Genomic DNA, 72,089 nt, shown 5'->3' on the forward strand with positions numbered 1-72,089 from the left:
ACTGCCGGGCTTTTTGCACCCGCCACTGCTAGGCATTCCAGCAATAGTGGATCTACCGCCTTGACACCTGGAGAAGCCTCTGCATCGCTCGACACCTTACCGCTCACCCGTGTCGTGTCGAAAGGGAAGTGCCCCGCCATTGCCTTCCTTGTGGCCGACATAGGCTTCAATGAGTGTGCCTTTCAGCGGCGGCGAGACAAGAAGGAGCAAGAGGAGGTAGTGGTAGCGGCGAAGGTTTCTTCCCCGAGCCGCCGGAGAGGCGACTAGGGGTCACAAGGTTTTTAATAGATATAAGGTACGGGCATTGTTAAGTACTTCAGTGAGTACTAGTTAAAAAGAGCTATTGATTTTTTTAAAACTCAGAAAATATAGAAAATTTGAAATTCAGTCTCCGGCATGGGCCCTAGGTTCCTTTTGTGTTTTCCACACTCCCCGACCAATTTTCAACTATTAATTGTAAGGAATGACTTACCCATGAATGAATTCTTCATAACATATAGGTCATCATTAGATGCACTTAGATGGATCCCAAAGAATAAGTATTTACAAGAATGAATTCTCCATATCTTTATAATTACATGCAAGCAAATCATAAATGGTAAATCCTCATTACAACAAATAAATAAGTCACAAATGATAGATCATCATCATTCCACTTAAATAGATCTCATGTATCGTGCACATGTATACATGTAAATCATTAGTTGGAATATAAACTTCAAGTACATGTTGCACTTGATTTAAACATCTTAGCTCTCACCACACACACTGCTCATAATATAATGAAGTGTATAGACACACGATTTGACCCCCCTAACAAATATCATAGCCAATTCTCGTAGCATATCTATACCTGCTAATAAATTAAATAGAAATTCTTAATCCGTCATGCTAATTTACAGAAAACCTCCTTATGTTTCTGAAATTAACCGGTCGTTCAGTTTTAAGTCAGATTCTTGCTTTTGCATAAAACCCTTGATGTTTCTGACTTTCTGGCAATCAACTCACAGACCAGTTTTAAGTCAGATTTTCGCTTTTGCAGGAAATCTTTTGTTATTTGGGTTAAACACCCCGCAGTACATATCAAATGTCTTTTAAAAATAGTCATAGCTTTTAAACTCTAACTCCAAATTTAACATGTTATATATGGAATGTGATAACAAAAATGTATAGAATCTCAATATGATGTTATTTTACCTGCTAACCATTTTTAAATGCTATTTATTGTGCAACCTTAATCGATAGCACATGATCCGTTTTTCTTTCATACTAGTGCCAATCCGGATTGAAAATGAACACCGACCAAAACCAGGATTGGAGACAAAACAAACCATTTATAACCATGCATGCATGCCTCTGCAAAACATCACAGAAAAAACAGATTTCGCATCTTATGCCGAGTGAGAGACGCCTTAGGATTGCCAACATTCAAACCCATTATGATTCTGTGAGCACTGAGTCCACTGTCGGTGAGGCTGGGAAGAAGGAGGATAAGTGGCAACACAGACGAGATGCCATGTGTTGAAATAAAGAATGTGAACCTACTGGGTCTTGAGTCTTGCCTATTTGATTAGGAGGTGTGGTATTTTTTTTCTTCCGTTGCAATGCAGGTGCTCTTTTGCTAGTTATTCCCTATATAAAATGAGTATCTACAACGTAGGGATTTACCGAAGGGTGGACACTAAGATAAATGGTTGAGGAGTATTGGGCACCAACATGAGCATCGGTACAGGAATGTGTAAATGATATTTATTTCGTAAAGTGCTGAAGGGCGTAATGGTCGTTTATTTGTTAAGAAGTTAATTATTTGTAAGTGATGGGGCCAATTTTATACGCAACCAAGAATCCCAGCGCAATCCTATACTCTTTTTGTGAGAAGGATATGAGCATGCATATGAGATTATTTGCATAAACATGCACAAAATGGGTATCATGGACAATTGATCTAGCGGATGATCAGATCGCGGAGTAGTTTGGTATGTGTCCACGTGTATACACCATGTCTAAACACCATGTACTTTGCAATAAATGGGGTAAATACGCAGAAAAGCATTATGTACGACTGCTTTCTCTGTAAACAAATATAAGAGCGTTTAGATAATTAAAATAGTGATATAAACGCTTTTATATTAGTTTACGAAGGGGAGTATAAGATAAAAGTACATGATTTACATTTGTAAAATACACTAAAGATGGTTCCCATGGCAACTGTGCTAGTCAATTTGAAAACCTATACTATTTCAGCGCTCCTGGCTGATCTGCACATCCTAGTTTTCTCTTCCAAAGCATGCGTATACGTTGGTGCTGTTCCTCCCCTGCCCTGCATATATTCTTGTTTGCGCCTGCTGCAGTGCTGCGTGCCTAACCTACCACGATCGATAATTTAAGTGGCCCAGGCCAAACGGCCGGTCCTTGTTTGCAACTGCAAGGACGTGCTACGGCATAGCCATCCTGAAATCCTTGTTGGTTCTCCCTGCCTGATGGAGGCGGCTCGGCTCGCTACAGCATGACGTCGCGGCGCTTCTTGGGGTTGGCCGCCTCCGGGGCCCCCTTCCTCATCATCGCCACGAACTCCGTGTAGTTGATCCGCCCGTCCTGCAAACGATCAGCCAGGCATCTTCCAACATTGTCACGGCATGAAGAGAGCAGAAGCAGCAGCAGGCGAGAAGCGTCGCGAGTCAACTTACGTGGTCGGCGTCGACCTCCGATATGATGTCCTTGATGTCCCGGCCGTCCATCAGGCCTTTCTCCTTGAGGGCCTGCTCCAGCTCCTCGATCGTGATGTACCCGCTGTTGTCCTTGTCGAAGTACTGGAAGGCGGTGTAGAGGTGCTCCTCCCGGTCCATCCTGTTCATGTGCATCGTCGCCGTGATGAACTCGTCGTAGTCGATCATGCCGTTCCCGTCCGCGTCCGCCTGCGACCACCCATTGCCTAATTAATTATTAAGCGGCAATCCAAGGTGCCAATCTGTAAATCGATCTCGCGAGCTCTTCTTACGGCCTCCATCAGCTGCTGGACCTCCGCTTCGCTGAGCTTGGTGCCCTTCTTGGCCAGCCCCTTCCGCAGCTCGTCCACGGTGATGGTGCCGCTGTTGTCCGAGTCCATGCTCTTGAACATCTCCTTCAGCCCCCTGATCTCCTCCTCCGACAAGCACCCCGCGATCACCTGCCAAGCACCATTCCTTGAGCTTTCAGAATTCGGACTTGCTCAACTGGCTTGACTGAAAAAGGATCACAAAGTAAGTAAGCACCCTTAGCGCCGCCTTCTTGAACTGGTTCATAGCTGTGAACTGCTTGAGCCTGCCCAGGACGGCGTTGTCGATCAGCGTGTCGGGCGCCTCGCCGTCCTCTTTTATCCATGGATGGTCTGAACAGCAAAGGAAAAGAAATATTGCAACCATGTATGTATGGATGCAACTTGCAGAGTTGCAGATGCAGAGCATTGCTGAAATTCAGAAATGATGACACGCTTACTGAGGACGTCGTGCGCGGAAATCCTCCTCCTGGGGTCGGAGGTGAGCATCTTCCTGACCAGGTCCTTGGCGCCGCCGGAGATGCGCGGCCACGGGTCGCTGTTGAAGTCCACCTGCCCTCTCAGGATGGAGTTGAAGATGCCGTGCTCCGACTGCGCCCAGAAGGGCGGGACGCCGCAGAGCAGGATGTAGAGCATGACGCCGACGCTCCAGATGTCGGCCTGGGGCCCGTAGTTCCGCTTCAGCACCTCCGGCGCGATGTAGTAGGCGCTGCCGACGATGTCCCTGAACACCTCTCCTTCCTTGAAGAAGACGGAGAGGCCGAAGTCGGTGGCCTTGAGCGGCGCGTTCTCTTCTTTGCTGAGGAGGAGGAAGTTCTCGGGCTTGAGGTCGCGGTGGATGACGCCCATGGTGTGGCAGGTGTGGATGATCCCCATGATGGTGCGGACGAGCGCCGCGGCGGCGCGCTCCGTGTAGTGGCCCTTGGCGATGATCCGGTCGAAGAGCTCGCCGCCGGCGCAGAGCTCCATGACCAGGTGCACCGCGTGCTTGTCCTCGTAGGCGCCCTTGAGCTCCACCACCCCGGGCTGGCCCGCCAGGTGGTACATGATCTGCACCTCCCGCCGGACGTCCTCCACGTCCTCCTTGGTGGACAGCTTCCGCTTGCTGATGGTCTTGCACGCCAGCTTCTGGCCCGTCGCCTTCTGCGTGCACAGCGACGTGACGCCGAACTGCCCGCGCCCGAGCTCCTTGCCGACGTTGTAGATGCTCTTGACGTCCTCCATGGGCCGGCCGAGGACGGGGCCGATCGGGGCGGGGGGCTTGACGTGCTGCGGCGCGGTGGAGGGCGACGCGGAGGACGGCCCGCCGGAGCTCCCGCCGTCGGGGCGGGACGAGCCAGAGGCCGCGGGATGGGACTTCCGGAACCACCGGCAGCACATGGCCATTGCCGGCGCGGGGGGTGCTCGCCGGCGAGCGGAACGTGCCGGGAACTTGGGGATGGTTCCCAGGTAGGCATTGGGCGCGTGCGCCGAGGAATTTGGGGGGCGCCGCTAAAAGGGAGGCGGGGAGGGAATGGCGGGAAGGCAACGGCTTCGTGCGTCGGCTTCGGTTTTTGCCTTTTTGCCCAGGACAGAAAAATAACGGACGCTTCCGTATGCTTATATCCACTTGGATCAAATGTCGTCACCTTTGGAAACTTTGCATACTTCGTATGTTATATAATTTTTTGGGGGTAAACCAAGTTTATTATTCACCAAAATCCATATAATGTGAGATACAAATTTGATCATGGGATTGGCCAAACAAAACGTGGCGTTCTAGAAAAAATAAATTTACAAGTAAAAGAAGAAGTTTGAAGTTTGATTTCGCTGATAATTGCGACGTCCGTCTTTGAGGATGGCTCTGACTACCTCCTTTGCATCCGAAGCTACCACAAAATGATGTAAGTTGAGATTTTGTGCAAGGGCTAGGGCCTCCCTGCAAGCTAAGCTACCTAAGTATGTACCATTTTCATCTCCAATGACAAGAGCTGAGCTACCTAAGTATGTACCATTTTCATCTCTGCAAACAGCTGCGGCCGTCCCCCCTACTCCCTTGTGGCATCCGGCAACAACAGTATTTTTGCATGACCCGTCGGCGGAGCTCTAGGGCGCTGATTGCTAGCATTCGAAATAGTAGTCTGGCCTTGAGGGGAGGAACGACTATTTTATGTGATCAAGTCCAGCTCCTCAATGAACCTACTAATGAAACAATGGATGGATTGGGGGCTCTCAAAAATACCCTCTTGAATGGCCTTGCGCCGCGCTGCCCATATCGCCCAAAGAGTGACAGAAAAGCTTGACGAATATACCATGTGATAATAATTCCATGAGGGTAAATAGCCACTGTTTTGCATTAGGTTGTGTAGTTGTCACCAGGTTTTGCGCTAAATCCTCATTCACCAAGGCCTATGTGCACCTAAACATCGTGCATTCCAGAAGGGAGTGCCTCCATGAGTTGGGTGAACCGCACATCCCATGGGAATCCGAGTCTGTCATATGCCGATGTGCTCTAATGTCATTAGTCGGTATAGAATGTTCGGACTGTCTCCAAAGAAAAATTCGAACCTTGGCTGGGACATGCACTTTCCATAGGCTTTCCCAGGATTCGTCTTCAGTGGCAACAGTAGAGAACCCGGCTCTATTTTCCAGCCAAGCCTCTCTCCTCTGTCACGTAGCAACTAGCATACGGTATGGGGACTTAACGGAAAAAATCGTTCTTCTCATGGCTCCTACTCCAAAAGTCCTCAATGTTCGTCGTGCATAGGGGAATTCCAAGGATTACACGTGCATCCATTGGCATGAAGACCGACTCAACTTTCTGTCTATCCCAAGTCGTAGGAATTAGGAACTTTTTTTCAAGCGAACAATTCGGCCCCCTTGAGGGTTCGATGGAACGAACGTTTATGTTCGCTGGAACCAAACCCACAGGGCGAACCGCCTCCCTCTCTGTACGATGTTCTCCTAAGGTGCCCAGTTAAGCCAGAAAAGCAAGTTTACCAGTACTATTACTAAGCCTAAAAAATGTTATTTGGACCTTTCTTTGAATAGCTCAGAAAAAAACAAAATGCCATGACATTTATAATAAAATGCCATCATATTAAAATGGACCGGATAAAAATGCCTTCAAAATTAAGTTTGCAATGGCTTGATAATGCAAAACGATTTGTTAGTGGGGATATGTTCATACAAAAGTTTGGCATGTCTTAGATTTAAATATCTTATACAGATAAAAGGTAGCAATGATGTTTATACACAAAAGGGAATGTCCTAATTCGCCATTGTTTCATAAAAATGATGGGAAAAAAGATTGAAAGAAAAATTGTCATGCTCTAGTGAATAAATCTACCACATATTTTAGAAAACACAAGTGTGTGATAAGTAATTAAAAATGGCATGCTTGTAGGAAAAAGTTATACTACATTAAGTTCATAATATGCCATGATGTTGAAATACACTTCTTGGCAATGTAATGTAAAATATTTGTCATGGTCTGGGTCTAGAAAATAGTGAGTACCTAAAATTTCTCATGGATGTAACTAGACAAGGTCCAGTTGCAATTGCCATAGTCCAAACAAGTTTGAATACATAACTTGCCATGGTCGTAGAAAGTAAAAAAAAATGGACAGACTTTTTTTGGTAAATAGTCACAACGAAATTAAGATGAAACTTTTTTTGTAGACATGGCAAATTTTGACAAATATTTGTAGTTGTCATCAGATAGTAGATATATCAAAAAAAAGGGTTTCAAGAAAAGTAATGGCAAAAAAATTATGAAAATATTCATGTAAAAAACTCTAATTTTCCATGGTGTGTATACTTAATTTGCCATGCTACCTACAAAAAAACACCATGGTCTAATTAATTTTTTTGCCATGGTCTAATTAAAAAATTTCCATGGACTAAATAATGAAATTGTCATGCTACCTATAGAAAACTACCTTGGTTTTGATTTATAAAATTACCATGGTCTAACTAATATATTTGGCATGTTACCTATAATAAAACTACTAAAGTAATTAATAAAATTGTTATGGTCTAATTAATAAAAAGTGTCATGCAACCAACAAAATAAACTACCATGATCTAGAAAGTAAAATGTCATGGTACTTACAATAAAACTACTAATGTCTAATTAATAAAATTGCCATGTTATAAATAATAAAATCTTAATACTCAAAATAATAAAAGTGGCATGTTACATATAATAAAGATACCATGGTCTGATTTATAAAGTTGCCATGGTCTACATATTAAGATTGCCATGGTAAAAAATGAAATTACCATACTACATACAACAAAACTACCATGGCATGATTTATAAAATTTCCATAGTCTAACTAATAAGAATGCCATGTTGCCTATAGTTAAATTGCACAAAGTCTAACTAATAAAATTGTCATGGTCTAAAATAATAAAAAGTACCATGCTACCTGCAATGAAACTGCACAATATAAATTTAGGAAAGTTTCTTCCTAAGAAAAGATGGTGACTTTGGGGGATTTTGTAGTGGGAACATGACAAACTTACGGATTCATCATGGGCACATGGAGAATTTAGGACTTCTGTTCTTCGAAAAAAGGATTTCAAATTTAGGGTTTTGCTCTTTGGTAAGATGAGAAATTTGGGGATTCTCTTCTTTGATAAGAAGGAAATTTTAGAAATTTTCCATGGGCTAATGCCAAAATTAGGATTTTTTTTCTATAAAGAGGCAAGTGAGGGAGAGGAAAAAAATTCCCAGAGAGAGGAAGAGGAAGAAGATGTCACACTTTTTTTCCATGTGTCAATTTTTTTGCCAACTCAGCCTGACAGGTGGGCCCAATCAATTAGTGACGTCAGCAAAGCACTTAGCATTTCCCATCGGTGTTTTTTGCCACTGTCAATTTTTCGGTTTGGTGTGAAATGCCACGGATTGTAAAGTGGTGGTTTTCGCTAACCGTGACACGAAAGTGATGGTTCCATGCATTTAACCCTTGATCATATAATGAGGTTGACTATTGCACTATTCTTTTTTCTACCTTCTTTTTCTTCAAGTTTATTATAGTTTATTAGGAGCACGTGTAGAGGTGTACTACTGCATTAGTGCCCACTCCTCTCTTTCTTTTCCACCCATCTCCCTCACATAGACAAAGAAGCTACATAAGCGGGTTAGTTTATAGCCCCTTCTTATACTTATCCTAATCAAAAGTACTCCCTCTGTACCAATACATTAGGCACATTACGAAAACCAGTAGTTCTCAAAACTCTTAGGCGCAAATAGCAATTAGTGATCCTAGTTTATCTCCCTTCTCCATCGGTAACCGATGTGCATGCTAGGTAATTAAAGGCTGGACCACTACATGCCTATGGCATATACTGTGATTGGGCATAGAGTTGCATGTCAATGTATGGGATTAAATCAGGACATTAAGTCCGGGAGTGGAAGGAAGAAATTAGCGCTATGATTGGAACGATTTCGGGTCAAGTTTCTCAACCTCGTCCAATATGTAGCCACCTAAGTCATGTTGCACCTTCTAATGTACCTAATGCACTGGTATAGAGGGAGTAATAAGTGTGTAGACAAAGGTAACGAATGTGCAGGCCGAAACACATGACCCTTTATCTCAGGGAGGGGGAGCACCTATATATATAAGAAAGGATTAAGGGCGTCTCTAACACCGACCCCCAGACCGCCTGTATCCGTCTGGACGCAGCTGTCCGGACCCGCAAGCCATCCACAGCAACCCCATTGGTCTGCAGAGCAGTCCGAACAGCCACCTTCCCACAAACCATAACCAAATCAGGGGGGCTTTGCGGGAGTCCCGGCACGAACCACATAAGACTTCGGCACACCAGGACCACCAAAAACTAAGGCCACACCGTTTCCGTGGTAAAATCCCCAAATCTCGTCTTTCACCCCCTGCTCTCCACCCAATTCATGCCCTTTTTCGCCGCCACCTACACATGAATCTGCTGGACTCGCAGGAGCACCCAAAATACCCCAATGTTTTTTTGTAGTCTCCCCGTGTGTGTGTTGGAAATATGCCCTAGAGGCAATAATAAATAGTTATTATTATATTTCCTTGTTCATGATAATCGTTTATTATCCATTCTATAATTGTATTGATAGGAAACTCAGATACATGTGTGGATACATAGACAACACCATGTCCCTAGTAAGCCTCTAGTTGACTAGCTCGTTGATCAATAGATGGTTACGGTTTCCTGACCATGGACATTGGATGTCGTTGATAACGGGATCACATCATTAGGAGAATGATGTGATGGACAAGACCCAATCCTAAGCTTAGCTCAAAGATCGTGTAGTTCGTATGCTAAAGCTTTTCTAATGTCAAGTGTCATTTCCTTAGACCATGAGATTGTGCAACTCCCGGATACCGTAGGAGTGCTTTGGGTGTGCCAAACGTCACAACGTAACTGGGTGGCTATAAAGGTACACTACAGGTATCTCCGAAAGTGTCTGTTGGGTTGGCACGAATCGAGACTGGGATTTGTCACTCCGTGTGACGGAGAGGTATCTCTGGGCCCACTCGGTAGGACATCATCATAATGTGCACAATGTGATCAAGGAGTTGATCACGGGATGATGTGTTACGGAACGAGTAAAGAGACTTGCCGGTAACGAGATTGAACAAGGTATCGGGATACCGACGATCGAATCTCGGGCAAGTATCGTACCGCTAGACAAAGGGAATTGTATACGGGATTGATTAAGTCCTTGACATCGTGGTTCATCCGATGAGATCATCGTGGAACATGTGGGAGCCAACATGGGTATCCAGATCCCGCTGTTGGTTATTGACCGGAGAGTCATATCGGTCATGTCTGCATGTCTCCCGAACCCGTAGGGTCTACACACTTAAGGTTCGGTGACGCTAGGGTTATAGAGATATTAGTATGCGGTAACCCGAAAGTTGTTCGGAGTCCCGGATGAGATCCCGGACGTCACGAGGAGTTCCGGAATGGTCCGGAGGTAAAGAATTATATATAGGAAGTGCTATTTCGGCCATCGGGGCAAGTTTCGGGGTCACCGGTATTGTACCGGGACCACCGGAAGGGTCCCGGGGGTCCACCGGGTGGGGCCACCTGCCCCGGGGGGCCACATGGGCTGTAGGGGGTGTGCCTTGGCCTATATGGGCCAAGGGCACCAGCCCCAAGAGGCCCATGCGCCAAGAGAAGAGAAAAGGGGAGAGTCCTAAAGGGGGAAGGCACCTCCGAGGTGCCTTGGGGAGGATGGACTCCTCCCCCCCTTGGCCGCACCCTTCCTTGGAGGAAGGGGCAAGGCTGCGCCATCCCCCTCTCCCTTGGCCCTATCTATAGTGGGGGGAAGAGATGGTAACTCAATCTAAGGCCTGGCGCCTCCCTCTCCCTCCCGTGACACATCTCCCTCCTCCCGCAGCGCTTAGCGAAGCCCTGTTGGAATCCCGCTACTTCCACCACCACGCCGTCGTGTTGTTGGATCTCCATCAACCTCTCCTCCCCCCTTGCTGGATCAAGAAGGAGGAGACGTCGCTGCTCCATACGTGTGTTGAACGCGGAGATGCCGTCCGTTCGGCGCTAGGATCATCGGTGATTTGGATCACGACGAGTACGACTCCATCAACCCCGTTCTCTTGAACGCTTCCGCGCGCGATCTACAAGGGTATGTAGATCCACTCCTCCCTCGTTGCTAGATGACTCCATAGATAGATCTTGGTGACACGTAGGAAAATTTTGAATTTCTGCTACGTTCTCCAACAGTGGCATCATGAGCTAGGTCTATTGCGTAGATTCTATGCACGAGTAGAACACAAAGTAGTTGTGGGTGTTGATTTTGTTCAATATGCTTGCCGTTACTAGTATTATCTTGATTCGGCGGCATCGTGGGATGAAGCGGCCCGGACCAACCTTACACGTATGCTTACGTGAGACCGGTTCCACCGACAAACATGCACTAGTTGCATAAGGTGGCTAGCGGGTGTCTGTCTCTCCCACTTTAGTCGGATCGGATTCGATGAAAAGGGTCCTTATGAAGGGTAAATAGCAATTGGCATATCACGTTGTGGTCTTTGCGTAGGTAAGAAACGTTCTTGCTAGAAACCCAAGCAGCCACGTAAAACATGCAAACAACAATTAGAGGACGTCTAACTTGTTTTTGCAGGGTATGCTATGTGATGTGATATGGCCAAAGGATGTGATGAATGATATATGTGATGTATGAGATGATCATGTTCTTGTAATAGGAATCACGACTTGCATGTCGATGAGTATGACAACCGGCAGGAGCCATAGGAGTTTTCTTTATTTATTTATGACCTGCGTGTCAACTTAAACGTCATGTAGTTACTTTACTTTATTGCTAACCGTTAGCTGTAGTAGTAGAAGTAATAGTTGGCGAGGCAACTTCATGGAGACACGATGATGGAGATCATGATGATGGAGATCATGGTGTCATGCCGGTGACAAGATGATCATGGAGCCCCAAGATGGAGATCAAAGGAGCTATATGATATTGGCCATATCATGTCACTATTATTTGATTGCATGTGATGTTTATCATGTTTATACATCTTGTTTACTTAGAACGACGGTAGTAAATAAGATGATCCCTCATTAAAATTTCAAGAAGTGTTCTCCCCTAACTGTGCACCGTTGCTAAAGTTCGTCGTTTCGAAGCACCACGTGATGATCGGGTGTGATAGATCCTTACATTCACATACAACGGGTGTAAGACAGTTTTACACATGCAAAACACTTAGAGTTAACTTGACGAGCCTAGCATGTACAGACATGGCCTCGGAACACAGAGACCAAAAGGTCGAGCATGAGTCGTATGGTAGATACGATCAACATGAAGATGTTCACCGATGATGACTAGTCCGTCTCACGTGATGATCGGACACGGCCTAGTTGACTCGGATCATGTAATCACTTAGATGACTAGAGGGATGTCTATCTGAGTGGGAGTTCGTAAGATGAACTTAATTATCCTGAACATAGTCAAAAGGTCTTCGCAAATTATGTCGTAGCTCGCGCTTCTGTTCTACTGTTTAGATATGTTCCTAGAGAAAATTTAGTTGAAAGTTGATAGTAGCAATTATGCGGACTAGGTCCGTAAACTGAGGATTGTCCTCATTGCTTCATAGAAGGCTTATGTCCTTAATGCACCGCTCAGTGTGCTGAACCTCAAACATCGTCTGTGGATGTTGCGAACATCTGACATACACGTTTTGATAACTACGTGATAGTTCAGTTAAACGGTTTAGAGTTGAGGCACCAAAGACGGTTTTGAAACGTCGCAAAACATATGAGATGTTTTGAGGGCTGAAATTGGGATTTCAGGCTCGTGCCCACGTCAAGAGGTATGAGACCTCCGATGATTTTCTTAGCCTGCAAACTAAGGGAGAAAAGCTCAATTGTTGAGATTGTGCTCAGATTGTCTGAGTACAACAATCGCTTGAATCGAGTGGGAGTTGATCTTCCAGATGAGATAGTGATGTTTCTCCGAAGTCATTACCACCAAGCTGCTAGAGCTTCGTGTTGAACTATAATATATCAGGGATATATATGATGATCCTTGAGATATTCGCGATGTTTGACACCACAAAAGTAGAAATCAAGAAGGAGCATCAATTGTTGATGGTTGGTGAAACCACTAGTTTCAAGAAGGGCAAGGGCAAGAAGGGATACTTCATGAAACGGTAATTCAGCTGCTGCTCTAGTGAAGAAACCCAAGGTTGAACCCAAACCCGAGACTAAGTGCTTCTGTAATAAGGGGAACAGCCACTGGAGCAAAATTACCCTAGATACTTGGTAGATGAGAAGGCTGTCGATAGAAGTATATTGGATATACATTATGTTAATGTGTACTTTACTAGTACTCCTAGTAGCACCAGGGTATTAGATACCGGTTCGGTTGCTAAGTGTTAGTAACTCGAAATAAAAGCTACGGAATAAACGGAGACTAGCCAAAAGGTGAGATGACGATATGTGTTGGAAGTATTTCCATGGTTGATCAAATATCGTACGCTCCCTCTGCCATCAAGATTGGTGTTTGCGTTGAGCATAGACATGATTGGATTATGTTTATCGCAATACGGTTATTCATTTAAGGAGAGAGTAATGGTTACTCTGTTTATTTGAATAATACCTTCAATGGTCTTACACCTAAAATGAATGGTTTATTGAATCTCGATCGTAGTGATACACATGTTCATGCCAAAAGATAGTAATGATAGTACCACCTACTTGTGGCACTGCCACGTAAGTCATATCGATATAAAACGCATGAAGAAGCTCCATGTTGATGGATCTTTGGACTCACTCATTTTTGAAAGGATTAAGACATGCGAACCATGTTTGTTGGTAGATATGCATGAAGAAACTCTATACAGATGGATCGTTTGGACTCACTTGATTTTGAATCACTTGAGACATGCAAATCATACCACATGGGCAAGATGACTGAAAGCCTCGTTTTCAGTAAAATGGAACTAGAAAGCAACTTGTTGGAAGTAATACATTTTGATGTGTGCAGTCCAATGAGTGCTAAGGCGTGTAGTGGATATCGTTATGTTATTACTTCACAGATGACTTGAGTAGATGTTGAGTATATTTACTTGATGAATCACGAGTCTGAATTATTGAAAGGTTCAAGTAATTTCAGGGTGAAGTTGAAAGATCGTCGTGACAAGAGGATAAAATATCTATGATATGATCATAGAGATGAATATCTGAATTACGAGTTTGGCACAGAACTAAGACATTGTGGAAATTGTTTCACAACTAATACAGCCTGGAACACCGTAGTGTGATGTCCGAACATATAACTGCACCCTATTGGATATGATGCATACCATGATGTCTCTTATCGAATTACCACGATAGTTTATGGGTTAGGCATTAGAGACAACCACATTCACTTTAAATAGGGCACCACGTAATTCCGATGATATGACACCGTATGAACTATGGTTTAGAGAAACCTAAGCTGTCATTTCTTAAAAGTTTGGGGCTGCGACGCTTATGTGAAAAAGTTTTAGGCTGATAAGCTCGAACCCAAAGCGGATAAATGCATCGGTATACCTCCTGTCTCAGATCCGAAAGCAATAAGGGATTGTTTCTAGAATCGGGTCCTTTCTCGAGGAAAAGTTTCTCTCGAAAGAATTGAGTGGGAGGATGGTGGAGACTTGATGAGGTTATTGAACCGTCTCTTCAACTAGTGTGTGGCAGGGCACAGGAAGTTGTTCCTGTGGCACCTACACCAATTGAAGTGGAAGCTTATGATAGTGATCATGAAACTTCAGATCAAGTCACTCCCAAACCTCGTAGGACGACAAGGATGCATACTACTTCAGAGTGGTACGTAATCCTGTCTTGGAAGTCATGTTGCTAGACAACAATGAACCTACGAGCCATGGAGAAGCGATGGTGGGCTCGGATTTCGATAAATGGCTCGAGGCCATAAAATCCGAGATAGGATCCATGTATGAAAACAAAGTGTAGACTTTGGAAGAACAGCTCGATGGTCGTAAGGCTGTTGAGTGCAGATGGATTTTAAAAGGAAGACGGACAATGATGGTAAATGTCACCATTAAGAAAGCTCGACTTGTCGTTAAGATGTTTTCCGACAAGTTCAAGGAGTTGACTACGATGAGACTTTCTCACTCGTAGCGATGCTAAGAGTCGGTTGGAATTATATTAGCGATTACTGCATTATTTATGAAATCTTGCAGATAGGATGTCAAAACATTGTTTCCTCGACGTTTTTTTTTTGAGGAAAGGTTGTATGTGATACAACCGGAAGGTTTTGTCAATCCTGAAAGATGCTAATAAGTATGCAAAGCTCCAGCAATCCTTCTAAGGATTGGAGTAAGCATCTCGGAGTTGGAATGTATGCTTTGATGATGATCAAAGATTTTGGGTTTATACAAAGTTTATGAGAAACTTTTATTTCCAAAGAAGTGAGTGGGAGCACTATAGAATTTCTGATGAGTATATGTTGTTGACATATTGTTGATCAGAAATGACGTAGAATTTCTGGAAAGCATATAGGGCTATTTGAAAAGTGTTTTTCAATGGAAAGCCTGGATTAAGCTACTTGAGCATTGAGCATCAAGATCTATAAGGATAGATCAAAACGCTTAATGGAACTTTCAAATGAGCACATACCTTGACATGATCTTGAAGGTGTTCAAGATGGATCAGTCAAGGAAGGTGTTCTTGCCTGAGTTGTAAGGTATGAAGTTAAGACTTAAATCTCGACCACGGCAAAATAGAGAGAAAGGACGAAGGTCGTCCCCTATGCTTAAGACGTAGGCTCTACAGTATGCTATGCTGTGTACCGCACCTGAAGTGTGCCTTGCCATGAGTCAGTCAAGGGGTACAAGAGTGATCCAAGAATGGATCACAGGACAGCGGTCAAAGTTATCCTTAGTAACTAGTGGACTAAGGAATTTTTCTCGATTATGGAGGTGGTAAAAGAGTTCGTCGTAAAGGGTTACGTCGATGCAAGCTTAACACCTATCCGGATAGCTCTGAGTAGAGATATCGGATATGTATAATGGAGCAACAATTTAGAATAGCTCCAAGTAGAACAGTTATTTGGAATAGCTCCAAATAGAACGTGGTAGCTACATCTAGGAGATGACATAGAGATTCGTAAAGCACACACAGATCTGAAAGGTTCAGACCCGTTGACTAAAACCTCTCTCACAAGCAACATGATCAAACCTAGAACTCATTGAGTGTTAATCACATAGTGATGTGAACTAGACTACTGACTCTAGTAAACTCTTGGGTGTTAGTCACATGGCGATGTGACCTGTGAGTGTTAATCACATGGCGATGTGAACTAGATTATTGACTCTAGTGCAAGTGGGAGACTGTTGGAAATATGCCCTAGAGGCAATAATAAATAGTTATTATTATATTTCCTTGTTCATGATAATCGTTTATTATCCATGCTATAATTGTATTGATAGGAAACTTAGATACATGTGTGGATACATAGACAACACCATGTCCCTAGTAAGCCTCTAGTTGACTAGCTCGTTGATCAATAGATGGTTACGGTTTCCTGACCATGGACATTGGATGTCGTTGATAACGGGATCACATCATTAGGAGAATGATGTGATGGACAAGACCCAATCCTAAGCTTAGCTCAAAGATCGTGTAGTTCGTATGCTAAAGCTTTTCTAACGTCAAGTGTCATTTCCTTAGACCATGAGATTGTGCAACTCCCGGATACCGTAGGAGTGCTTTGGGTGTGCCAAACGTCACAACGTAACTGGGTGGCTATAAAGGTACACTACAGGTATCTCCGAAAGTGTCTGTTGGGTTGGCACGAATCGAGACTGGGATTTGTCACTCCGTGTGACGGAGAGGTATCTCTGGGCCCACTCGGTAGGACATCATCATAATGTGCACAATGTGATCAAGGAGTTGATCACGGGGTGATGTGTTACGGAACGAGTAAAGAGACTTGCCGGTAACGAGATTGAACAAGGTATCGGGATACCGACGATCGAATCTCGGGCAAGTATCGTACCGCTAGACAAAGGGAATTGTATACGGGATTGATTAAGTCCTTGACATCGTGGTTCATCCGATGAGATCATCGTGGAACATGTGGGAGCCAACATGGGTATCCAGATCCCGCTGTTGGTTATTGACTGGAGAGTCATCTCGGTCATGTCTGCATGTCCCCCGAACCCGTAGGGTCTACACACTTAAGGTTCGGTGACGCTAGGGTTATAGAGATATTAGTATGCGGTAACCCAAAAGTTGTTCGGAGTCCCGGATGAGATCTCGGACGTCATGAGGAGTTCCGGAATGGTCCGGAGGTAAAGAATTATATATAAAAAGTGCTATTTCGGCCATCGGGACAAGTTTCGGGGTCACCGGTATTGTACCGGGACCACCGGAAGGGTCCCGGGGGTCCACCGGGTGGGGCCACCTGCCCCGGGGGGGCACATGGGCTGTAGGGGGTGTGCCTTGGCCTATATGGGCCAAGGGCACCAGCCCCAAGAGGCCCATGCGCCAAGAGAAGAGAAAAGGGGAGAGTCCTAAAGGGGGAAGGCACCTCCGAGGTGCCTTGGGGAGGATGGACTCCTCCCCCCCTTGGCCGCACCCTTCCTTGGAGGAAGGGGCAAGGCTGCGCCCTCCCCCTCTCCCTTGGCCCTATCTATAGTGGGGGGAAGAGATGGCAACTCAATCTAAGGCCTGGCGCCTCCCTCTCCCTCCCGTGACACATCTCCCTCCTCCCGCAGCGCTTAGCGAAGCCCTGTTGGAATCCCGCTACTTCCACCACCACGCCGTCGTGTTGTTGGATCTCCATCAACCTCTCCTCCCCCCTTGCTGGATCAAGAAGGAGGAGACGTCGCTGCTCCGTACGTGTGTTGAACGCGGAGGTGCCGTCCGTTCGGCGCTAGGATCATCGGTGATTTGGATCACGACGAGTACGACTCCATCAACCCCGTTCTCTTGAACTCTTCCGCGCGCGATCTACAAGGGTATGTAGATCCACTCCTCCCTCGTTGCTAGATGACTCCATAGATAGATCTTGGTGACACGTAGGAAAATTTTGAATTTCTGCTACGTTCTCCAACAGTGTGTAGTGTGTTCTTGAAGTTGGAGAAGAAGAACTTCACCGTCATGCATTGTTGGTTGAAGTTGAATGGACAACCCAAGTGGAATCCCCACATTGCTAAGAGCGCCACCCATGCCATCGAGGAAGAAACCGGTGATCCAACTGACCCATCGAAAGAACCACCCAAGAAGGTTAGAAGAGGGTTTTGGGGAAAGAAGTGGGAGGAGGATAAGCCGAAGCGAGAAGATGTGGCGGCCATGATAATAGAGAGGTTCCAAGACATCTTGACGAAGAAGGAGGAGGCATATGTCAATCACTCTGACGTCAAGTTGGAAAAAAAGGCAAGGAGGTTTAACTTGTTGATGGAGGCGACCAAGAAGAAGCTCAAGCTCGAAGAGAAAAAAGGCCATGCTCAAAGAGAAGAAGGTGAAGATCACAGCCACTGCGGAGGACGCGAAGATGTTGACCTTGAAGATGGAGGATTTAGATGATGACGCAAGAATGGTTGTGTAAGCCGTCTATTTCAAGAAGTTGCAGTGGCAGAAGGATGAGCTGGAGAGGGCGGAGAAGGAGGAGAAGGGGGCGGAGGCAGCCGAGATAGCAGTGACGATAGATTGAGCATGGAGGCTCGAATTGCCAATCCGGCAGGACAGAAAATCCATTTTTTGCATGGACTACCGGACTGATATTCTTTTGTGACGGGGCATATAAAAACTAAGCATACTTGCCTCCTTTTGGTTTTAATCAGTCGATGATGTGATCCAATGCTGGTGTGATCTAACACGCGCTATGTAGGGCTATCGGTGCATGGAAGAGGTCATCACGATGGAGACTGGTGAGGGCGGCAGGCAGCACAACGCCTGGGCTAGAGGCGTTATGGCAAGGTCGGCCACTAGCTTCATGATGGCGGTAGCCTTGTCGAGATGCTTTGTATTTTCCAATGTACTTTTATAGTACTCCTAAGAGCATTTAGATCACTACTTTATAGAGGGAATATATCTTTTTTTATTTTTTTTCCAAACTCACGTTGAACATTTTTTGATTGGTACAAAACGTATTTTAAATAACAGGAACATTTGTTTACATTTTATTAACTTTAAAAAAATTGATGAACATATTTTTGATAAACTTTAACTTCTGTTTTTAGAATAAAAATTTGTGTTTTTATATTTTCATTCAAATTTTTTTAAATGCCGCAAATAGGTTTTTGAAACCAACATTTTTTAATAGTCATGGTCACTTTTTTTTAATGTTATGTAACACATTTTTTCCTAAAATTATGCTAACATTTTCTACCATTGTATTAACTTTTATTACGAATGTTAAAAATATATTTTTTAAATGCATGACCATTTTTAAAAATGTCGTGAAGTTTTTATATGAAGGCTATCTACATTTTTCTTAAAGTTTCGCGAATACTTTTTATACTACATGTACACTTCTTAAACGCGATTCCTTAGAATTGAAGTAAAATATTATTCCATTTCATAAATATAGTAGAAAGGAATAAAAACCATAACAAAAATAAATAAAAATATGTGCTAGCGCTCATCCTGCGCTGGGTCCCATTTATGAAGCGCCAGAGCCGTGCCCTTTCTTTGTCTCGCTGCAGGCGAGACGAAGCCCCCCCCCCCCCCCCCCCCCCCCCCCCCATCAACCCTCCTTCGTGAGCGTGCTCTATTTATGCGCCAGGGCTATACCTCGCCAGCAACGAGAGGAGCATTCATCTCTCCTTTGTGATTACTGCACTCACACCTTAGCCGGCCGACTACTCGAAGCATTTTAGCAAGTTTCTATGGACTTGTTCTAGAACCTTTCAATTGCCTCATGTTCTCGTCATTTCATTTCTCTATTTTCCTTCTTTTTCTGAAACATGTCTATTTTTTTCAATTCATGTTGTTCATTTTTCACATACATGCATAACCTTTTTTGATACATATTGAACATTTTTCAAATACACGATGAACATTTTTTTTAAACATGTCCAAACATTTTTTTTCAAATAAATGTTGAACATTTTCAAAGAAACATTAAACATTTTTTTGAAAAGTATGAAACATTTTTATATTACAAGAACATTTTTTGTACATTATATGAATATTTTATAAAAATGTCACAACATTATTTTGAAATGTGTGAACATTTGTTTTCAAATGTAACGTAATTGTTTTTGAATGCTAACCATTATTTGAACATAAATAAACATTTTAGTTACCTTGTATAATTTTTTAAAAATGTCACAAACACTTGTTCGAAACACTTGAACATTGTTTTAAAATTTTAAAAATAATAAACGGTACTCCCTCTGTCCCATATTAGTTGGCATCAAATGGATGTATCTAGACGTATTTCAGTGCTGGATACATCCATTTGAGCGTCAATTAATATGAGATGGAGTGAGTTAGGAATTTTTTTTCTCAAAACATTTAATAATATTGTTTAAATACCATGCGTATATTTTTGAAACAGGTGAACTGTTTTAAGTGTAGAGAACATTTTTTTACTTTTTTTAAAGTTGCACGTATATTTTTTTCACACTGCTTGAACATTTTTATATGTGCATTAAATGCTTTTAGTTTTTGAAATAAATTAATTTCTAAAACATATGTATAAAAAATGAACGAACGAAGAGATAGGTCATACTGGGCCGGGCTACTAGAGGCTGCGCTGAGGCGAGCGTACGCTATGTCTTGCAACAGGGACAGCAGACAGGAACGGTTGGATCGAGCATTTGATTATGTAAATGTGGGCCGTAGGGCGGGCCATCTCTCTCTCATTGTCTCAAAAAACAAAATTCTCTTTGCGCATCCTAAACAGTTTGTACCGCATCGCTGAGCTAGCACAGGAAATGCCAGTTTATTAGGCGGCCTTTGGTCCTTCCCCTTGCCCCCACATTAGGTGGGGGTACGGGCCCGTTAGACTGTACAAATGTATGTATGTATACTACACTGTACAGTATTGTTGTACTTGTACAATACAGATAGAGATGTAAATATAAATTATAAAAAAAATATTTTTTTCATCTTCTTTGTTTTCACCTCTATACACCACCGTTACACGCCTGCATGCAAATACACCGATACTACGATCCTTCAGAAGACAAGAACAAACTATCACAGAATCAACCTCAACATACAAAAAACTGAACGCGCACCTGATGATAACTCAGTCTCAGCTTCCGCTAAAATGAATCATACTAACTTGAGGAGGTCATCCTTGGTGGCTTTCCTCCAAATTTCCAACGAATCTTCCAGACATTGTTGACACACAAGAGGTGTAAAGAAAAGTAAATCAGTGGTACACGATGTCACACACAACGACAAACTGAGTTCTTTTTTTTCCTTCTCTGATGAAGTCTTCATCAGTCTTCCCAGGATATTGCCAAGCTCGGATCCTTCGGTCTGTGAAGAAAACATAAACTATATGTGAAGGCGAGAAATAGTCAACTTGTTCCCTCGGTTAGCTTTGGCTGCACAAGACATGAAATAATCAACAAAATCAAAGCGAAGAATCAAACAACCAATGTTACAGACAGTTACACATCAAGTAGATATAATTTCTAACGTGAAATTAGTCGTGCCTAGCGCTATGATCAAATGGGTGTCACATTCGCAGATGACACCATTTAAATGATAATTGTTTGGGAAGACATGTTTTTCTTAAAAAATATCTTCAGCTTCAACTACTTCTAGTTTGCATCTCTAGGAGACTGTAAACAACCCAAAATCATGCCGATTGGAGAAGCTGTTCTGTCTGTCTTCATGCAAGCACTCTTCAAGAAAGTAATTGTTGTCGCTTTTGGTGAGCTGAAATTACCGCAAGATGTAGCCGAGGAGCTGGAGAAACTATCCAGCAGTCTCTCAGCCATTCAAGCTCACGTTGAAGATGCTGAGGAGCGGCAGCTGAAGGATGAGACGGCACGAGACTGGCTTGCCAAGCTCAAGGATGTCGCATATGAGATGGATGACTTGCTCGATGATTATGCAGCTGAGGCCATTCAATCCAAACTAGAAGGACCGTCCAACTACAACCATTTGAACAAGGTTAGGAGCTGTTTCTGCTGCTTTTGGTTCAACACTTATTTATTCAACCAAAAGATATTACAAGACATAAGGAAGGTAGAGGAGAAGCTCGACAGGCTTGTCAAACAAAGAATATTGGCCCAAGCATGATCTGTATTATGGACAGGAAAGAGATAAAAGAGAGACCTCAGAGCAGTTCAATCATCGATGACTCAAAGTGTGTATGGAAGAGAAGAAGATAAAGAGATCATTGTGAAGATGTTGCTCGATCAGAAAAACTCCAACCATGCCATCCTTTCTATTCTTCACATAATGGGTATGGGCGGACTAGGGAAGATGACTCTTAACACAGCTGGTGAGCGGACTAGGGAAGATGACTCTTAACACAGCTGGTCTACAATAAAGGAGCATATTCACTTAAGGGTTTGTCTGTGTGTTTCAGAAAATTTTGATCACATGAAGCTTACCAGGAAAACCATTGAATCAGTCAACAGTGGGGTCTCATCGGTAACAACCAACATGAACTTGCTTCAAAAAGACCTCTCAACAAAGCTAAAAGATAAAAGGTTTCTTCTAGTACTTGATGACGTATGGAATGAGGATCCTGAAAAGTGGTATACATATCGCCGTGCTCCACTTACTAGGGGAAAGGGAAGCAGATTCGTAATAACCACAAGGAACAAAAATGTGGGGATAGTAATGGGCGGGATGGCTCCATACTATCTCGATCAGTTATCTGACAATGATTGCTGGTATTTGTTCAGGAGCTATGCTTTTGTAGATGGTAACTCCATTGAACACCAAAATTTGGTACGAATAGGCATGGAAATTGTAAAGAAGTTGAAAGGCCTGCCACTGGCTGCAAAAGCAATAGGCAGCTTACTATATTCCAAGGATACCGAGGATGATCGGGGAAAATGTATTGAGGAGTGAAATATGGGAATTGCCATCAGATCAGAACAATATACTACCAGCTCTGAGATTGAGTTACAATCATTTCCCGCCCGTACTGAAGAGATGTTTTGCATTTTGCTCGGTCTTTCACAAAGATTATGTGTTTGAGAAAGACAGGTTGGTCCAGATATGGATGGCCCTTGGGTTTATTCAGCCACAGCAGAGGAGAAGAATTGAAAGACTGGAAGTAGCTATTTTGATGAATTACTAAGAAGGTCCTTCTTCCGATATCACAAAGGTGGATATGTGATGCATGATGCTATGCATGATCTAGCACAGTCGGTCTCAATTGATGAATGCCTCAGACTGGATGACCTTCCAAACAGCAGCAACCCTGCAAGAAGTGCCAGACACCTATCATTCTCTTGTGAAAATAGAAGTGAGACTTCATTTGAAGCCTTTCTTGGATTTAAGAGAGCACGGACACTTCTACTGCTAAGTGGATATAAATCAACGACGAGGTTTATCCCCGGTGATTTGATCCTCAAGTTAAGGTACCTCCATGTGCTTGATTTGAACCGACGGGACATTACCAAGTTGCCAGATTCTATTGGAAGCTTAAAAATGCTACGGTATTTGAATCTCTCGGGCACTGGTATTGCAATGTTGCCTTCATCAATTGGTAGGCTCTTCAGCTTGCAAATACTTAAGTTGAAAAACTGCCATGAATTAGGTTGCCTCCCACAAAGCATAACCAATCTTGTAAATCTTCGATGGCTAGAAGCAAGAACAGAGTTGGTCACAGAGATATCCGGAATAGGCAACTTAACTTGCCTTCAACAGTTGGATGAATTTGTGGTCCGTACGGACAAGGGATACAAGATCAGTGGATTGAAGACAATGAAGGGGATCCGAGGTCATATTTGTATTAAGAATATCGAGAGTGTGGCTAGTGCAGAGGAGGCAAGTCAAGCTTTTCTCAGCGAGAAGACATTCATCAACATCCTAGACCTTGTATGGTCCGATAACAGGAACTTACCATCAGAAGAAGTAAATTCAGACAAAAAGATACTTGAAGTCCTTCAGCCAAATCATGAACTGAAGGAGCTAACTATCAAGGCATTCGCAGGCTCCTCCTTTCCAAATTGGTTAAGTAGTCTTTCCCACTTGCAAACCATCCACTTGTCTGATTGCACGAAATGCTCGATTCTACCAGCGCTGGGAGAGCTGCCTCAACTCAAGTATTTAGATATTGGTGGGTTTCCGGCCATTATTCAAATCAACCATGAATTTTCAGGTACCAATGAAATTAAGGGGTTTCCAGCACTGAAAGAGCTCTTATTTGAAGACATGACTAGTCTTGAAAAGTGGGCCTCTGTAACTGATGGTGAATTTCTTCCGTCCCTCACAGAACTTGCAGTTATGGACTGCCCCCAAGTAACAGAATTCCCACTCCTCCCATCAACATTAGTGAAGTTCAAAATTTCTGAAACAGGGTTCGCTATTCTTCCAGAAGTCCATATTCCAAATTCTTGGTTTCCATCGTCGTTAGAATGCTTAGAGATTCATCAGTGTCCAAATCTCAAATCCTTAAAGGAAGGACTGCTTAACCAGCAATTATTGGCTCTCCAGCAGTTAACTATCACTCACTGTTTAGACCTAAAGGAAATGCCAGTTGAAGGATTCAGATCCCTAATTGCTCTTAGGAGTCTTCACATTTATGATTGTCCAAGGCTGGCACCATCAGGACATCATAGCTTGCTGCCCTCCAATCTTGAAGACTTGCGCATCAGCTCTTGTTCCGATCTTATTAACCCTCTTCTTCGGGAGCTTAATGAGCTCTCTTCGCTGACACATCTCGCGATCACCAATTGTGCTAGCCTTCATTCTTTTCCAGTAAAGCTCCCTGTCACTCTGCAAAAACTGGAGATCCTCAATTGCAGTAATCTGATCTACTTGCCTGGTGGTCTCGAAGATGCACCGTGTCTATCAGCTATAACCATCTTGAAATGTCCTCTCATACCATGCTTACCAAGGCGCCTTACAAAATCGTTGAAAGAACTGTATATCAAAGGATGCCCATATCTAACAGAGAGCTGCCAAGAAAACAGTGGAAGAGATTGGTATGAACTAGATGTACTTTTCTTCCTTTTTATTGCCTAAACATGTTTTTGTACTAACTGTGAACTGCGTACTCAAACCAATCCTCTACAGGAGATTCCGTATTCATTATTTCACTTATTTTCGCACGTTAGCAAAGAGAGATACTAAGGTTCAAATCTCTCGTGTGTCAAATAGCAAGCAATAAATTACACATTAGGAAACTATAGCAAACATCTGCAGCAACATCATATATTCAAAGAAGAACGAAGAAAAATAACTGGATCTCCAATTCGAGTAATAAGAATGTAATAACAAAAGAAAAACAGCAAAGACTACATCATTTGCCTCATGTACCAAGAATAAACCAGCAAATACTAAAGTTCCCAGATCACAAGAATTTTTTACAGATCAGTCATGTACCATGGTGAGGCCACATCTGTTCAGAAAATAAAACCTAAGATTTAGTTTGCCCATGCACTGTCCCCGCATACATAGTAGTAAGTATTTCTAATCAACGTTACAAAATAGTGTTGCATTACATTCTGAGTAGCGAATTCCAGAGTGATGATTATATACTGCTGGGCTATTAGAAATTGGTGGCTCTTTGTACATATGCATCGACTGCCCACATGATGCAGTTCATTCAAATTATAAAATAAAAAACCTAAAAAAGGTTCTAGTACTCACTTGTGCAGTTCTTTTCTTTATTTCCAGATTATCGTCTGGATTCTGCAAATAATGTTTGGACGGTGGTGATATCTCAAGAACAGTTTACGTCCCACCTGCCATCAGAAGACCAATTTGAATGTGCAAAACTCGAAGGACCAGAAAACACAACCAGTACTTTTTGAACAAACTATAGTTTAAGCAGAGGAAGTGAAAATACATTATTATTTTCTCGACATTGAACAATACATATACTGCCAGTTGCCAGATCTCCTTTCCCAAATATATGGCATTCCATAATTTTAAGATAGGCTATTTTCAAGATCATGCACTACTATGTAGTACCATCAAGGGTACTATAAGTGAGCTAGCAGAATAAGATACTAATAGTTTTACACATGCCTTGTTTATTGTGCAAAACCAGAATGGCATCTATTTAGGAACGGAGACGGTATTAAACATTGGGAACCTGACCTTTCAATGCACTTCATCGTCTCATATCAAAAAGTCTGGCAGCTCCTCCAGGCACGGCTAACAGCCTCCACCATCTTCCAATGCCCAATGGTACTCAGTTGCTGAAATCCTAACTGGCAGGGTTTTCTTTTTTAACAGAAACTGTCAAGAGTTAGGTCACTAGTCATTGATAAGATAGACTGCAATTATGTGATGGCAAGTTAGAGCTACGAGAACAGCGGCATGCACCAAGTACAAGTCAATCTGATTCTCCATGGAGACCAAAAGAATCAATCTGAAACAGTTAGCGAGAACCCGTGAGCTTACAGCGTCCAAACAAAATGGTGGGCGCGTTGCAGATCCGCTCTGCCCTATCTTTTCTCCTCCTTCCTCGCCATGGGTTCGTAGCGGTGCGAACAGGCCGGACGAGGCGAGGCCGCCGGCGGCGGCGGGTGTGAGCTGGGCAACGGGAGCGGAGTCGCGGTTGCAGGCATCGCCGCACGCGAGCGACGGAGTGCTCATGGGAGATGAGGCCCAAGTGTTGGTTGATCAATTTGATATCAATAGAGTGGGCCGAGCCCGCGCAACCAGAGTTTCCCACGTCCTTTATTTTCCACACCGTAGCACTCCTATGTTCTAAAAAAAAAGCACTCCGTTGTTTTTTTTAGCGTTTGTACCGCATCGCTAGCCTACCGCAGGATGCGCCGGTTTATAAGGTGGCCTTCGCCTCGTCCCATTGCCCCACAGTAGGTGGGGGTACGGGCCTACAGAAAATGTACATACAGCCCTTTGTACAGTCTTGTAGATAGATGTACATACTGTTGTGTTGTACATTGTACAATGTATGTATGTAAAAATACAGATGTAAATTAAAAAAATATTTTTTCCATCTTCATGTGCTTTACCACTATACCTTACCACATCTGGCCACCAAGTACACCACCGTTACATACTTACATGCAAATGGAGCATACAACGATATAATTCTTCAGAAGACAAAAACAAACGACTGCACAACCAACACCTCGACAATACAAACGACCATAGGTATTTGCCCTGTTGAAGAATTTGTCCGATTAATTATTTAACTTGCCGGTTAATCCATACTCGTAAGATCATTGAGTAGCCGATAAATTGATAAATCATTTGATTAGTTAATTAAATAGCCAATTAGTCTATTAATCTCCTACTCGTCAGTCAACCGAGCAGCTATCAGTTAACAATCTCCTAAAAAAAAGCTCAATCATGCATGTACCTTCATCCATTACATACACAGATACACTACACTTGTAAGGAACTGAACTGGGACCTGCCTGAATCTGATAACGGCCGGATGTTGAAGAGGTCATCCTTGGTAGCTTTCTATTTTTTTTTCAATTTTCCATCCAATAATGGCCAGCTTTGCTGATTAAGAGTGTTTAAAGACGGACTTGACAAATCCCATCTCTCAAACACCCGCGAACACGACCGAGCACGTCCACGAACAGTGACCGGCCACGCTTCAAATTAGCCACTTTGCATCCGAGTCTCTGATATTTCAACCCCTAGATTCATACAAAGTATGCAAAAGAAATCCTATGAACTACCCTAACTAAGCTTCGTCGTCTGAGATGACCACGACGTCGGTGTCGGGTGGACGGGTGCGTAGGAGGGCTCCGGCTCCTCCTCCTCCTATCCGACCTCACCCATGTAGGCGAACATCTCCTCCTCCTTCATGGCGTGTTGCGCCTCCATCTTTTGTCGGCGACAGCGTCTCGCCTCCACAACCGACTCCAAGTGGAGAGAATCGAGGATGGCCTGCTGCTCCGTCTACAGATCCACATCCCCAGCGTCCCCATATCCTCCTCCTCCAACTTCGCGCCTTGTCCGGATCTACTCAAGGAGCTGCAGCCGACGCTACGGCGTTAAAAATGAATAGCCCCTTATCCGGCGGCATGAGGGCATGGCTACTAGTGGTAGCGGACGGGGAGTGGAAAGTGGCGGCGGCGACGGCGGACGAGCGAAGGGAAATGCGGAGGGGTAGGGTATCGGTGCCGGCGGTCGTCTTAAATAGCCGGGCTAGGCACTACACGGCCCGTCGAAGCAGCGCCACGTGGCTACATCGGTCCGACGAAGGAGACAAGCTTCGGACCGCCGGGTTTCCGGACGATTCCACGTGGGACCCCGACATGAGGAGGAAACCTAGGTTCTGTATCAACTCTACACATATGAGAGCTTTAGTGGAAAAATAGGAAGATGGGCATATGGTTTATTTCTTCATGCTACAGTATTAATGCCTAATTGTGCCTAATCACGCCTAAGCTAGAAAAGCGCAAGTAGGTGGCCAAACACAAAATTAATGTCTAGTGCTTCTTTGAACTTTGCTTAATTAGAAGTCGTTGAAAGAACGGTACATCAAAGGATGCCCATTTCAAATAGAGAGTTGCCAAGAAAACAGTGGAAGAGATTGGCGTAAAATTGCTCATGTACCAATCATTGAGATCGATGGTGATACCAACATACACAGCCAAAGCATACATCCTGATTGCTTCACAGCAGTACAGTGCAAATGGGACGAACTGGATGTACTTTTTTTAGGGAAAATGTTACAGCCCTGCCTTTTATAAACTAGATGTACTTTTCTGCTTTTCTATTGCCTAAACACTTTTTTTTACTATGCACCTCGAATCAATCCTCTACAGGAGATTTCGTACTCATTATTTCACCTATTTTGCATGTTAGCACACAGAGATACTAAGGTTTGAATGCCTTCCGTGTCAAATACGTAACAAGCAATAAATTACACATTAAGAAACTAAAGCAAACATCAGCAGCAACAACATATATTCAAGCCTTGCATTCAAAGAAGAATGACGAAAAAAAGCTGGATTTCCAATTCGATTAATAACAATGTAACAAAAAAAAACAGCAAAGACGACATCATTTGCCTCATGTACCAAAAATTAACCAGCAAATACTAAAGCTCCCTGAATTGTGAACCCCAGACTGATAATTATATACTGCTGGCAACAAATTTCACAAAAATATCCATGAAAACATCCACTAGAAGTTAGTGTACGTGGTTCTTTGTACACATGCATTGCGTGCCCACAGAATGCAGTTTATTTAAACAAAATAAAAGCAAAACCCTAAGAAGGGTTCACACACTGAATCGTGAAACTTTCCACTATTTTCAGATTATCGTCTGGATTTTGCAAATAATATTTTGACAATCTACTGTATTTAGGAATGGAATATCATCAAGAGTATAAGTGACGCAACAAACCAAGATACTATGGTTGTACACATGCCTTGTTTAATTCGCAAAACCAGAATCGCATCTACTCCCCCCATTCCTAAATATAAGTCTTTTTAGAGATTCCAATGCGGACTACATACGGAGCAAAATGAATGAATCTACACTCCAAAATATGTCTATATATATCCATATGTAGTCGTAGTGTAATCTCTAGAAAGACTTATATTTAGGAACGGAGGGAGTAGGAATGCATGGGGTATTAAACATTGGGAACCTGACCTTCCTTCCTGCAGTTCATCGTCTCAAATCAAAGTCTGACAACTCACAGCTAACAGCCTCCTTCAAATCAAAGTCATTAGTCACTAATAAGATAGTACTCCAGATTGCAATTGTGCGAAGGCAAGATAAGATGCATCCAGTACATATCACCGGGCAGACTCCAAATCCTATGGAGATCAAAAGCATCAACCTGAAACAATTAGTGAGAATGTTGAGCTTACAGTATCGAAATCGATGGGCGCGTTGCAGGTTCGCTCTGCCCTATCCCGTCTACTCCACCCTCGCCATCGGTTTGAGGCGATCGAAATCGATGGGCGCATTGCAGGTTCGCTCTGCCCTATCCCGTCTACTCCACCCTCGCCATCGGTTTGAGGCGATGCGAACAGGCCGGGGCGCAAGACGGGGCGGGGCGGGGCGGCGACGATACGACGGCGGCAACGAGAGGGGAGTCACGGCGCACACAGCGCCGCCGACGAGGGACGGAGTGTCACGGGGAGGCTGCGTCTGGGTGATTTGTTTTGTACTAGTGGTTGGGGCGCGCCTCCTCTGCGGTCCTTTGCGCACCTGCCTTGATTGTGCAGTTGTGAACGTGCATATGCGTGCCAGAGTAGCTCAGTTGTTAAGATATAAATAGAGTTAACACAAGCTTGGCAGATAAGTGTTCAATCATTAGGCATATCAAGGTAATAGGTCCATATTATCATATAGTAGGTGAGAGTCTTACAAGGTGGATGGTAGAGGACAACATTAAATTGAAATCAAAGCCTAACATGCTCCAAAAGAAAGGCAAGGAGAAGAGGAATGGCAATCAGGTGGTCATCAAACCCCTTGTACAAACTTCAAAAGATTAAACCCTACTCATGAAAGAAAGAGAAATAAATTCTAAGAAAACAAACGATTGGGAGGACAGGGGAGCAGCCAAATTAAAGGATCTTCTCATTGCTGCATCGCCGACATCCACTGGAGCCACATCTCGCTGGAATTGTCCAAGCCATATTCTTCCATCGCACCACCTCTTCCTGTGTTTGCCGTCAGGCCTGGCTCCTCATCTTGAAGCACAACATGCTTAGGTCTATGCTAATATCTTGCGACTTGAAATAATCTAAAACCAATGGCATTATGGTTAGATAAAATGCATCTGAGTATGGATTGACATGTCGAGTATCACACGGTAGTCCACATAATAAATATACAGGACTCCAGAGATTGCTTCTATAACACATGGCCGGCAGTAGAAATATCAAAGCACCAACCTCATAGTTAAGGGATCCACCCTCCTCGAGAGACAACTTGGCTTCCTGAAGACAATCATTTTTGGCATACAGCTCATCCAACCACATTGGCCTGCTCCCTGGAGCACAAGCATTGCATCGCCATTCGCCGAAACACTTTACGAGATCTCCCTTTCTATAGTTCTATTTCCTGCCATCCATCATGTCCATCATGCTCAATCATACCCTTGCTAGCACATTTCCCTGGTGGAAAGAATCGTGTATTAGAGTCGTAACGATGGCATTGCTTAGCTTGGTGCTATTTGAGCAAATTATCCTATAGAACTACTGGCATATACATAATATGATTAAAAATAGCACAGTTTGATGGCTTTTGAATTGAACATCACAATTACCTAGATTATTTATTTAACAGGGAGTAATCTTGCTTTTTAATTGGGTCTTTAATTTTTCATAAAGTACATGCTTAAAGTTGTTGATTAAGAGCACACTCTGAGAAGATCCTTGAATTTAAGTTCTAATCTAACAAATGGAAACTAAGTAGTACTGATCCTTAGTTGCCAAAAACGGCGGGAAGATGAGCGCCTCATGAAGGATATGGGAATGGACGCATACAGATTCTCCATGAGAATTTTTCCAGGTATGATATTTTTCAGCATGTAAAGTACAGGATATAACACTCACAGGGTTAAATGACTCTGCTCCGTCAACGCCCACATAGACTGAATAATCCGCCCAGCCTGCAAAAATCCCAAAAGGCATTGTTATCAGACTAATTCGAACTGAGATAACTAATTCAATAGAAACACACAGTAACAGACTAAATGGTGCTTTAGTGCTTCACCTCCGTAGTAATACTACGTAGGGGTCAGCGCCAACATACATGTTGGCATTCTTGTAATCCTGCTGCCCTATTGTTGCCCACTGCCCTACGGACGGCACATGAGGGTTTGGAGATGCCACCACACCATTCAGCCTGCCATTGGGTGCTGCTGAGACCTGCACCACGATCCAAATTCAGACAATGGAACGCCACCATAACATCATACAGCGACACAGCCCAATGGTACAGTGGACAAATGAACGCCAGCATAACATCATATTAGCAAAACAAATGAGCATGCAGAACACATCTGGCACAAACACTTAATAAACAACAATATAATTTATTTATGAACACAATTATTAGCAGCCAACAGATAGACTTAATCTTATTAGAAATAGGACAGTTTGATTTCATAACATAATTGTGTTCTTTCATGAGGCACAAAATCTGAAGCATTTCAATCTTCACTCCAAATAACAATAGCCAACGGCATGACTAATAGACTATCAAGAAAAAACATGCTTTAGGCAACCAAAATATAAGATAGAATGTCTTCCTGCAGATTAGCAACAGGAGGGATATATGAGCATACAAGTTGTAGTCCAGCTTAGATTGCACCACACACCTCCATTAGCCAAATGACCCATGGCAGTATAGCTATTAAGTATCTTGAAAATCTTTGTAGCTGCAAAGCATACTACAGATGAGAACACCATATGCAACAAAGTTAGTGCCACTAGATAGGGAAAGTTGATCTCTTTCGAGCATAACACACACTGCAAATCAGGGCAAACAAAACACTTAACAATGCTACAAAAATATGAAATGGATATTTGCCATAGAAATAGAATCCATCATCAGTACTTATAAGCACAATAGCACATCAATGAAATTATGATAGCACTCCAGAACAAAGCATCACAAATAGAAGTATGTTGGAAAGATGTTACTCAATCTTTTTAGCGACGCATTCCGTAGCAGACCAGGTCTCGGCGGTCGGTGGCGACGCCCACGACTGATAGGCGTGTGACGAAGAGGGAGGGGTAATAGTGCCTCCATCCTCCTAAGAATAATGCTAGCTAAAAATTGCACGTATGCAAGCTAATACCTTATTACAAAAGCAGCAGCATCTAATCAATGTAATTACACATAAAAATTATTCATATTATATCAAGGCACATCACTGTATTCACTCTCGGTGATATCATGCATGTCCTTCAGTTTATTCAGATGATCATGGGCATGGTGTGTTTGGATTAACTAAGCTAACATAAGAAACTGTGTAGTTGCACAATGTTAGATCATCACTCGCATAACTGAAGAGCATCGCATGGCAGCAAAATTCTTTGACGAAGTTGATTCAAATGAAGGTACCAGTTACCCATTCATGAATATACTTCACATTGTACAAAAAAAACATGCCCTTCCATATCTTTCTGTTTTGATATTACCTTGTAGAAATATCAGATGGCAGTCAAATTGAACACGCATTTGGGTCGTTAATGTCAGGAGTATTGTTGAAAAAGACCGGTGTACTAATATTCGCTGCATCAGTTCAATTAGGGAAACAAAGTTCATTGCATCATAAAGACCGGTGTACTAATATTCTTTTTGAGACTTATATTTAGGAATGTAGTGTCAGTGCTACATCTACCTGGCACTTCTGGTGAACCTTTCCCACAGATTTAGAGGAAGGACATATTCATAGTGAAATCCAATAGAAAGTAGGCTAGCAAAATCTCAAAATGACATCTCCCACAATATTCAGAGTACAGTCAATACCATTAAGCATTTGGGTCGAATAGATTTGCATACAAAATAAATATGCAGGTTGGCATATGTTGATAGAATAAGCTGCCCCCTGAAGACGCTACAGAAATAGCAAGTGTATAGTTTAAAGTTTCACCAAACACTGAGGACTTAAGCTCATGAATATTTTTTTTCTCAAACACACACCTAAATGTGTGTTTCCCCTATTAGCTAGGAATTTACAAATACTCGAAAAAATACTACAAAACATGAACAAACAGGGCTCCAAAAGAAAGTATGTTTAATGATGATAAAACCTGGTAAGTTAAATCCTCAACTGATGGCTAAAATGGCAGACAGAGAAAGAGCATATCTTAACAAAATACCTTGTAGAGCGGCCTACAACAAACCTCCAAAATGATTAGCTGTATTCAATCATTCCTCAGTGCCTGCAGAAATAAAATCAAAAATAGTAATCAGGACAAACTCTTTTTTGCAGAAGTGCACTCTAAAATTCAGACCTAATGTTTTCAAAAATCTACTGATGCTGAAGAGGAGATAGCTTGCACATATTTGAAGAACTCACCATCATCCCGCATTGGCCATCCTAGCGAGAAACAATTAGATGTACTGAAACATAGTAGGATCTATATTAGAGAAAATTTGAAAACGCGTGTCGGTATGTGACCAGAAAATAAGGCCATAAACAGACCACAAGTACTCATTTAGATCATCATAATTACACCATGTTGAATGTGGTGTTTTTCCATGCTGGATTTTTTCTACCTCCTACCAAATATAAGAGAACCATCTCCATTACCAAGAAGCTTCTTCCTTTCCTTCAACGTTATATGTTGGACCCAAAGACATTTTTTCTTGCATCATTATGGGAATCCACTCCCCTGATCCCCTTCTCTGTATCTGTCTTTTACATACTTATTAGCTGTGAAATCTGTAGCGAAATTTTAAGAAGCAAACTATGACAGAAAAGTGTGAAGCATAGTGACAACAGAATTAGCTCACCCCTTCCTACTGCTGTAGAGTCAAGTATTTTTATATGATCTCTGGTCAGTGTGCTAAGCTGATCTTTAATTCCAAAGGCAAGTGCACCATCAGCATGTGGTTATGCAAAAATCATCACTGAAGCAATCATATCAGAAATCCATGAAAATGATCTATAGTGTGTACAACAAGAACAAGGGAAAAAGGACCACAAATGGGCATCCAACATGACCTCGGCCAGCAGCGGTGACCTTTTACATCATTCAAATCGACCTGCATATATAATAGACAACAATATAATTTATTTATAAACACAATTATTAGCAGCCAACAGGCACTTCAGCTTTTTAGAAATGGGAAAGTTTGATTTCATATCATAATTGTGTTCTTTCATAAGGCACAAAATCTAAAGCATTTCAATCTATACTCCAAATAGCATTTTCAGGATCGAAACTCCAACTTCTTAAGCTTTAGCTTCCTAGATTTGTTTACTTAAGAGTAAAGTGAAAGATAATCAAAATAAGAACTCATTCTGGCGAATTTAAGTTCATACTCTTATCACGACTTGCAGGGACAAGTTCATGCCTGTAATTACCTAAAATATGCAGATGAATTTCCAGTTTGCTCTTTTATGTTAGTAGCCCTGTACAATGGAAATTTGAGACATGTCAGCCACCGAGATCAGGAACAGCCAAGTCAGAGGGGAGACAAAATGGGGTTGGGGAAGGAGCCATGGCCCGTGAAGCAAGCCAGAAACTTTATCCTTGGGGTAACTACATAGCTCTCCATGGGCATCTCGAGATCAATAGAGGGGGGGGGGGGGGGGGGGGGGGGTAGCAAGTGACCATACGTAGGCTCCAGGATGAGCTGCAGGCCGGCGAGCGCGCTGTCGACCTGGTCGACCTTGGCCAGCAGCAGAGACCTTCCGTGTGCGCAAGGTCGACGACGGGGATGCGGGCTCCATGGACGACCTCCTCCGGGTGTGGCTGCTACCCGGCGGCGCGGGCGCGCTACCTCTCTCCTGCGGCGAGGCCTGCATGGGCGAGGGGACGGGGCGGCGCGGGAGCTCCTGCTGCGAGGTGGAGAGGCCGCGAGCGCGGGGAGGGCGGCGGCGGCGGCGGCGGCAACCGTAGCTGTGGGAGAGGAGGAGAGGGGCGCGTGTTTTGGGGAGGAAAGGAAAAGGGATCGACGCGACGTCCTGTCTCTCTATTTCTTCTCGACAAAGCGAACGAGAAGCGCCGGGCGATTTTTTGGTGACATGTACGCAACTAGACATTCAGTTGGCCACCGTGAACAGAAACGTCCTGCTGATGTGGACAACGCGAGGATGCGCCCTTTGCGCGACTCGTAAAGGGTTTAATTTGTTAAGGATTAATTTAATCCTAATAATCAATGCTTAAGTCGGTTGTAGTTACCGACATCGTAATCCTAACTGCCTTGTAAGTGGGTATAAATACCCTGTCTTCAATCAATGAGAAATAACTGTTCATTCCGATCATTCGTTCCCTCTCTCTTCCTTTTTCCTCTTTACACGTTATCACGCACGCCTCTACCGAGAGCATTAGGCCACGCAACAAGCGAAAAGGAATGAAAGAAGAACAAGAGAAGAGGACCGACGACGCCATGCTCGCCCCAACGGCGAGACCATGACGCACAGCCGTGGCAGCGACGCTATCCGGCGCCGAGGACGCGAGGGCCCTCGGCCTTGATGGTGCTCCTCCCGGCGCTTCAGAGGCATCGGCGGATCCACCCGACACGGATCGCCGCGTCGCGATTCGCGGCATCGATATATGCTGGTAGCCACGGCCACCCCGCAGCATCCAAGGCATGGCACCCATCGAGCACGACGGCGGGGCCTTGCCCTCCCGGCCGGCAGCAGGGCGCAGCGGCGCAGTTCCTCAGGCGGCGTCCAGCGCACAGCGGCGAACCCCAGCGCGAGGCAAGTCATCGCTCACGGGTTGCAAGTCCTCGATATCCCAGCGGCTACGATGGGCGCTGGGTGGTGGAAGCAGAAAGAATCGATTGATTTGTAAAGGCAGAGCCAAACTGGATAACGACGGCGATTAGAAAATTCCCCATCATGGAACCGCACATGAAAAAGAATGGACGCAAGCTTATCCCTTTGGCGGATTTTCTATTCAGCCCTCCTCCTTTCTGATATTTGTACATTAATACCTACAGTACATGTTCAACACAAACTGTACTTTACATCTGATAACCTGGATTTCTGAAATGGTTTTTCAGGCTGTAACAACTACAAAATAGTCCACACACTTTTTGTTTAGATCCTCAGATCTAATTAATATAGAGTTCAATATGTTTGCTTTTCAAGCAATCCATATAACATGTTTAATTTAGTGCAACAACCATATCTTTGCATGTGAAAATAATTTTCGTGCAAATCTCGACATTAAATTGAAGTGTCATACTTAATATGACTACCTCAAATCGCATTTGTGAATCACAAGGTATTTGATGGCATCTACTGCATAATTTGCAGATTATCCATCATTACTGTGAGGTCTACATCTTATCATTTTGATAAGATGACTACCTTCAACATGCTCTTCCAATTATTAATGTGATTACCCAAAATTTTATTTGTGAATCACAAGGTACTGGTGGCATCTACTATGCCATTTGCAGATTAGCCACCACTACTGTGAGGTCTACATCTTGTCTTTTTAACAAGATGACTACCTTCGTAGTGCTCTTCCAAATATTAATATTTGATGTGACTACTTCAAGATATCATAAGGTAATACTGGCATCTACTGCAAAATTTTGCAGACTATCCACTATTACTGGAAGGTCTACATCATGTCACTTTGACAGATGATTACCTTAAAAGTGATTTCATTAATTCAGCATAACATAAGGTAATAGAATTATGAGCATCTACTGGCAAAAGTCAGAATATGTTTTTCTATTACTGCGAGATCTACACCATTGGTGATTATCTTCAAAGTGTTATCCTATATAATTTGAGGCCTACACATATGGTTATAAAGCACCAGATATTTATAAAATTTGCTCGTCTGAAGCATTTGTTGTTGTTCACTAAAATATTTTTTTTACTCTCATAGTAAATATAATTCTTGCACACTCGCTATATACCAAAACGGTATTGTGTGCTAATATCAACTATTCAAGCATCATTTTGCTTGAATATGTCATAGAAAACTACATAAATATTTGCATATAATCGTGATTGACTTCATTGGTAAAATACATGGCAGTGAAAACTACATTGGTAAAATACATGGCAGTGAAGCCTATGTCACTATTTATAATTTTAGTGTTGTTCATCCATCAAGATGGATCCCATAATTATGGTAACAATTGAGTGTATCAACATTTTTGCAATGTCCACATCACATTGTGGTTATACTTTCACAGTGACTAACCAACGTCAAACAAGCAACGTCTATGTTTTTGGCGGTGACTCTAAAGTTGCAACGCTCATATGCATTTTATGTGTCCCAACTTCACTTAGTTCTCAAACTAAATACATAATGGATGAACTTAGATTCACCCTGAATATTTTCCTTAATATAAACATGATGCCTTGAGCACATCGTGAATGATTACCCATTCGTTTTTGAAGACCTCAAGTCTATCACATCTCGTAATTCTGTCACTTAATCAACTTCAAGTTGAGATCCATGATCAAATATTTTCATATGTAAATCTGGTTGAAAAAGCCCTTAATACCCTTTACATGCTCATATGATGGTATTACCATTTTCCATGACGAAGAAACATGGAATTTCTTCAAATCATCAGATTCACCCAACGGGTTCTGTTCCATTATTTGAAATTCTTGCTAGTACTTAGTATTTTGTGCAACTTCATAGTCGCAAAATAGAACCATGTGAAATTCAAAATTAAAGTGGAGGCTAAAAGACAACCGAAGAAAGAATTACCTCTTAATAAGGAATAAATCATTTTCAAATGATCACAAAGACAAATCTCCAGTTTGTCAAATGTGTGGTTATACAAACATCGTACCTATGATTACCAAATCCTTAAACATATGGTCAAACCACACCACAAATTTATTAAAAGGCCAATAAGTTCAATGGGATAAATTTGCAAATTTGCAAATAACAACCAAATTATGGTAAAGGATGTCTCTCAGAATCTTCATCAGAAGGAGGAACAAAATCTAGTGCAGAAAATGGAGGATGAAAACATTTGCACTCAAAAATATTGGAGACCTCAGGTAATCTCCTAATTATCCCAATATATTATTAGCCCATACTAGTACTACTACATGTAGTAAAGTGTCCAATATCATATCCATTGGATACAATATTCGATAAATTTGAATGTATGTTTCAATTCATACTCAATATTGTTGCGTACACAATGATTTTCTAAGTATTAATTAATTAAATATTAGGCTTGATAGCCTTAGCCATCCTGGTTTGGGGATGATTAGAAAATTCTTGACAATTCGGTTGGTCACAACTTAACAAGTTGCAAAAATATTCCCCAGATCATCAGATTATATGGGCACCACATGTGCCATAGGGGAAATCTGTTTTAAGGAACTCTCACCTTAAAATTCTAAATGAGCCACTTATTCTTTCTTGAACACATTCAAAAGATATATGTGGAATGTTGAACCATTATCTGGATTAATTTAGACACTTCATGGTACTCATATACACACTCATAAAATGTTTTTAAGTGTGTCTTATCACACACAACCATGATCTTACCCAATAAATTGCTTAACTTATCAAAGTAGGAGCAAATTCTCCTGAAAACAGGATCTATAAACCCATTCAAATGGACAATGTCATTGAAATCATTTCACAAGCAATGTCTGATTATATGTTGTACTCTATGTACATACCCAGAATGGTTTAACTAAATTTCTTATCAAAGATAGTGAAATTAATTACATGACCAATTTTAAAGAATTGTAAATTTACCAGCCTCTTGCTGGACACATACGGCCTTACACACCGTAAGTATGATCTAAATCATACCAACTGCATATATACTACTTTCCCCTTGTAGTTACTACGTGGAAATCAACAAAGTATTTCCCATCTGCGTACCGATATCACCACTCCAGCGTACATCAATGGGCACTCACGAAAATTAGGGGTCTATGTGAGAAATAAAAATTTATCCGTCAATCAAAATTATTCATAGCCCGTATGCTGATTGCATCAGCAATAAGGATATTTTTTCGGCATTAGGGGGAGATAAGTACCATAAAGAATGTCGAGAAATAAATTAGAAATGTTATTGACATTCAATCCTTATATCCACGTACTCAAAGAATCTGAACTAGAAGTTTAGAGAATCATATATTTGCAACACATTGCAAATTTGCCACATACATTTACTGATGACAAGGTGTCACTAAATTCTATATTCCTGCAGTAAAGTGTCAGAAAGAGTGGAGGTACCTGATAAACCACTCTTATCCCCAAATGAGAGCAAGAGGGGGAGAAAATATGACAAGACGAGATATAACTTCTTGCTTCCGTGGAAATAGAGGAAATCAAATCCTCAACCAGTAAATGTAATTCAACATCAAGTTGAAAGACACCTCATTGGATGCTCATAATCCAAAGCCCGGCATAAATATGCACAAATATTTTGGTGCCGGGACATCGAAACACCTTGACTCCATTTGTTGTAGGAAATCACAAGGAGTTAAAATGGAATAAATATATTTCCACAAACTTCAATGATTCCATCAGAATCATATAAACTAAAGACTACATTTGTCGACATATATTTCTTCTCAAAATTGCTAAAACTTTTTGGGCCCTGAACCAAAATCCATGGTAGTTTGCCTCTTGCATTCATATTGGTTCACATAAAAGGAAGCAAGTAACGAATAATAGCTCTCGCTCATAAAACGAGTGGTATTTACCGCAGTAATACCTACTCCTCATAATCATCTTTCGTATGGAATACTAAAAAACTTCTCATTCATAGACAAAGTCGATGAGGTGGTGAGAAAGCGAGGCTTGTAGCAAAAGGGTTCACGCAGAGACCCGACATCGATTATGATGTAACATACCCTCTTGGTATGAGTGGAATTATGTTTCAATACTAAATAGCATTGGCAATAATAATAATAATAATAATAATAATAATAATAATATACATGCAGTTGATGGATGAAGTGGCTACATACTCATATGAGTCGCTCATTTCAGAAATCTCTATTGAAGTCCCTGAAGGGCTTATACTTCTGAATCCAAAAGCAAATCGCAACAAGTTTTTGTGTAATACTTCATAAGTCACTCTATGACTTGAAATAGTCGGAAATCATATGGTACTACCGACTAAATGAGTTCCTTCTTCAAAAGGACTACTCGAATAATGATGATTATTTACATGTTTAGTAATAGAATCAATTTGATTTTATTTCATCACCTCAGTGTATATTGATGTCCTCATCATGAATGTCTATACAATCCCTAAACATACACAAAATCATCTCAAGGCGAAAAATTTGGATTAAACCAAATTTAGCTTAAGTTTACAACTTGAGCATTCTCTCAAGAATACATATCAGTCAACATATATCCAAAACATATATGAGAAGTTCAATATGGATATATCATACCAACAAAAGGTACATGGTCGATATAAGAAATATTAACTTATATCTCAAGCCCACAATAAATCTTGGGCAATTCCATCAAGAAAATCAAGATATGACCATGATATGATGAATGATATTGGCTCTTTATTTGATCCCAACAATGCCATATCAGTGACTGAATTCACCGGAATAGTCTTCTTGTGGAAGTCATCTAAATAGACTTTAACGACTACTTCCACTAATCACTCTAACATAATTGCTTTATCTAAAAACATTGCCAAATATGCATGGCTCAGCAGAATGATTAACCACACTCAAAAGCATGTGCTTGGGATTCATCGGAATCACATAACTTGATTTGTTAAGATGCTACCACTTGTGTTACTCAAAAACTACAGGTTACATGAAGAGCAATATCATAAAATACATTGCTAAAAATTACTTATCCTCACGAATTATAGACAAGTGAGGAAACAATATGCAAACAACATACTTTGAAAGTCCTACAGATTATTCATAATTCCGGGACCATATCAATGGAATTTGTATTACACATTCTCCAGGTTTGCAAAGTTCAGGGGGAGTAATCTCCCAAATCTATAACCTATTAACAATCCTAAGATTGCATATATTGTACTCTTTTTCCCTTCATGAGTTTTTCCGTAATGGTTTCTCATAAAGGTTTTTAACGAGACAATATAAACACAAGTTCCCATATATGTCATATCATCTTCTCCTTATATTTTCCCCACTGGGTTTTAAAGGAGTTTTCAATGGCATATCATATCGCACTCTTTTCCCTTATGAGTTTTCTCTCAAAGTTTCTCATAATGGTTTTTAATGAGGCAATATCTTCTCAAAGATTATATGTCATACTTTCTATTTTCCCTATCGGGGTTTTCAAAGGAAGTACTCAAGACATATTTATTGTTATCTAAACTCACTAATGAGTTTTATCCTTCTTCAAAGGTTTTTCTCATATGGATTATTAAGAGGCAATAATCATTATATGTTGCATCATTTTCTCCTTATTTTTCCCACTGGGTTTAAAGGAGTTTTAGCAACATGTCAAATACAATTCTCCTCACATTTTTTCCCACAGGGTTTTTGGAGGAGTCTTTCTCAAAATGAAGACGATGAACATTCTCAAGGCAAACACATATTCGGAGAAGTCTTTATCAAGATGATGCGTATTAGACTAGCATAGATTAGGGGGGTGTTAAGGATTAATTTAATCCTAATAATCAATGCTTAAGTCGGTTGTTAAGTCGGTTGTAGTTACCGACATTGTAATCCTAACTGCCTTGTAAGTGGGTATAAATACCCTGTCTTCAATCAATGAGAAATAACTGTGGAATAACTGTTCATTCCAATCGTTCGTTCCCTCTCTCTCCCTTTTTCCTCTTTACATAATTTTTAGGGGGTCAGAAACTGCGAGATGAAGCCCAGAGGCCTGCTTTAGAGTGGGCCGGACCCATGCAACCACAGTTTCTTGTATTATTATTTTCCTCACGTTTCTCAAAAATATATATTATTATTCTCACCATAGTAGACTGGTTTTGTACCGCATTGCTAACATACCGCAGGATAGGCCAGTTTTATAAGGTGGCATTCGGCCCGTCTCCTTGCCCCCACATTAGGTGGGGGTACGGGCTTGCCTTAAGCCCGTTAGAGTGTACAGTAAATGTATATACTGCCCCTGTACAGCCTTGTTGTACTTGTACATGTACAATAGATTAGATGTAGTTGTACAATGTATACAAAAAATACAGATGTAAATAAAAATATTTTTTTAATCTTCATGTGTGGGTTGTTTTACCACTATACTTTACCCCATCTAGCCAGTAAGTACACCACTGTTTCACACTTACATGCAATTACGTACGCCATACTATGATATGATTCTTCAGTAGACAAAAACAAACGACTACATAATAAAGCTTTGAATATCAGAAGTTGACACCCCAACAGCCCATCACTCTGCTGAAATAATAACAGAGGAAACAATGAGCTGAATTAACTAACACCTGTACATAGTCTCTGAGCCCCTCCGTTCCATAATAAGCGCCGTGGTTTTAGTTCAGAGTATATTTTATAAAAAAGGAAAAAGAGGAGCTCAATCATGCACGTACCTTCATCGATTTTATTTTTTTGATAACTTGGTCTCACTTTCCCCTTCAAAAAAAATCATACAGTACTACTATTAAATTGAAGCGGTCATCCTTGGTGGATTTCTCCCAAATTTTCCATGCAAGAACGGCCAGATATTGCTGACTAGTGGCACGAGAAGAAAAGGACGTGCTACACCTACACAGTGTCACACAGCAACCAACCGTGTTCCCTTTTCAGCGGTCTTTCCAGGAAATTGCCAGCCACCGCTTCCTTCGCTTGGTTCACACAAGGAAGCTGCATAGGAGATGAAATCAGAAGTCATGCTTCAGTCAATAAAATCGAAGTGAAGAATCAAACAAGTCTAGTTACAGAAAAGTTATGTGTTGAGTAGATAATTTTTTGATAAAAATAAATGTTACCTAGACACCGTGGTCGAATTGAGCATCACATGTGCAGAAGCCACTATTCTAGTGATGATTGCTTTCAAAACTGCAAGGCGGGGCCAAGTGCTTCGATTCAACAGATCAGGGGAGGAAATACAAGAATTCTGAAAAGTATATCCTCCTCAGCTTCAGCTGGTATGAAGAGCAACAACGACTTTTGGGTCAATGGCAGAGCGATAGCAGAGCCCGTTAGGGTATACAGTACATGTATATACTGCCCTTGTACAGTATTGTTGTACTTGTATCTACAATAGATGGATGTTGTGTTGTGTTGTACTTTACAATATATGTAAAATATGTAGATGTTAAATAATAAAAACATTTTTTTCTCATCTTCATGTGTTTTACCATTATACTTTATACTCCATCTAGCCAATAAGTACACCACCATTTCATACTTATTACATGGAAATACACCATACAGTGATACGATTCTTCATCAGAAGGCAAAAAGAAAGGACTACATAACTGAACTCAGATTGTAAACTTCATGCATTGAATAGCAGCAATGGACACCCCAGCACCCATCACTCTCCTGGAATAATAACAGAGGAAATAACAAGCTGAATTAACTAACACCATTACATACACTACGCGTGTCAAGGAACTGAACTTTGTATTTTACAAAAAAGCTCAATCATGCACGTACCTTCATCCATTACATACACTACATGTGTCAAGGAACTGAACTGGGACCTTTGTGCATGCACCTGATAACTCAGCCTCTTCCTCCCCTTCAAAAAAGAAATAAATCATAATTTACGTTGAAGCGGTCATCCATGGTGGATTTTTTCCAGATTTTCCATCCAATAAGGGACAGAGATTGTTGACTAGTGACAAGAAAAAGAGAAGGGCATGTATAGTGTCACACACACACACACCAACCAACCGTGTTCCCTTTTTCCATCTGGACTCAACATGTTCCTTCATCAGTCTTTCCAGGAAATTGCCAGGCTCAGATCCCTTTGCTTTGGTGACTTTTTTTTATCATTACATGTAACGGTGAAGAATAGGACAACTTGTTACGTCTGTTAGTTTTGGCTGCACAAGATATGAAATAATCAACGGAATAAACAACTCAATGTACAGAAAGTTACACATCAAGTAGATAATTCTTAATCTGAAACAAGTCATGCCTAGACGCCATGATCAAATTGAGTACCGCGTTAGTGGATGATAGGAAAGAATACGACTCATTTTTTCTGAAAAGTACATCCTCAGCTTCAGCTGGTACCAAGAGAAACGACTTTGGAGTCAATGGCAGAGCAATAATAGTGTGCCTCCCCCCACCCACACACACACACCAACCTCCTCACCCCTTGTTCTAGATTTCCAGTTTGCATCTCTGGGAGACTGTAAACAGCCAAAAACCATGCCGATCGGAGAAGCTGTTCTGTCTGCCTTCATGCAGGCACTCTTCGAGAAAGTGATCGCTACCGCTTTTGGTGAGCTGAAATTACCTCAAGATGTAGCTGAGGAGCTGGAGAAACTATCCAGCAGTCTGTCAACCATCCAAGCTCACGTTGAAGATGCTGAGGAGCGGCAGCTGAAGGATAAGGCGGCACGAAGCTGGCTTGCCAAGCTCAAGGATGTTGCATATGAGATGGATGACTTGCTCGATGATTATGCAGCTGAGGCCCTTCGATCCAAACTAGAAGGCCCGTCCAGAGACAACCATTTGAGCAAGGTTAGAAGCTGTTTCTGTTGCTTTTGGTTCAACACCTGTTTATTCAACCACAAGATTCTGCAAGACATAAAGAAGGTGGAGGAGAAGCTCAATAGGCTTGTCCAGGAAAGAGAGATTATTGGTCCAAACATGATTAGTGCAACAGACAGGAAAGAGCTAAAAGAGAGGCCTCAGACAAGTTCAATAATCGATGACTCAAGTGTGTTTGGAAGAGAAGAAGATAAGGAGACCATTGTGAAGATGTTGCTTGATCAGAATAACTCCAACCATGCCAACCTTTCTATTCTTCCCATAGTGGGCATGGGTGGACTAGGGAAGACGACTCTAACACAGCTTGTGTACAATGATACAAGAATAAAGGAGCATTTCCAGTTAAGGGTCTGGCTGTGTGTTTCTGAAAATTTTGATCAGATGAAGCTTACCAAGGAAACCATTGAATCAGTTGCCAGCGAGTTTGAATCAACCATCAGTTGGGTCTCATCCGTCACGACCAACATGAACTTGCTCCAAGAAGACCTCTCAAAAAAGCTAAAAGGTAAAAGGTTTCTTCTAGTACTTGATGATGTATGGAATGAGGACCCTGAAAAGTGGGGTACATATCGCCGTGCTCTACTTACTGGAGGAAAGGGAAGCAGAATAGTAGTAACCACAAGGAACAAAAATGTGGGGAAACTAATGGGTGGGATGACTCCATACTATCTAAATCAGTTATCCGACAATGATTGCTGGTCTTTGTTCAGGAGCTATGCATTTGTGGATGGTAACTCCAATGCACACCCAAATTTGGAAATGATAGGCATGGAAATTGTGAAGAAGTTGAAAGGCTTACCACTGGCTGCAAAAGCAATAGGCAGCTTACTGTGTTCCCAGGATACTGAGGATGACTGGAAAAACGTATTAAGGAGTGAAATATGGGAACTGCCATCGGATAAGAACAATATATTACCAGCTCTGAGATTGAGTTACAATCATTTGCCTGCCATACTGAAGAGATGTTTTGCATTTTGCTCAGTCTTTCACAAAGACTATGTGTTTGAGAAAGACAAATTGGTCCAGATATGGATGGCCCTTGGATTTATTCAGCCTCAGCGGAGGAGAAGAATGGAAGAGATTGGAAGTAGCTATTTTGATGAATTACTAAGCAGGTCCTTCTTCCAACATCACAAAGGTGGATATGTGATGCATGATGCTATGCATGACCTAGCACAGTCGGTCTCAATTCATGAATATCTCAGACTGGATGACCTTCCAAACAACAGCAGCTCTGCAAGAAGTGCTAGGCACCTCTCATTCTCTTGTGAAAATAGAAGTGAGACTTCATTTGAAGCCTTTCTTGGATTTAAAAGAGCACGGACACTTCTACTGCTAAGTGGATATAAATCAATGACAAGGTCTGTCCCCAGTGATCTGTTCCTCAAGTTAAGGTACCTCCATGTACTCGATTTGAACCGGCGAGACATTACTGAGTTGCCAGATTCTATTGGAAGCTTAAAAATGCTTCGGTATTTGAATCTCTCGGGCACTGGTATAGCAATGTTGCCTTCGTCAATTGGTAGACTCTTCAGCTTGCAAATACTTAAGTTGAAAAACTGCCATCAATTAGATTGTCTCCCACAAAGCATAACCAATCTTGTAAATCTTCGATGGCTAGAAGCAAGAACAGAGTTGGTCACGGGCATAGCCAGAATAGGTAAATTAACCTGTCTTCAACAGTTGGATGAATTTGTGGTCCGTACAGACAAAGGATATAAGATCAGTGAATTGAAGGAAATGAAGGAGATTAGAGGGCATATTTGTATTAAGAATATCGAGTGTGTGGCTAGCATAGAGGAAGCAATTGGAGCTTTTCTAAGCGAGAAGGCGTTCATCAGCATCCTAGACCTTATCTGGTCCGATAACAGGCACATAGCATCAGAAGAAGCAAATCAAGACAAAAGGATACTTGAGGTTCTCCGGCCACATCATGAACTGAACGAGCTAACTGTCAAGGCATTTGCAGGCTCCTCCTTCCCAAATTGGTTTGGTAGTCTTTCCCACTTGCAAACCCTCCACCTGTCTGATTGTACAAAATGTTCGACTCTACCAGCACTGGGAGAGCTGCCTCAACTCAAGTATTTAGATATTGGTGGTTTTCCGGCCATTATTCAAATCAGCCAAGATTTTTCAGGTACCAATGGAGTTAATGGGTTTCCAGCACTGAAAGAGCTCGTATTCGAAGACATGAGTAATTTCAAAAGGTGGGCTTCTGTACAAGATGGTGAATTTCTTCCATCCCTCACAGAACTTGTAGTGGTGGACTGCCCGAAAATAACAGAGTTCCCACTACTCCCATCAATGCTAGTGAAGCTCAAAGTTTCTGAAACGGGGTTCACTATTCTTCCAGAAGTCCATATTCCAAACTCCCAGTTTCCATCGTCGTTAGAATGCTTACAGATTCATCAGTGCCCAAATCTCACATCCTTACAAGAAGGACTGCTTAGCCAGCAATTATTGGCTCTCCAGCAGTTAACCATCACTCAATGTTTAGACCTAATTGACCTGCCAGTTGAAGGATTCAGATCCCTGTCTGCTCTTAAGAGTCTTCACATCTATGACTGCCCAAGGCTGGCACCATCAGGACAGCATAGCTTGCTGCCCTCCAAGCTTGAAGACTTGCGCATCAGCTCATGCTCCAACCTTATCAACCCTCTTCTTCAAGAGCTTAATCAGCTCTCCTCGTTGACACATCTCACCACCGCTGATTGTGCTAGCCTTCAGTCTTTTCCAGTAAAGCTCCCTGCCACTCTGCAAAAACTGGAGATCCTCGATTGCATTAATCTGATCTACTTGCCTGCTGGTCTAGAAGATGCATCGTGCCTAACAACCATAACCATCTTGAAATGTCCTCTCATACCATGCTTGCCAGGGCGCCTTACAGGGTCATTGAAAGAACTGTACATCAAAGAATGCCCGTTTCTATTGGAGAGTTGCCAGGAAAACAGTGGAAGAGATTGGTGTAATATTGCTCATGTACCAATCATTGAGATCAGTGATGATACCAACATAACCAACAAGAGCACACGAAGAAGATTATCATGAGTGCCTCACAGCAGTGCTACACAAATGGTATGACCTAGATATATTTTTCTGCTTGTCTTGCATAAACATGTTTTGTCTACTAATTGTAAACTTTCATAGTAGAACCAAAATCCTCTATAGGTGATTTTGCATTCGTTATTGCACCTATTTTGCATCTTAGCACATAAACACACTTAGGTTCAAATGTCTTGTAACACCTAACCGCAAGAAATAACCATACACTAGGAAACTACTGTAAACATCAGCTGCAACACTGTATAGAGCCTTGCATTCAAAGAAAAATGAACATATTTTAATAGAAAAGTAAAACTAATGGGATTGCCAATTTAAGACTCAGTAATAACAATTCAACAAAAATAAACCATCAAAAGATTCATTATCTACCTCATGTATCCTAGAATCATCTAAGTGTTTGATGTATTAAAAAAGTTTCATATCAACAGGTGCGCCACAGAGATCATTGACCATGGTCAAGTCATATAGCTGTTCCGTTCAGAAAACAAAACCTAAACCTTCAGCTGTGATACGAGAAAGTTTGTTCATGCGCAGTGCGAGCATGCATAGTAGCAAGCTTATCTGGTCAACATTTACAAAATATGGTTGCATTAGCTTCTACTCCCTCCGTTCCAAAATAGATGACTCAACTTTATACTAACTTTAGTAGAAAGTTGAGTCATCTATTTTGGAACGGAGGGAGACTAGCAAACTCCAGATTAATACTTCTATACTGCCAGTGAAATTTTTCATAGAATAGACATAATAATGTCCCAACTCTTGGTTACTAAAAGTTAGTGTGGCTCTCTGTTGCATATGCATTGCCTGTCTAGTGTCTACAGAATGCAGTTCAATGCTAAACCTAAAAGAAGATACTGTGCTCACTTGTGCACTTTCTTTTTTCTATTTGCAGATATCGTCTCGATTCTGGAAATGATTTTTGGACGATGGTGATATTTCAAGACCACCTTGCAGTTTAGTCCCACCTGCCATCAGAAGACTAATCTAATGTGCTTAAATTCAAACGATCAGAAAACTCAGTCAGTAATTTTGAATAAACAGGTCTAGTAGTTTCAGGCTTTCAGCAGAGGAAATTGCCAAGACAGCTCTTTGTGCTTCTGTAATTGTGTGCTCTGTGCTCTCGAATACATTCCATTCTATGATTCTGAGACGCCTTCATTTATTTTTCTTCTCTGTATGACCCTCTCATTCAATAGCTAAGGCTATTTTTTCAAGATTATATACTACAATAGAGTACAGTAATAACTGGATGGCATAAAGAGTATACATACATGCCTTGTTTTTTGTGCAAAATCCTAACTGAAATCTATTCAGTAAAGGAGGGGTTTAAAACGGTGGGAACCTTTTCTTCACTTCTGTCAGTAAACACCATCATATCAAAGTCTGGTACCTCCACCAGGCATTGCCCGCCTAATTGCCTGCAGATTCACTTCTTTCTCCACTCCTTTTTTGCTTTTCTACCTGGATTATCAGGCTCTTATAAATATGGTAATCCTAACACTTCAGTTTCAAGACAATCCAATGTATAGGGACATGATGCTTTTAATATCCACAGGCATGATTATTTGATTTTATGTAGCCCTCCTAAATATGTTTCTACCAGTGATGTGATCATTCAACACTAACATATATATGTTTTATATAAGCTATCCCCACTATCAGCAACTACTGCTCTTTTGCTGATATGTGTTTTATGCACATCATCAATAAATTAACTCACAGCTTCCTTCTCGTCGTGTTTATCTTGCCATATACCTACCAGCTGGTACAACCAAATCATGAAAATTGACTGAGATAAATAGCGCAGTCCTAGCCAAAAGTACATCAGTAGAGGCTGAGGAACTATATATAGTAAAGAACACAAAACTAAGCCCAACGAATGGAACTGAAAAAAAAGGCATTGCCAAATTCATATGCATCAGCATCAATCCATGCATGTTGTGGTGTAAGAGTGTATATAGGACTGAGAGGCATCAGTAATCCGGTGGCGGTATATATCTCGTAGCACAACAGGTTGACACATCACTTGTGTACTGTCAAAATCCTCTTGTGTAGCACCGAGTAGCGAAGCGGCACCAGGTTGATGCCTCCTACTAGTTCATCTCCATGAACCGGCACCAGGTTGGCACTCGGTTGCTCAAAAATGTAAGACGAGCTACAAAGAAACTTTGCCAAAATGTAACGGCAATTTTCAAGAGTTAAGTAACTGAAGTAGTTTGCAATTGTGCGAAGGCAACTTGAGCTGTGAGAACGGCCGCATGCATCTAGCACATATCATTGGGCAAATCCCCAAAACATATGGAGTTCAAAAGCATCGATTCGAATCAATTCGTAAGATCCATGGACTTACAGTATCGATAACGATGGCCGCGTTTGGCTCTCTTCTCCTCCTCCTGCGCCATTGGTTTGAGGCGGTGCAGCAGGAGGGCGGCGCGGCGGGCCACGGCGGCGATCCGGCGACGCGGCAGGTGTGGGCTGGGGGGCAGCGGGAGGTCGGCGCCCGCCGGTGGACGGTGGTGGCACGGGATGGCTGCGCCGCCAGAGATGAGGCCCAAATTTGCATTTGGTCAGTTCGATGTATAACAGGCCCGCTAATGCTACGGCATTTCCTGTTGAGGCTCTTTCCTGTTTGGTTCCTGTTTGGCGCTTTAGGCGTCTGTTACTGTGCATTTTGTAAACAGGCGCCTCCACTCCGCGCTGGGCTGACCCGGTTAGTTTTTTTTCTTCCATTATTCCATTAAACTGCACAATTGCGAGTGTGAGGAAACCTGAAGGATTCGAACCCGCGACCTCTCTGTTCTAGATTAGCTATAGAAACCACCGCAAACACCACACCTCTTGTGGTTCCTTACTCAGCTTTCTTCTTTTTGTTCTTTCTTTCTTTCTGTTTTCTTTTCCTTTCCATTTCCTCTTTTCTTTTTTTCTATTTTCCTTCTCTTTACTTTTAATTTTTTTTCCCTTTTTAAAAAATCTGTGAACTTTTATGAATCGATGAACATTTTTAAATTTTGTGTGCACTTTTTAAGAATTGATGAACTTTTTCAGCATCAATGAACTTTTTAAAAATTTATGATTTTTTTAAAATCAATGTTGTTTTTCAAAATTTATGATCTTTAAAAAAACCATTTTTTCAATATTGATAACTTTTTCCAAAATTGATGAAATTTTCTCAATTATTGAACTTTTTCCAAATTGATAAACTTTTCTTCAAAATCAACGATAACTTTTTATTTGTTTTCATTGTTTTTCTTTTTTTACTTGTTTTCATACCTCATGCACTCCTATGACCATTCGGATATAAATACATTTGTTATTTTTTGCGGATGAGATATAAATACATTTGAAGTACATATATAAACAAATTGCCTAGCTCATCAGCTCTCGACATTCATAGGTTATGGCGGCTTTCGATGCTATGTACACGTTCAGATCGAGCACCGACCGAACAATCTTATATCTTGTGCTACCAAAAATTAGTTGCTCTCATGCTGCCATTTTTTCAATAAAAAAATCTATCTTTTAAAAAAAATCAAAAACAATTGTGGATGTTCACAATATGTAGGAATCTCAAGTTAAAATACGAAATACACATGGAGAAAAAAAGGCAAATCCGAATGTGAACAGTGTCATTTTACCTTTTGTCTTTTAGTGATACTGTCATGGTAAATTTGTCTTTTTTGTTTCTCAATGCGTATTTCAGAAGAAAAAATTGAACTTTCTACAGATTGTAGACACATGTCTTGTGCACACTCATAATTACTTTCAGAATTTTTTGAAACATGTATTTTTTTTTGAAAAATGATAGCATGGGAGCACCTAATGTGTGATAGAACCTGATATTCTCGGCATCTTGAGATAGCTGTTTGATGTCGCAATGCAGAACCATGTTTTTTTCTATTGTCCATCCAGAACCAGATAACCAGATAACCAGCCCCCGCAAAAAAAAAAAAAAAGAACCAGATAACCAGAGAGTGATGACTCATTCGCACTGTTGCCTTGAATTAGACTACGCTCTTGGCAGGGTAATGAACCGGGCCGCGAGTACAGGACGGAGCGGGACGTCGGCGCTGTTACCATGGAACGACGTGACAGGACAATGTGGGCCAGCTCCGTACATTAAAGCTGCATCATCTGACCCATGAGCCTATTCCTTTTCCAAATCTTGAGGTGTGGGACAGTGTGCGATACCGTGACCATGCGAGGACGAGCGCTCCTTTCAATTTACGGTAATATTTTTCCTAAACACTATACATTTATGTTATATACCTAAAAAAATTATATACATGGTTAAAATTTTGCAAATACAGGACTAACATTTTTTAATACACAGTCAACATTTTGTAATACATAGTAAACAATTTTTAATAGCAATAACTATTTTTTCACACACAATGTACATTTTTTATATACATAGGAACATTTTTATACACATTTAATATTTCTAAAATCTGATCAATTTTTTGCATACAAATTGTATTTGTTTTGTATATATTTTTCGTTTACATGAAAATTATTTCTACATACATTTAATATTTTTCAAATGCTTGATTAATATTTTTCAAATATGTGATTCACAGTTTGTCAAATGCTTGGTTAATATGCATTTTTAAATACGTGATCATTTTCCATACATTTATTTTTTTATACATTTTTCGTATACATGAGAAACATTTTTCTCTATACACATTTAACATAAACTTGTGATCAACATTTTTTCATACACATTGTTTTTGTTTTGTATAAACTTGATTAACATTTTTCAAGTACTTGTTTAACAATTTTTTAAATGCTTGATTAACATTTTTAAATACATGATCAAATTTTTGTATACATATTGTATATTTTTTGTATACTTGTGAAACATTTTCTCTTTACACATTTCATATACATGATCAAATTTTTGTATACATATTGTATATTTTTCATATACATGTGAAACATTTTCTCTTTACACATTTCATATTTTTTAAATGCTTGATTTACAATTTTACAAAGTGCTTTATGTAAAGTGTCGAGGCAGTGGCCTGTGGCCTCCTGCGGTGGGCCGGCACATTTAGCGAGGCGCCTGACATGAGGGCAACTTACGTCTCGCTATAATCCGAAATCACTAATATAGGAGTACTCCTTGCAAAGATTACTTCCACCTCCTCATGCTGTGACAAGTGGCGTGATGCATGTGCGTCACTTGTCGCAACCTAGGAGTTTTCCCTTTTTTTCGTAAATCTGTTTATTCAAAATGTTTTATCTCTTAAATCGTGCGTCCAAATCTCGAACTGTTTTCACCATTGGATTCCTCGCGTCGAGATCTTCAAAACTAGATCCCATGTTGATAGGTTTTGACGAACTTTTCTTTGTCATGAAAAACCGGCCAAAAAACCGAACGAAAAAATCGAACAGGGAGCACGAGTTTTTTCCCTTTCCAAAAGAGGCACGGCGGTGCCTCTCACGAAATCACAACCGTACCTCTCGCGGAAGCAAACAACCAAAAAAATATTCTGTTTCGAGAGGTACGGGCGTGCCTCGCGCGGAAGCATAACTGTGCCTCTCGTGGAAGCAAACCATGCCTCTCACGAAAGAAAAAAAACAGAAAACATTTTTTCTTTTGTTTCTGAGAGGTACAGTCGTGCCTCTCGAAAAAACACAAGCGTGTCTCTCACGAAAGCAAAAACCGTGCCTCTCGCGAAAGAAGAAAACAACAGAATTTTTTTTCCCGTTTTCGAGAAGCACAGTCGTGCCTCTCGCGAAAAAAAAACAGAAAACACATTTTTTTCATTTTCAAAAGGCATGCTTGTGCCTCTCGCAAAAGTAAAACTGTGCCTCTTGCGGAAGCAAAACCGTGCTTCTCACAAAAGCAAAAAAAAAGGAAGCATAAAAAGAAATTCGTCCAAAAACTCAAGAAGACCGGTGGAAAATCAAAAGTCCAAAAACTCCGAAAAAAACCAAAGTAAAAAAATCCAAAAAACCCGTTTAAAAAGCCAAAAACGTGTGCCGAAAAATAAAAATAAAAATCCAAAGAAAGTGCCCAGAAACGGAACAGATGGCGGCTGTTGAGAGCGCGCCAAGTGACGTTTATCATTGTGAGGTTCCCGAAGGAGCATTTGTCAACTAGTTGCTCTTACTTTTTTTTTGAGGGATGACTAGTTGTTCTTACTAGACCCGTCCCGCAGACTGTTTTAAAGTGGGCCGAGCCCACGCAACCACAATCTCACGCGCCTTTTTTTTACCCCTCAAAAAAAGATTTTTTTTATTTGTTTTAGAATCCGCACCGTGGTAGATTGGGTTGTACCGTATCGCTAACCTTACCACAGGAGAAGCCAGTTTATAAGGTGCCATTCGGCCTGTCTCCTTGCCCCCACATTAGGTGAGGGTACGGGCTTGTCTTAAGCCCGTTAGAGTGTACAGTAAGTGTATATGCTGCCCCTGTACAGCCTTGTTGTACTTGTATATGTACAATAGATTAGATGTACTTGTACTTGTACAATGTATGTAAAAATACAAATGTAAATAACAAAAACAATTATTTTTCATCTTCATGTGTACTCCATCTGGCCATTTAAGTACACCACTGCTTCATTCTTACATGCAAATACACCATACTATGATTCTTCATTTGCAAAATAAATAAATATATATACTGCCCCTGTACAGCCTTGTTGTACTTGTATATGTACAATTGCCTAAAAAAAACTGTACATGTACAATCGATTAGATGTAGTTGTACTTGTACAATGTGTGTAAAAATACAGATGCAAATAAAAGAACATTTTTTTCATCTTCATTTGTTTTACCACTATACTTCACCCCATCTAGCCAATAAGTACACCACTGTTTCATACTTACATGCAAACACACCATACGGTGATATGAATCTTCAGAAGACAAAAAACAAACGACTACATAATCAAACTCAGATCTTAAATCTTTGAATAGCAGCAGTATTTGTTTTTTGTTTTTTGCGGGAACAGCAGTTGGCACCCCAACAGGCAACAGCCCATCACTCCCCTGAAATAATAACAGAGCAAATAACGAGCTGAATTAACGAACACCTGGAGATAGTCTCTGAGCTTAGGTATTTTCAAAAGGAAAAAAAAAGCTCAATCATGCGCGTACCTTCATCCATTACATACAATACACTGGGACGCACCTGATAACTTAGTCTCAGCTTCCCCTTCAAAAAACATACTGTATTTCTTAACTCCTTGGTGGATTTCTTCCAAATTTTCCAGGCAAGAACGGCCACATATTTGTTAACTAATGACACGAAAAGAAAAGGACATGCTACTCCTACAGTGTCACACAATAACCAACCGTGTTCCCTTTTTCCAACTGAAGCCAATATCTTCCTTCATCGGTCTTTCCAGGAAATTGCCAGCCACCGGTTCCTTCGCTTGGTTCACATAAGGAAACAAGATTTCATGTGTAACTACGAGGAATAGACAAAATGGTCCCTCTGGTGACTTGGCTGCATAGGAGATGAAATCAGTAGTCATGCTTCAGTTAATAAAATCAAAGTGAAAAATCAATCAAGTAAAGATACAGAAAGTTATGTGTCGAGTAGATAAATTCTTAAAAAGTGTTACTTAGACACTGTGGTCGAATTGAGTATCACATGTGCAGAAGCCACTATTCTAGCGATGACTGCTTTTATAACTGCAAGGCAGGGCCAAGTGCTTCGATTCAACAGGTCAGTGCAGGAAACACAGAATTCTGAAAAGTATATCCTCCTCAGCTTCAGCTGGTATGAAGAGCAACGACTTTGGAGTCAATGGCAGAGCAATAACAGAGCGTGCCCCCCAACCCACCCACCCACCCACCCACCCACCCACCCACCCACACACACACACACACACACACACACAATCCTGCTACGTTCCCCAACAGTGGCATCATGAGCTAGGTCTATGCGTAGTTTCTATGCACGAGTAGAACACAAAGTAGTTGTGGGCGTTGATTTTGTTCAATATGCTTGCCGTTACTAGTCTTATCTTGATTCGGCGGCATCGTGGGATGAAGCGGCCCGGACCAACCTTACACGTACGCTTACGTGAGACCGGTTCCACCGACTGACATGCACTAGTTGCATTAGGTGGCTGGCGGGTGTCTGTCTCTCCCACTTTAGTCGGATCAGATTCGATGAAAAGGGTCCTTATGAAGGGTAAATAGCAATTGGCATATCACGTTGTGGTTTTTGCGTAGGTAAGAAACGTTCTTGCTAGAAACCCATAGCAGCCACGTAAAACATGCAAACAACAATTAGAGGACGTCTAACTTGTTTTTGCAGGGTATGCTATGTGATGTGATATGGCCAAAGGATGTGATGAATGATATATGTGATGTATGAGATTGATCATGTTCTTGTAATAGGAATCATGACTTGCATGTCGATGAGTATGACAACCGGCAGGAGCCATAGGAGTTGTCTTAATTTATTTATGACCTGCGTGTCAACATAAACATCATGTAATTACTTTACTTTATTGCTAACCGTTAGCTGTAGTAGTAGAAGTAATAGATGACGTGACAACTTCATGGAGACACGATGATGGAGATCATGGTGTCATGCCGGTGACGTTGATGATCATGAAGCCCCGAAGATGGAGATCAAAAGGAGCAATATGATATTGGCCATATCATGTCACTATTTGATTGCATGTGATGTTTATCATGTTTATACATCTTGTTTGCTTAGAACGACGGTAGTAAATAAGATGATCCCTCACTAAAATTTCAAGAAGGTGTTTCCCCTAACTGTGCACCGTTGCGACAGTTCGTTGTTTCGAAGCACCACGTGATGATCGTGTGTGATAGATTCTAACGTTCACATACAACGGGTGTAAGACAGATTTACACATGCGAAACACTTAGGTTGACTTGACGAGCCTAGCATGTGTACAGACATGGCCTCGGAACACAGAAGACCGAAAGGTCGAGCATGAGTCGTATGGTAGATACGATCAGCATGAAGATGTTCACCGATGTTGACTAGTCCGTCTCACGTGATGATCGGACACGGCCTAGTTGACTCAGATCATGTAATCACTTAGATGACTAGAGGGATGTCTATCTGAGTGGGAGTTCATAAGATGAACTTGTTTATCCTGAACATAGTCAAAAAGGTTTTTGCAAATTATGTCGTAGCTCGCGCTTTAGTTCTACTGTTTAGATATGTTCCTAGAGAAAAATTAGTTGAAAGTTGATAGTAGCAATTATGCGGACTAGGTCCGTAAACTGAGGATTGTCCTCATTGCTTCTTAGAAGGCTTATGTCCTTAAATGCACCGCTCAGTGTGCTGAACCTCGAACATTGTCTGTGGATGTTGCGAACATCTGACATACACATTTTGATAACTACGTGATAGTTCAGTTAAACGGTTTAGAGTTGAGGCACCGAAGACGTTTTGGAACATCACGAAACATATGAGATGTTTCGAGGGCTGAAATTGGGATTTCAGGCTCGTGCCCGCGTCAAGAGGTATAAGACCTCCGACGATTTTCTTAGCCTGCAAACTAAGGGAGAAAAGCTCAATTGTTGAGCTTGTGCTCAGATTGTCTAAGTACAACAATCGTTTGAATCAAGTGGGAGTTGATCTTCCAGATGAGATAGTGATGTTTCTCCGAAGTCATTACCACCAAGCTGCTAGAGCTTCGTGATGAACTATAATATATCAGGGACATATATGATGATCCTTGAGATATTCGCGATGTTTGACACCACAAAAGTAGAAATCAAGAAGGAGCATCAATTGTTGATGGTTGGTGAAACCACTAGTTTCAAGAAGGGCAAGGGCAAGAAGGGATACTTCATGAAACGGCAAATCAGCTGCTGCTCTAGTGAAGAAACCCAAAGTTGAACCCAAACCCGAGACTAAGTGCTTCTGTAATAAGGGGAACAGCCACTGGAGCAGAATTACCCTAGATACTTGGTAGATGAGAAGGCTGGCAAAGTCGATAGAAGTATATTGGATATACATTGTGTTAATGTGTACTTTACTAGTACTCCTAGTAGCACCAGGGTATTAGATACCGGTTCGGTTGCTAAGTGTTAGTAACTCGAAATAAAAGCTACAAAATAAACAGAGACTAGCTAAAGGTGAGCTGACGATATGTGTTGGAAGTGTTTCCAATGTTGATATGATCAAGCATCGCACGCTCCCTCTACCATCGAGATTGGTGTTTGCGTTGAGCATAGACATGATTGGATTATGTCTATCGCAATACGGTTATTCATTTAAGGAGAATAACGGTTACTCTGTTTATTTGAATAATACCTTCAATGGTCTTGCACCTGAAATGAATGGTCTTATGCCTAAAATGAATCTCGATCGTAGTGATACACATGTTCATGCCAAAAGATATAAGATAGTAATGATAGTACCACCTACTTGTGGCACTGCCACTTAAGTCATATCGGTATAAAACGCATGAAGAGGCTCCATGTTGATGGATCTTTGGACTCACTCATTTTTGAAAAGTTTGAGACATGCGAACCATGTCTATTGGTGTATATGCATGAAGAAACTCCATGCAAATGGACCGTTTGGACTCACTTGATTTTGAATCACTTGAGACATGCAAATCATACCACATGGGCAAGATGACTGAAAGCCTCGTTTTCAGTAAAATGGAAATAGAAAGCAACTTGTTGGAAGTAATACATTTTGATGTGTGCAATCCAATGAGTGCTGAGGCATGTAGTGGATATCGTTATGTTCTTACTTCACAGATGATTTGAGTAGATGTTGAGTATATTTACTTGATGAATCACGAGTCTAAATTATTGAAAGGTTTAAGTAATTTCAGGGTGAAGTTGAAAGATCGTCATGACAAGAGGATAAAATATCTATGATATGATCATAGAGATGAATATCTGAATTACGAGTTTGGCACAGAATTAAGACATTGTGGAAATTGTTTCACAACTAATACAGCCTGGAACACCATAGTGTGATGGTGTGTCCGAACATCATAACTGCACCCTATTGGATATGATGCATACCATGATGTCTCTTATCGAATTACCACAATAGTTTATGGGTTAGGCATTAGAGACAACCACATTCACTTTAAAAGGGGCACCACATAATTCCGATGAGATGACACCATATGAACTATGGTTTAGAGAAACCTAAACTGTCATTTCTTAAAAGTTTGGGGCTGCGACGCTTATGTGAAAAAGTTTCAGGCCGATAAGCTCGAACCCAAAGCGGATAAATACATATTCATAGGACACCCAAAAATAGTTGGGTATACCTCCTATCTCAGATCCGAAAGCAATAAGGGATTGTTTCTTGAATCAGGTCCTTTCTCGAGGAAAAGTTTATCTCGAAAGAATTGAGTGGGAGGATGGTGGAGACTTGATGAGGTTATTGAACCATCTCTTCAACTAGTGTGTGGCAGGGCACAGGAAGTTGTTCCTGTGGCACCTACACCAATTGAAGTGGAAGCTTATGATAGTGATCATGAAACTTCAGATCAAGTCAGTACCAAACCTCGTGGGATGACAATGATGCGTACTACTTCAGAGTGGTACGTAATCCTGTCTTGGAAGTCATGTTGCTAGACAACAATGAACCTACGAGCTATGGAGAAGCGATGGTGGGCCCGGATTTCGATAAATGGCTCGAGGCCATAAAATCCGAGAGAGGATCCATGTATGAAAACAAAGTGTAGACTTTGGCAGAACGGCTCGATGGTCGTAAGGCTATTGAGTACATATGGATTTTAAAAGGAAGACGGACAATGATGGTAAATGTCACCATTAAAAAGCTCGCTTGTCGTTAAGATGTTTTCCGACAAGTTCAAGGAGTTGACTACGATGAGACTTTCTCACTCGTAGCGATGCTAAGAGTCTGTTGGAATTATATTAGCGTTTACTGCATTATTTGTGAAATCTTGCAGATAGGATGCCAAGAACCATTGTTTCCTCGACGATTTTTGAGGAAAGGTTGTATGTGATACAACCGGAAGGTTTTGTTAATCCTGAAAGATGCTAATAAGTATGCAAAGCTCCAGCAATCCTTCTAAGGACTGGAGTAAGCATCTCGGAGTTGGGATGTATGCTTTGATAAGATGATCAAAGTTTTGGGTGTATACAAAGTTTATGAGAAACTTGTATTTCCAAAGAAGTGAGTGGGAGCACTATAGAATTTCTGATGAATATATGTTGTTGACATGTTGTTAATCAGAAATGACGTAGAATTTCTGGAAAGCATATAGGGTTATTTGGAAAGTGTTTTTCAATGGAAAGCCTGGATTAAGCTACTTGAACATTGAGCATCAAGATATATAAGAATAGATCAAAACGCTTAATGGTACTTTCAAATGAGCACATACCTTGACATGATCTTGAAGGTGTTCAAGATGGATCAGTCAAAGAAGGAGTTCTTGCCTGAGTTGTAAGGTATGAAGTTAAGACTTAAAGCTCGACCACGGCAGAAGAAAGAGGAAGGACGAAGGTCGTCCCCTATGCTTTTATCATAGGCTCTCTACAGTATGCTATGTTGTGTACCGCACCTGAAGTGTGCCTTGCCATGAGTCAGTCAAGGGGTACAAGAGTGATGCAAGAATGGATCACAGGACAGCGGTCAAAGTTATCCTTAGTAACTAGTGGACTAAGGAATTTTCTCGATTATGGAGGTGGTAAAAGAGTTCGTCGTAAAGGGTTACACCGATGCAAACTTTGACACTAATCCAGATTATTCTGAGTAGTAAACTGGATTCGTATAGTAGAACAGTTATTTGGAATAGCTCCAAATATAGCGTAGTAGCTGCATCTACAAGATGACATAGAGATTTGCGAAGTGCATACGGATCTGAATGTTGCAGACCCATTGACTAAAACCTCTCTCACAAGCAAAACATGATCAAACCCAGAACTCATCGAGTGTTAATCACATGGTAATGTGAACTAGATTATTGACTCTAGTAAACTCTTTGGGTGTTAGTCACATGGGGATGTGACCTTGAGTGTTAATCACATATCGATGTGAACTGGATTATTGACTCTAGTGCAAGTGGGAGACTGTTGGAAATATGCCCTAGAGGCAATAATAAATTGATTATTATTATATTTCCTTGTTCATGATAATCGTTTATTATCCATGCTAGAATTGTATTGATAGGAAACTCAGATACATGTGTGGATACATAGACAACACCATGTCCCTAGTAAGCCTCTAGTTGACTAGCTCGTTGATCAATAGATGGTTACGGTTTCCTGACCATGGACATTGGATGTCATTGATAACGGGATCACATCATTAGGAGAATGATGTGATGGACAAGACCCAATCCTAAGCCTAGCACAAGATCATGTAGTTCGTATGCTAAAGCTTTTCTAATGTCAAGTATCATTTCCTTAGACCATGAGATTGTGCAACTCCCGGATACCGTAGGAGTGCTTTGGTTGTGCCAAACGTCACAACGTAATTGGGTGGCTATAAAGGTACACTACGGGTATCTCCGAAAGTGTCTGTTGGGTTGGCACGAATCGAGACTGGGATTTGTCACTCCGTGTGACGGAGAGGTATCTCTGGGCCCACTCGGTAGGACATCATCATAATGTGCACAATGTGATCAAGGAGTTGATCACGGGATGATGTGTTATGGAATGAGTAAAGAGACTTGCCGGTAACGAGATTGAACAAGGTATCGGGATACCGACGATCGAATCTCGGGCAAGTATCGTACCGATAGACAAAGGGAATTGTATACGGGATTGATTGAGTCCTTGACATCGTGGTTCATCCGATGAGATCATCGTGGAACATGTGGGAGGCAACATGGGTATCCAGATCCCGCTGTTGGTTATTGACCGGAGAACGTCTCGGTCATGTCTGCATGTCTCCCGAACCCGTAGGGTCTACACACTTAAGGTTCGATGACGCTAGGGTTATAAAGGAAGTTTGTATGTGGTTACCGAATGTTGTTCGGAGTCCCGGATGAGATCCCGGACGTCACGAGGAGTTCCGGAATGGTCCGGAGGTAAAGATTTATATATGGGAAGTCCTGTTTTGGTCACCGGACAAGTTTCGGGGTCACCGGTATTGTACCGGGACCACCGGAAGGGTCCCGAGGGTCCACCGGGTGGGGCCACCTGCCCCGGGGGGCCACATGGGCTGTAGGGGTGTGCGCCTTGGCCTATATGGGCCAAGGGTACCAGCCCCAAGAGGCCCATGCGCCAAGAGATAAGGAAAGGAAGAGTCCTAAAAGGGGAAGGCACCTCCTAGGTGCCTTGGGGAGGAGGGACTCCTCCCTGGCCGCACCCTTCCTTGGAGGAAGGGCCAAGGCTGCGCCCCCCCTCTCTCCCTTGCCCCTATATATATGTGGGGGGTGGGAGGGCAGCCATACCAATGTTCTGGTGCAGCCCTCCCCTTCTCCCAAGTACTTCTCCTCTCCCGTGGTGCTTGGCGAAGCCCTGCAGGATTGCCACGCTCCTCCACCACCACCACGCCGTTGTGCTGCTGCTGGATGGAGTCTTCCTCAACCTCTCCCTCTCTCCTTGCTGGATCAAGGCGTGGGAGACATCGTCGGGCTGTACGTGTGTTGAACGCGGAGGTGCCGTCCGTTCGGCACTAGGATCTCCGGTGATTTGGATCGCGACGAGTACGACTCCATCAACCCCGTTCTCTTGAACGCTTCCGCTTAGCAATCTACAAGGGTATGTAGATGCACTCTCCTTCCCCTCGTTGCTGGTCTCTCCATAGATAGATCTTGGTGACACGTAGGAAAATTTTGAATTTCTGCTACGTTCCCCAACACCCCTTTCCCTCTCCCTCCCCACTTCTTTCCCCCTCCTAGTAGGAGTCCTACTCCTACTAGGAGGAGGACTCCTCCTGGCGCGCCTATAGGGGCCGGCCGGCCTCCTCCCCTTGCTCCTTTATATACGGGGGCAGGGGGGCACCCCTAGACACACAAGTTGATCTTCGTGATCATTCCTTAGCCGTGTGTGGTGCCCCCCTCCACCATATTCCACCTCGGTCATATTGTAGCGGTGCTTAGGCGAAGCCCTGCGACGGTAGAACATCAAGATCGTCACCACGCCGTCGTGCTGACGGAACTCCTCCCCGACGCTTTGCTGGATCGGAGCCCGGGGATCGTCATCGAGCTGAACGTGTGCTAGAACTCGGAGGTGCCGTAGTTTCGGTGCTTGATCGGTCGGGCCGTGGAGACGTACGACTACATCAACCAAACGCTTCCGTTGTCGATCTACAAGGGTATGTAGATCACACTCTCCCCTCTCGTTGCTATGCATCACCATGATCTTGCATGTGCGTAGGAAATTTTTTGAAATTACTACGTTCCCCAACAAAAATACCATAGCATGTCGGGTGCCCTTCCATGATAGCATGCCAAGTTTCATGAATTTCAGACGAGTTTTGGATTTACTAGAATTTAAAAATCAGGCATCTCAATGTTTTGCCGGCAATCAACGGTGCCCTGGTATTTGAAATTCATTCCCATTTCTTGCATCGGACCTAAGCATGCACCCAAGAACACAGATTTGTTTCTTCAACCAATCTATATGCACTGGAGCATGCACATGTAGTTCAAATTTGAATTATGCACATAAATGCATTGAAAACTCAATTAATGCATAAAAATGTCTAAACGAACCCTGAAAAATCACAAAAATTCACACAACACTCCAGTTGTTCTATGTTGACACGAGAAAAAAACTTGAAAGCAATAAGAGGCAATGGATATCGTTTCGTCCCCAAAGGTGGGACGTTCCCTACCGAAAATCATCATGCTTGTTGTGAGAAGCTCCGGTTTGTGAGAAGCATATACCCAAACCTGCCCCAAATGGGACAAAATTTGTACCACGGCATGTTGATGCTTCTCCATGATAGCATGCCAAGTTTCATGAATTTTAGACGAGTTTTGGATTTACTAGAATTTAAAAACCAGGCATCTCAATGTTTTGCCGGCAATCAACGGTGCCCTGGTGTTTGAAATTCATTCCCATTTCTTGCATGAGACCTAAGCATGCACCCAAGGACACGGATTTGACTTTTCAACCAATCTATATACACTGGAGCATGCGCATGTAGTTCAAATTTGAATTATGCACATAAATGCATTGAAAACTCAGTTAATGCATAAAAATGTCCAAACGAACCCCAAAAAATCACAAAAATTCACACAACATTCCTGTTGTTCTATGTTGACACGAGAAAAAAACTTGAAAGCAATAAGAGGCAATGGATATCGTTTCCCCCCAAAGGTGGGACGTTCCCTACCAAAAACCATCATGCTTGTTGTGAGAAGCTCTGGTTTGTGATAAGCATATACCCAAACCTGCCCCAAATGGGACAAAATTTGTACCACGGCATCTTGATGCCGCTCCATGATAGCATGCCAAGTTTCATGACTTTCAGACGAGTTTTGAATTTACTAGAATTTAAAAAGCAGGCATCTCAATGTTTTGCCAGCAACCAACGGTGCTATGGTGTTTGAAATTCATTCCCATTTCTTGCATGGGACCTAAGCATGCACCCAAGGACACATATTTGATTTTTCAACCAATCTATATACACTGGAGCATGCGCATGTAGTTCAAATTTGAATTATGCACATAAATGCATTGAAAACTCAGTTAATGCATAAAAATGTCCAAACGAACCCCGAAAAATCACAAAAATTCACACAACACTCATGTTGTTCTATGTTGACACGAGAAAAAAACTTGAAAGCAATAAGAGGCAATGGATATCTTTTTGTCCCCAAAGGTGGGACGTTCCCTATCGAAAACCATCATGCTTGTTATGAGAAGCTCCGGTTTGTGATAAGCATATACCCAAACCTACCCCAAATGGGATAAAATTTGTACAACGGCATGTTGATGCCGCTCCATGATAGCATGCCAAGTTTCATGAATTTCAGACGAGTTTTGGATTTACTAGAATTTAAAAACCAGGCATCTCAATGTTTTGCCGGCAATCAACGGTGCCCTGGTGTTTGAAATTCATTCCCATTTCTTGCATGGGACCTAAGCATGCACCCAAGGACACACATTTGATTTTTCAACCAATTTATATGCAATGGAGCACGCACATGTAGTTCAAATTTGAATTATGCACATAAATGCATTGAAAACTCAGTTGATGCATAAAACTGTCCAAACGAACCCCGGAAAATCACAAAAATTCGCACAACACTCCTGTTGTTCTATGTTGACACGAGAAAAAAACATGAAAGCAATAAGAGGCAATGGATATCGTTTCGTCCCCAAAGGTGGGACGTTCCCTATCGAAAACCATCATGCTTGTTATGAGAAGCTCCGGTTTGTGAGAAGCATATACCCAAACCTGCCCCAAATGGGACAAAATTTGTACCACGACATGTTGATGACGCTCCATGATAGCATGCCAAGTTTCATGAATTTTAGACAAGTTTTGGATTTACTTGAATTTAAAAACCAGGCATCTCAATGTTTTGTCGGCAATTAATGATGCCATGGTGTTTGAAATTCATTCCCATTTCTTGCATGGGACCTAAGCATGCACCCAATGACACAGATTTGATTTTTCAACCAGATTATATGCACTGGAGCATGCACATGTAGTTCAAATTTGAATTATGCAGATAAATGCATTGAAAACTCAGTTAATGCATAAATATGTCCAAACGATCCCTGAAAAATCACAAAAATTCACACAACAGTCATGTTGTTCTATGTTGACATGAGAAAAAAAATTTGAAAGCAATAAGAGGCAATGGATATCGTTTCATCCCCAAAGGTGGGACGTTCCCTACCGAAAACCATCATGCTTGTTGTGAGAAGCTCCGGTTTGTGAGAAGCACATACCCAAACCTTCCCCAAATGCGACAAAATTTTTACCACGGCATGTTGATGGCGCTCCATGATAGCATGGCAAGTTTTATGAATTTCAGACGCGTTTTGGATTTACTAGAATTCCAAAACTAGGCATCTCAATGTTTTGCCGGCAATCAACAGTGCCATGGTGTTTGAAATTCATTCCCATTTCTTGCATGGGACCTAAGCATGCACCCAAGGACAAAGATTTGATTTTTTAAAGAATTTATATGTACTGGAGCATGTGCATGTAGTTCAAATTTGAATTATGCACATAAATGCATTGAAAACTCGCTTAATGCATAAAAATGTCCAAATGAACCGTGAATAATTCCAATTCTTTTATGATCACTGTAGATAAAAGGTCTAGCAATTCAAACACCGTCCATGGCCGCTGTGACCCCATTATGTAATTCAAATCAAGACCAAAAACCAAGTAGATCCCACACAGTTTATTATAACCAACCGTGTGAGATGCAGCATAAAATATCTTCGGACCGTGTCTGATGACACTTTGCGCGCCAGTTTTTTGTCTAAAGCGATTCCAAACTTTCGGCTTCTGCGGAAATATCTACCTCCCCGCCCCCTTACCAAAAGCCACATTTCCCCTCTTTCCACATTCGTTTCCAAGTTGAAACCTTCATTCCTTGCTTGCAGCGCCGCCGCCTCCTCGCCGGCGACTGATACGTCCATTTTGAATCATGCTTTTATATCGATATTTATTGTATTATGGACTATTATTTCACTTTATGTCATAATACTTATGGCTATTCTCTCTTATTTTACAAGGTTTACATAAGGAGGGAGAATGCCGGCAGCTGGAATTCTGGGCTGGAAAAGGAGCAAATATTAGAGACCTATTCCACGCAACTCCAAAAGTCCTGAAACTCCACGGAACATCTTAAAATAAATAAAGAAAAATCCTCGCTAAAGATGAAGGCCAGGGGGCCCACACCCTGCTCATGAGGGTGGGGGGCGCCCCCCTAGGGCGCGCCCCCTACCTCGTGGGCCCCCTGGTGGCTCTCCGACGCCCATCTTCTCCTATATGAAGTCTTTCGATGAGAAAAAATAAGAGGGAACTTTTCGGGACGAGACTCCGCCGCCATGAGGCGGAACCTTGGCGGATCCAATCTAGAGCTCCGGCAGAGCTGTTCTGCCGGGGAAACTTCCCTCCGGGAGGGGGAAATCATCACCATCGTCATCACCAACGCTCCTCTCATTAGGAGAGGGCAATCTCCATCAACATCCTCACCGGCACCATCTCATCTCCAAACCCTAGTTCATCCCTTGCATCCAATTCTTGTCTCAAAGTCTGGGATTGGTGCTAGTAGTGTTGATTACTCCTTGTAGTTGATGCTAGTTGGTTTATTTGGTGGAAGATCATATGTTCAGATCCTATATGCATATTATTACCCCTCTGATTATGAACATGAATATGCTTTGTGAGTAATTACGTTCGTTCCTGAGGACAAGGGAGAAGTCTTGCTATGAGTAGTCATGTGAATTTGGTATTCGTTTGATATTTTGATAAGATGTATGTTGTCTAGCCTCTAGTGGTGTTATGTGAACGTCGACTACATAACACTTCACCATTATTTGGGCCTAGTGGAAGGCATTGGGAAGTAATAAGTAGATGATGGGTTGCTAGAGTGACAGAAGCTTAAACCCTAGTTTATGCATTGCTTCGTAAGGGGCTGATTTGGATCCATATGTTTCATGCTATGGTTAGGTTTACCTTAATACTTTTGTTGTAGTTGCGGATGCTTGCAATAGAGGTTAATCATAAGTGGGATGCTTGTTCAAGTAAGAACAGCACCCAAGCACCGGTCCACCCACATATCAAATTATCAAAGTATCAAACGCGAATCATATGAACGTGATGAAAACTAGCTTGACGATATTCCCATGTGTCCTCGGGAGCGCTTTTCCTATTATAAGAGTTTGTTCCGGCTTGTCCTTTGCTACAAAAGGATTGGGCCATCTTGCTGCACTTTATTTACTTTTGTTACTTGTTGCTCGTTACAATTTATCCTATCACAAAACTATCTGTTACCACTTATTTCAGTACTTGCAGAGAATACCTTGCTGAAAACCGCTTATCATTTCCTTCTGCTCCTCGTTGGGTTTGACACTCTTACTTATCGAAAGGACTACGATAGATCCCCTATACTTGTGGGTCATCAAGACTCTTTTCTGGCGCCGTTGCCGGGGAGTGTAGCGCCTTTTGGTAGGTGGAATTTGGTAAGGAAAAATTTATATAGTGTGCTGAAATTTACTATCACTTGTTACTATGGAAAGTGATTCTCTGAGGGGCTTTTTCGGGGTATCTTCACCCCGTCCAGTAGAGCAAAGAGTTGCTCCTCAACCTACTGAACCTATTGAAAATGAAACTCCTTTTGAATTTCCTTCGGGTATGGTGGAAAAACTGCTAGCTAACCCTTTTACAGGAGATGGAACAAAGCATCCTGATGAGCACTTAATATATGTGGATGAAGTTTGTGGATTATTTAAGCTTGCAGGTATACCCGATGATGTTGCTAAGAAGAAGGTCTTCCCTTTATCTTTGAAGGGAGACGCATTGATATGGTATATAGGCTATGTGATGATATGAGATCATGGGACTATAAAAGATTGAAGCTGTAATTTCATCAAAAGTATTACCCTATGCATCTTGTTCATCGTGATCGCAATTGTATATATAATCTCTGGCCTCACGAAGGATAAAGCATCGCTCAAGCTTGGGGAGGCTTAAATCAATGTTATATTCATGCCCCAATCATGAGCTCCCGAGAGAAATAATTATGCAAAGTTTTTATGCTCGGCTTTCTGATAACGATCGCACCATGCTCGATACTTCTTGTGCTGGCTCTTTTATGATGAAGACTATTGAATTTAAATGGAATTTATTGGATAGAATTAAACACAACTCTGAAGATGGGACCTCGACGAAGGTAAGGAGTCAGGTATGACACCTAAGTTTGATTGTGTTAAATGTTTTATGGACACCGATATTTTCCGTAAGTTTAGCACTAAATATGGACTTGACTCTGAGATAGTAGCTTCTTTCTGTGAATCTTTTGCTACTTATGTTGATCTCCCTAAGGAGAAGTGGTTTAAATATCACCCTCCCATAGAAGTAAAAGTAGATGCACCTATTAAAGTTGAAGAAAAGACTGTCACTTATAATGATCCTATTGTTCCTACTTCTTATATTGAGAAACCACCTTTCCCTGTTAGAATAAAGGATCATGCTAAAGCTTCAACTGTTGTTCATAAAAGCAATATTAGAACTTATACACCTCTTGAGCAAGTTAAAGTAGAACCTAATATTGCTATTGTTAAAGATCTCTTGTCTGATAATATTGATGGGCATGTTATCCAGTTCGAAGGTGAAACTGATAGAATTGCTAAACCTTGTGATAAAGATAAACATAGACCTGTGGTAGGCGTGCCTGTTATTTCTGTTAAAATAGGAGATCATTGTTATCATGGCTTATGTGATATGGGTTCTAGTGCTAGTGTAATACCTATTGACTTATACGAAGAGATTAAGAATGAAATTGCACCTGTTGAGTTAGAAGATATTGATGTTACTATTAAACTTGCTAATAGATATACTATTGCACCAATTGGAATTGTTAGAGATGTTGAAGTCTTGTGTGGGAAAACTAAATATCCTGCTGATTTTCTTGTTCTTGGTTCCCCACAAGATAGTTTTTGTCCCATTATATTTGGTAGACCCTTCTTAAATACTGTCAATGCTACCATAGACTGCACAAAGAATGTTGTTACTATTGGATTGGATGATATGGTTCATGAGTTTAATTTCTCTAAATTTAGTAGAAAACATTGTGAGGAAGAATTATCTAGTAAGGATGAAATTATTGGTCTTGCTTCTATTGCCGTACCTCCTAGTGATCCTTTAGAACACTATTTGCTAGACTATGAAAATGATATGTTCATGAATGAAAGAAGGGAAATAGATGAAGTATTCTTTAAACAGGAACCTATTCTGCAACATAATTTGCCTGTTGAAATTTTAGGGGATCCTCGTCCACCCAAGGGTGATCCCGTGTTTGAGCTCAAACCTTTGCCTGATAATCTTAAATATGCTTATCTTGATGAAAAGAAGATATATCCTGTTATTATTAGTGCTAACCTTTTAGAGCATGAAGAAGAAAGATTATTGAAAATTCTGAAGAAGCATCGTGCTGCTATTGGATATACTCTTGATGATCTTAAGGGCATTAGTCCCACTCTATGTCAACATAAAATAAATTTGGAAGCAGATGCCAAACCAGTTCGTGATCCTCAACGACGTCTAAATCCTAAAATGAAAGAAGTGGTAAGAAAAGAAATACTAAAGCTCCTGGAGGCAGGTATAATCTATCCCGTTGCTGATAGTGAGTGGGTAAGTCCTGTCCACTGTGTCCCTAAGAAGGGAGGTATAACTGTTGTTCCTAATGATAAAGATGAATTGATTCCACAAAGAATTATCACAGGTTATAGGATGGTAATTGATTTACGCAAATTAAATAAAGCTACTAAGAAAGATCATTACCCCTTACCTTTTATTGATCAAATGCTAGAAAGATTATGCAAACATACACACTATTGCTTTCTAGATGGTTATTCTGGTTTCTCTCAAATACCTGTGTCGGCTAGGGATCAATCAAAGACTACTTTTACATGCCCTTTTGGTACTTTTGCTTATGGACGTATGCCTTTTGGTTTATGTAATGCACCTACTACCTTTCAAAGATGCATGATGGCTATATTCTCTGACTTTTTTGAAAAGATTTGTGAGGTTTTCATGGACGACTTTTCTGTCTATGGTTCCTCTTTTGATGATTGCTTGAGCAATCTTGATCGAGTTTTGCAGAGATGTGAAGAAACTAATCTTGTCTTGAATTGGGAAAAGTGCACTTTATGGTTAATGAAGGTATTGTCTTGGGGCACAAAGTTTCTGAAAGAGGTATTGAAGTTGATAAAGCCAAGGTTGATGCTATTGAAAAGATGCCATGTCCCAAGGACATCAAAGGTATAAGAAGTTTCCTTGGTCACGCTAGATTTTATAGGAGGTTCATTAAGGACTTCTCAAAAATTTCTCGGCCTCTGACTAATTTATTGCAAAAAGATATACCATTTGTCTTTGATGATGATTGTGTAGAAGCATTTGAAATACTTAAGAAAGCATTAGTCACTACACCTGTTGTTCAGCCACCTGATTGGAACCCACCCTTTGAAATTATGTGTGATGCTAGTGATTATGCTGTAGGTGATGTTCTAGGGCAAAGAGTTGATAAGAAATTAAATGTTATTCATTATGCTAGTAAAACTCTAGACAATGCTCAAAGAAATTATGCTACTACCGAAAAGGAGCTTTTAGCAGTTGTATTTGCTTGTGATAAGTTCAGATCTTATATTGTTGATTCTAAAGTAACTATTCAAACTAATCATGCTGCTATTAAATATCTTATGGAAAAGAAAGATGCTAAACCTAGACTTATTAGATGGGTTCTCTTGCTACAAGAATTTGATTTGCATATTGTTGATAGAAAGGGAGCTGAGAACCCCGTTGCAGACAACTTGTCTAGGTTAGAAAATATTCTTGATGACCCACTACCTATTAATGATAGCTTTCCCGATGAACAATTAAATGTTATAAGTACTTATCGTAGTACTCCATGGTATGCTGATTATGCTAATTATATTGTTGCTAAGTTTATACCACCTAGCTTCACATACCAGCAAAAAAAAGTTTTTCTATGATTTAAGACATTACTTTTGGGATGACCCACATCTTTATAAAGAAGGAGTAGATGGTGTTATTAGACGTTGTGTACTTGAGCATGAACAGGAACAGATCCTACGCAAGTGTCATTCCGAGTCTTATGGAGGACACCACGCTGGAGATAGAACTGCACATAAGGTATTGCAATCTGGTTTTTATTGGCCTACTCTCTTCAAGGATGCCCGTAAGTTTGTCTTATCTTGTGATAAATGTCAAAGAATTGGTAATATTAGTAGACGTCAAGAAATGCCTATGAATTATTCTCTTGTTATTGAACCATTTGATGTTTGGGGCTTTGATTATATGGGACCTTTTCCTGCCTCTAATGGATACACACATATTTTAGTTGCTGTTGATTACGTTACTAAGTGGGTAGAAGCTATTCCAACTAGTAGTGCTGATCATAACACTTCTATTAAAATGCTTAAGGAAGTTATTTTCCCGAGGTTTGGAGTCCCTAGATATTTAATGACTGATGGTGGTTCACACTTTATTCATGGTGCTTTCCGTA

General features: G+C 41.5%; 4 protein-coding genes and 1 pseudogene across 33 annotated transcripts; 2 read left to right on the forward strand and 3 right to left on the reverse strand.

Annotated features, from left to right (window-relative positions):
- Nucleotides 1-2,110: 2,110 nt before the first annotated feature.
- On the reverse strand, nt 2,111-4,547 carry LOC125536615 (calcium-dependent protein kinase 2). The gene is made up of 5 exons (XM_048699858.2): nt 3,475-4,547; nt 3,252-3,367; nt 2,999-3,166; nt 2,688-2,915; nt 2,111-2,595 (listed from the first exon to the last, which is right to left on the reverse strand). The coding sequence occupies exons 1-5, from the start codon at nt 4,418-4,420 to the stop codon at nt 2,500-2,502; spliced, it is 1,554 nt and encodes a 517-aa protein (XP_048555815.1). The 5' UTR covers nt 4,421-4,547; the 3' UTR covers nt 2,111-2,499.
- Nucleotides 4,548-21,286: 16,739 nt separating this feature from the next.
- Nucleotides 21,287-28,700, forward strand: LOC125532979 (putative disease resistance protein RGA3; annotated as a pseudogene).
- Nucleotides 28,701-29,918: 1,218 nt separating this feature from the next.
- Nucleotides 29,919-35,278, reverse strand: LOC125522483 (uncharacterized). Of its 27 annotated transcripts, none has more exons than XR_007289803.2 (11): nt 34,900-35,269; nt 34,645-34,692; nt 34,071-34,322; nt 33,834-33,968; nt 33,634-33,677; nt 33,434-33,496; nt 31,891-31,983; nt 31,317-31,471; nt 31,157-31,212; nt 30,494-30,715; nt 29,919-30,342 (listed from the first exon to the last, which is right to left on the reverse strand). XR_007289803.2 is itself a non-coding variant. In XM_087526727.1 (11 exons), exons 7-10 carry the CDS (start codon nt 31,943-31,945, stop codon nt 30,703-30,705), a joined length of 240 nt encoding a protein of 79 aa, XP_087382853.1. In that variant the 5' UTR covers nt 31,946-31,983; nt 33,434-33,496; nt 33,634-33,677; nt 33,868-33,968; nt 34,071-34,322; nt 34,645-34,692; nt 34,900-35,277; the 3' UTR covers nt 29,919-30,342; nt 30,494-30,702. The 27 variants fall into 27 exon arrangements, 8 of the variants coding, with proteins under 8 accessions (XP_087382853.1, XP_087382847.1, XP_087382858.1 ...); XR_007289801.2 differs by having other exon boundaries at nt 31,891-31,995; XR_007289795.2 differs by having other exon boundaries at nt 33,760-33,968.
- A 7,186-nt stretch (nt 35,279-42,464) lies between these two features.
- Nucleotides 42,465-50,789, reverse strand: LOC125522542 (uncharacterized). Of its 4 annotated transcripts, XR_007289815.2 has the most exons (6): nt 50,318-50,789; nt 49,310-49,428; nt 44,077-44,228; nt 43,837-43,921; nt 43,164-43,722; nt 42,465-43,038 (listed from the first exon to the last, which is right to left on the reverse strand). XR_007289815.2 is itself a non-coding variant. In XM_087526757.1 (4 exons), the coding sequence occupies exons 1-3, from the start codon at nt 50,528-50,530 to the stop codon at nt 43,715-43,717; spliced, it is 306 nt and encodes a 101-aa protein (XP_087382883.1). In that variant the 5' UTR covers nt 50,531-50,789; the 3' UTR covers nt 42,465-43,038; nt 43,164-43,714. The 4 variants fall into 4 exon arrangements, 1 of the variants encoding a protein (XP_087382883.1); XR_007289812.2 differs by having other exon boundaries at nt 43,837-44,228; XR_007289821.2 differs by lacking the exon at nt 49,310-49,428 and having other exon boundaries at nt 43,837-44,228.
- On the forward strand, nt 44,218-49,188 carry LOC125522534 (putative disease resistance protein RGA3). Its single transcript, XM_048687585.2, has 2 exons — nt 44,218-47,979; nt 48,860-49,188. The coding sequence occupies exon 1, from the start codon at nt 44,560-44,562 to the stop codon at nt 47,950-47,952; it is 3,393 nt and encodes a 1,130-aa protein (XP_048543542.2). The 5' UTR covers nt 44,218-44,559; the 3' UTR covers nt 47,953-47,979; nt 48,860-49,188.
- Nucleotides 50,790-72,089: the final 21,300 nt, after the last annotated feature.

Source organism: Triticum urartu, chromosome 1A (genome assembly GCF_056163025.1).
Source record: "Triticum urartu cultivar PI428250 chromosome 1A, HENAU_Tu73, whole genome shotgun sequence".
Taxonomy (NCBI): Eukaryota; Viridiplantae; Streptophyta; class Magnoliopsida; order Poales; family Poaceae; genus Triticum; species Triticum urartu.

Excerpts from the sequence above, each read along its gene's own strand:
- LOC125522534 (XM_048687585.2), top strand. The coding sequence starts at position 44,560 with ATGCCGATCGGAGAAGCTGTTCTGTCTGCCTTCATGCAGGCACTCTTC.
- LOC125522542 (XM_087526757.1), bottom strand. The coding sequence starts at position 50,530 with ATGCAAATTTGGGCCTCATCTCTGGCGGCGCAGCCATCCCGTGCCACC. Across the intron at positions 43,922-50,317 it reads CGGCCATCGTTATCGATACT|GGGAGGAAGAGGCTGAGTTA; the intron begins GTAAGTCCATGG and ends TCTTTTTTGAAG.
- LOC125522483 (XM_087526716.1), bottom strand. The coding sequence starts at position 32,014 with ATGGTGTTCTCATCTGTAGTATGCTTTGCAGCTACAAAGATTTTCAAG. Across the intron at positions 31,472-31,890 it reads TCTAAGCTGGACTACAACTT|GTCTCAGCAGCACCCAATGG; the intron begins GTATGCTCATAT and ends ATCGTGGTGCAG. Across the intron at positions 31,213-31,355 it reads GATTACAAGAATGCCAACAT|GCTGGGCGGATTATTCAGTC; the intron begins GTATGTTGGCGC and ends GGATTTTTGCAG.
- LOC125536615 (XM_048699858.2), bottom strand. The coding sequence starts at position 4,420 with ATGGCCATGTGCTGCCGGTGGTTCCGGAAGTCCCATCCCGCGGCCTCT. Across the intron at positions 3,368-3,474 it reads TTCCGCGCACGACGTCCTCA|ACCATCCATGGATAAAAGAG; the intron begins GTAAGCGTGTCA and ends TTTGCTGTTCAG. Across the intron at positions 2,916-2,998 it reads TCCAGCAGCTGATGGAGGCC|GCGGACGCGGACGGGAACGG; the intron begins GTAAGAAGAGCT and ends GGGTGGTCGCAG.